This window comes from Saccopteryx leptura, chromosome 6 (genome assembly GCF_036850995.1).
Source record: "Saccopteryx leptura isolate mSacLep1 chromosome 6, mSacLep1_pri_phased_curated, whole genome shotgun sequence".
Classification (NCBI taxonomy): Eukaryota; Metazoa; Chordata; class Mammalia; order Chiroptera; family Emballonuridae; genus Saccopteryx; species Saccopteryx leptura.
Window position 1 is genome coordinate 59,604,231 of NC_089508.1, and position 72,089 is coordinate 59,676,319.

The 72,089-nt window shown below is 38.4% G+C and overlaps 3 protein-coding genes and 1 long non-coding RNA gene across 7 annotated transcripts in view; 2 read left to right on the top strand and 2 right to left on the bottom strand.

The window, feature by feature from the left end:
* The first annotated feature begins 8,900 nt into the window (after positions 1–8,900).
* Positions 8,901–30,274, top strand: BNIP2 (BCL2 interacting protein 2). Of its 3 annotated transcripts, XM_066388014.1 has the most exons (11): positions 8,901–9,097; positions 16,586–16,692; positions 17,308–17,375; positions 17,810–17,986; positions 20,903–21,079; positions 23,602–23,704; positions 24,863–24,994; positions 26,148–26,234; positions 26,355–26,453; positions 27,212–27,247; positions 29,932–30,274. In XM_066388014.1, exons 2-11 carry the CDS (start codon positions 16,643–16,645, stop codon positions 29,981–29,983), a joined length of 981 nt encoding a protein of 326 aa, XP_066244111.1. In that variant the 5' UTR covers positions 8,901–9,097; positions 16,586–16,642; the 3' UTR covers positions 29,984–30,274. The 3 variants fall into 3 exon arrangements, with proteins under 3 accessions (XP_066244111.1, XP_066244112.1, XP_066244113.1); XM_066388015.1 differs by lacking the exon at positions 27,212–27,247; XM_066388016.1 differs by lacking the exons at positions 26,355–26,453; positions 27,212–27,247.
* Positions 30,275–32,998: 2,724 nt separating this feature from the next.
* On the bottom strand, positions 32,999–34,717 carry LOC136407688 (uncharacterized). The gene is made up of 2 exons (XR_010751994.1): positions 33,582–34,717; positions 32,999–33,523 (listed from the first exon to the last, which is right to left on the bottom strand). It is a non-coding gene; the product is annotated as an uncharacterized lncRNA (long non-coding RNA).
* A 1,639-nt stretch (positions 34,718–36,356) lies between these two features.
* Positions 36,357–50,333, top strand: GTF2A2 (general transcription factor IIA subunit 2). Of its 2 annotated transcripts, none has more exons than XM_066341529.1 (5): positions 36,357–36,511; positions 43,401–43,521; positions 45,284–45,388; positions 46,270–46,396; positions 50,039–50,333. In XM_066341529.1, exons 2-5 carry the CDS (start codon positions 43,450–43,452, stop codon positions 50,062–50,064), a joined length of 330 nt encoding a protein of 109 aa, XP_066197626.1. In that variant the 5' UTR covers positions 36,357–36,511; positions 43,401–43,449; the 3' UTR covers positions 50,065–50,333. The 2 variants fall into 2 exon arrangements, with proteins under 2 accessions (XP_066197626.1, XP_066197627.1); XM_066341530.1 differs by lacking the exon at positions 36,357–36,511 and adding an exon at positions 36,557–36,698.
* An 18,118-nt stretch (positions 50,334–68,451) lies between these two features.
* Positions 68,452–72,089, bottom strand: part of GCNT3 (glucosaminyl (N-acetyl) transferase 3, mucin type) — a 3,797-nt gene continuing 159 nt past the window's right edge. The window contains exons 1-2 of the mRNA XM_066341513.1: positions 72,017–72,089; positions 68,452–70,896 (exon numbers count right to left, since the gene is read on the bottom strand). The exon at positions 72,017–72,089 is cut by the window's right edge and continues 159 nt beyond it. Coding sequence (XP_066197610.1) covers positions 69,520–70,842 — 1,323 coding nt within the window. The 5' untranslated portion in view covers positions 70,843–70,896; positions 72,017–72,089 and the 3' untranslated portion in view covers positions 68,452–69,519. The remainder of the gene's footprint in view (positions 70,897–72,016) is intronic.

Here is a 72,089-nt window from a genome sequence, read left to right on the forward strand (position 1 = left end):
GGGGGCGATGCTCTGCCCCTCCGGGGTGTCCCTCTGTCGCGACCAGAGCCACTCTAGCGCCTGGGACAGAGGCCAAGGAGCCATCCCCAGCGCGCGGGCCATCCTTGCTCCAGTGGAGCCTCGCTGCGGGAGGGGAAGAGAGAGACAGAGAGGAAGGAGGGGGAGGGGTGGAGAAGCAGATGGGCGCTTCTCCTGTGTGCTCTGGCCGGGAATCGATCCTGGGACTTTTGCACGCCAGGCCGATGCTCTACCACTGAGCCAACCGGCCAGGGCAATTTTGAATTTTATAAAGTGAATAAGGCCCTGGCTGGTTGGGTCAGTGGTAGAGCATCAGCTGGGCGTATGGACATCCCAGGTTTGATTCCTGGTTAGGGCACGTAGGAAAACTGACCATCTGCTTCTCCACCCCTCCCCTCTCTCTATCTCTCTCTTCTCCTCCTTTAGTAGCCATGGCTCAGTTGGAGCAAGTTGGCCCGGTGGCTGAGGATGGCTCCATGGCAGCCTCGCCTCAGGTGCTAAAATAGCTCGGTTGCTGAGCAATGGAGCAACAGCCCCAGATTAGCAGAGAATCATTGGGTAAGGGGCTTGCTAGATGGATCCTAGTCAGGGTGCATGTGGGAGTCTGTCTCTCTGACTCCCTGCTTCTTACCTAAAAAAAAAAAAAAAAAAAAAAAATTAATAAATAAATAATAAAGTAAAAAAGTGAAAAATATATATACATTTATTTGAGACTCAAGTTATGAATAATTAAGTGAATATTGAAAAGCAGAAACCTCGGGCCAAATCAAAAACACAAAGCTAGAGTGTTCCAAAAAGAAAATTTATTTTAAAAGTGCCTGGGTGAAAGCAGGCTGAGACCAGCAAAGGGTGTCAGCCCCAAGCTGCAGGAGAGAGCATTAGATATAGGGTTGCTGCAGGCATATGCTGGCATGGGGTTGGGTGCACGTGGACATGCTCAGATTAGCAAATCTCAGTTTGTGGGTTAATGAAAAAGCTGCACTGACAAACCCATAGCCAACATCATAATCAATGGGCAAAAATTAAAAGAAATCCCCTTAAGATCAGGAACAAGGCAGGGGTGCCCTGTTTCACCACTCTTATTCAACATAGTTCTGGAAGTCCTAACCACAGCAATCAGACAAGAAGAAGAAATAAAAGGCATTAAAATTGAAAAAAAAGGAGTAAAACTATCATTTTTTGCTGATGATATGATACTGTACATAGAAAACCCTAAAGTCTCAGTCAAAAATCTACTGGGCCTGATAAATGAATTCAGCAAGGTGGCAGGATATAAAATTAATATTCAGAAATCAGAGGCATTTTTATATACCAACAATGAACTGTCTGAAAGAGAAATTAAGAAAACAATTCCCTTCACTATTGCAACAAAAAAAATTAAGTAGTAAATTTAACCAAGGAGGTAAAAGACTTATACTCAAAAAATTATAAAACATTGATAAAAGAAATCAAGGAAGATACAAACAAGTGGAAGCATATACCGTGCTCATGGATAGGAAGAATAAACATCATTAAAATGTCTATATTACCCAAAACAATTTATAAGTTCAATGCAATTCCTATTAAAATAACAATGACATACTTCAAAGATATAGAACACATATTCCAAAAATTTTTATGGAACCAAAAAAGAACACGAATAGCCTCAGCAATCTTGAAAAAGAAGAATAAAGTGGATGGTATCACACTTTCTGATATCAAGTTATAATACAAGGCTATTGTACTCAAACAGCTTGGTACTGGCATAAGAACAGGCATATAGATCAATGGAACAGAACAGAGAGCCCAGAAATAAACCCACACCTTTATGGACAATTGATATTTGACAAAAGAGGTAAGAGCATACAATGGAGTAAATACAGTCTCTTTAACAAATGGTGTTGGGAAAATTGGACAGCCACCTGCAAAAAAATGAAACTAGACCACCAATTTACACCATTCACAAAAATAAACTCAAAATGGATAAAAACTTAAATGTAAGTCATGAAACCATAATCATTTTAGAAGAAAACATAGGCAGTAAGCTCTCTGACATTTCTTGCAGCAATATATTTGCTGATTTATCTTCACGGTCAAGGGAAATAAAGGACAGGATAAACAAATGGGACTATATCAAACTAAAAAGCTTTTGCACAGCTAAAGACAATATGAACAAAATAAAAAGACAAACCACACAATGGGAGAACATATTCGACAATACAACTGATAAGGGATTGATAACCAAAATGTATAAAGAACTTGTAAAACTCAACACCAGGAAGGTAAACAATCCAATTAAAGAATGGGCAAAAGAAATGAATAGACACTTCTCCAAAGAGGACATACAGATGGCCAATAGGCATATGAAAAAATGCTCAACATCACTAATCATTAGAGAAATGCAAATTAAAACCACAATGAGATACCACCTCACACCAGTCAGAATGGCTTTCATTAACAAAACAACACATAATAAGTGCTGGTGATCATAAGGAGAAAAGGGAACTCTACTGCACTACTGGTAGGAATGCAGACTGGTGCAGCCACTGTGGAAAACAGTATGGAGATTCCTTAATAAATTAAAAATAGAACTACCTTTTGACCCAGCTATCCCACTTTTAGGAATATATCCTAAGAATTCCAAATCACTGATTCAAAAGAAGAGATGCACCCCCACGTTTATTGCAGCATTGTTTACAATAACCAAGATCTGGAAACAGCCCAAGTGTCCATCAGTGGATGAGTGGATTAAAAAGTGGTGGTACATTTACACAATGGAATACTACGTGGCTGTGAAAAAGAAGGAAATCTTACCTTTTGTGACAACATGGATGGACCTGGAAACTATTATGCTAAGTGAAATAAGCCAGGCAGAGAAAGAAAAAATATCATATGACCTCACTCATTTGAGGAATCTAATGAACAATGTGAACTGAGGAGCAGAATAGAGGCAGAGGCGGGGTCAAAGGGATCACAGGGAAAGCGGACAGAGGGAAAGGGGATGAGAGTTTAGAATCAGAGAAGGGAAAGAAATTGGTGAAATTATACAGTGTGTCGTAAAGTCATGGTGCACTTTTGATCAGTCACAGGAAAGCAACAACAGACGATAGAAATGTGAAATCTGCACCAAATAAAAGGAAAACTCTCCCAGTTTCATACTATTCAGTGCAGTTCGATGTGGACTCATGCACAAACTTTTTAGGGCTCCTTAGGTAGCTATCCCGTATAGCCTCTACAGACTCGTCACTGACTGATGGCCTACCAGAACGGGGTTTCTCCACCAAACTGCCAGTTTCCTTCAACTGTATCCCACCGAGTAATGTTATTCCTATGTGGTGGCGCTTCGTTATAAATGCGCTGATATTCACATTGCACTTCAGTCACGGATTCGAATTTAGCGAGCCACAGAACACACTGAACTTTCCTCTGTACCGTTCACATCTCGACTGGCATGGCCACGGGCTGCTCCGCTATATACACGGTGTTACATCATCATCTGCGCATGTGCACTTGCTACCACATCATCCTACAGAAACTGGGAGGGTTTTCCTTTTATTTGGTGCAGATTTCACATTTCTATCATCTTTTGTTGCTTTCCTGTGACCGGTCAAAAGTGCACCATGACTTTACGGACACACAGCATTATAGAAAACAGGAAAGCAAATCCTGGAAGGGGGGGATGGTGTTGGGGAGAGGGGGGCAAAGGGGATGTTGAGGGAAACATGGGGATGGGGGTGGGATGTATTCAGTGGGACACTTGAATCTATGTAAACACAAAAAATTAAAATCAATTAAAAAATAAATAAAATAAATAAATAAATAAAAAGAAGTTGCCCTAGTGGAAGGTTGGATGAGGGGATCTTGAATTTAAAGGAGCTCTGGATTTAAAGAAGCCCTGAACCCAAACCTAATAAATATATAATTATATCTGGTTTTACCCTCAAGCTCAACAAGCAATGACATAGCCCATCTAAAAAGAAATAAACAACTTCATATTTTTTAAAATACCATAAGGGAGCTGCCACACATCACTGAATTTATATGCTCATAAGCAAGAATAGCACTCTGTCTATAAAACTACACACTGGAGAGCATAATGACACTCAAGAGTTTTGTTTAATGTACATTATGCCTTCTGAAACTTGAATTTACACAAGGGTTTTCTTAGGGCTGTCTGAAATGTATTCTTCCTCATCACTCGTCTTGTCATCTTCATCACCTCTTCCTTCTTGTCCAAGGCTGGGTGGTACCCGGGAGCAGGTACAGACGCAATACCTCTTCAAGTCTATTTTGGTTGAATGCTTTCGTTTTGATGCATGAATTATGACAAAGTAACACGAATGATTTTAACACACACACACACACACACACACACACACACACACACACTAAAGCATATATTCAAATGAGCATTATTCCTCCCAAAGTATTTCTCTTAGGACTTATCCTAATGATGCTGTCATTTTGCAGGACATGTTTCCATCTCTTCTTTTGGAGTGCAATTATAAAGCAATAATAGATTGCTTTTCCTTGTTGCTCATTATATGGATTCTGACTAAATCTCTAGCATTAAAAAAAATCCTCTTTGAATCTGGCCTTTAAATACATGTGTTTGTTGCTGGCCTTTTACACCCACTCTTCCTCCCACTGCTTGTGCTGCAGTCATGATGAAAAATGTGCGGTTCCTAGCAGACTGTGTGTTTACATATGCCATTCTCTTTGCTTGAAAGCTGCTCCTTTTATTACTAAACTCGAGATCACTCCTTCAGAAAATCTCTTTTTACTGACCCCACCTCCCATGTTCCCAATCTGTTTAGCTACTTTCTATTTAGCTGCACCTTAAAGTACCAAGGTCACCTCCATCCACCAAATTGTTTACTGTCTTCATTTGCCCCTCTCCCTGACTAGTCAGTGAACTTCCTAAAGGTAGACATTGTATCTTTTTTAACCTATACCCTCAGAGCCAACAGTATTAACTCACAAATATTGTTCAATAAAGGTTTGTCCAAGATGGCTTGTGAATGGATACAAGTTTGTCAAAAAGTTTGTGAATAGATACTTGAATAAAGTAGATAACTTACAGTAACCACTCTGAAAGTTAATATTCATTTGATTGAGACCTAGTCGAGTTCAAGAATTACCAGATTATTTAATAAATAGTATTAGACAAGCTATTTTATCAGTTTAGTAAAATCAGATTATCTACCTCATATAACAAGCATATATACACAATTCCAATCGCATTTAATGTTCATATTTTTAAAAGATGAAACTAGAAACAACTATGACTATATCTATAATTTTAGGGTTAGGGGAGCCTATTTAAACATATTACCAAAGTCAGAAACCACAAAGGATAAGATTGATGTCAGCTCTGAACTGATCTATCACTTCCCAGATGACACCTTCTAGTTAGGATATGGAAGCCATCCTTTTCCCTCCCGAATTATTTTCCAACTTTTAAAAAATATTTTTATTTGAATTTATTGGAATGACATTAGTTCACAAAACCATACAGATTTCAAGTGCACAACCCAATATAATACCATCAACACACTGCACCATGCACCCTCGGCCCCAAGCAGTCTCTTTCCATCTCCATTTCTCCCCCTTTGCCGTCCTCCACCTACTCCCACACCTCCTCACCTCTGGCTATCACCACCCTGTTGTCTGTATCTGTGTGTTATGTATATATATTTTTTGGCTAATTCCTTCACCTTCTTTTACCCAGTCCTCTCACCTGCCTCCCCTCTGACAGCTCTCCATCTGTTCTATGTGTCCATGCCTCTGTTTCTATTTTGTTCATCAGTTTATTGTGTTCATTAGATTCCACATATGACTGAAGTCATATGGTATTTGTCTTTCTCTGACTGGCTTATTTCACTTAGCATAATAATCTCCAGGTCCATCCATGCTGTCGCAAAAGGTAAGATTTCCTTCCTTTTATGGCTGCATAGTATTCCATTTTATAAATGTCCCACATCTTTTCTATCCATTTATCCACTGATGGGCACTTGGGCTGTTTCCAGATCTGGCTATTGTAAATAATGTTGCAATGAACATGGGATGCATATATTCTTTCAAATTAGTGTTTTGGGATTCTTAGGATATATTCCTAGAAGTAAGATAACTGCCTATTCAAGGAGGTACATGGAAAAAAACAAGTAATCATAAAACTAAACTAAAGATTGTCCAACAATTTAGAAACACAAGGAGAATAATGTCTTCTTTATGCTTTTTACAGAGTAACAATTGGACCCATTGTTTAGAGGTATTTCACATAAAGTTGAAGCAAAAATATATTGAGACTATTATTTTAAAATGTTAATTAGTATATTGTTTGAAAATGTTAGTCCTATGTTTCTGACTTTTTAAGCATTCTATGAAGTGTCATTTAACTAAAAAATGGAGCAACTTAAATGTTCAATAAGGAACAGTTAATACATAAATTATCCATATTAAAAATAATGTTATTGAATTTTATATGACCTAAAAAAGAGTTCATGATACACACACACACACACACACACACACAATTTTAGCGAGAGAGAGAGAGACAGGAAGGGAGAGAGATGAGAAGAATCAACTCATAGTTGTGGCACTTTAGTTGTTCATTTATTGCTTCTCATATGTGTCATGCCTTGATGGAGTTGGGGAAGCTCTAGCTGAGCCATTGACCCCTTGCTCAAGCAGGCAACCTTGGGCTCAAGCCAGTGACCTTTGGGTTTAAGCCAGCGACCATGGGGTCATGTGATGATCTCATGCTCAAGCCAGTGACCCAGCACTCTAGCTGGTGAGCCTATGCTCAAGCTGGTGACCTCAGGGTTTCAAACCTGGGACCTCAGTGTCTCAGGTCAACGCTCTATCCACTGTGCCACCATCTGTCAGGCAGAGTTCAGGATATATTTTGGAATGAAAAGAAAACTAGATTGATAACTATTTGGTACAAATTACTTCAATTTTATAAAAACACATACATAGTATTTACATAGCTATATGTATATAAAAAACTGAAAGGATATACATAAATATATTAATACTGATGATATTTTTTGCCTTATCTGTGATTTCCAACATTTTAACTATAAATATAGATAATTCATGAGGTAGGCATAAAAAGACAAAAAGTAGAATGCATTACTCAAAAACCAAAGCAAACACTGATCAAACTTATTAAACAATAAAGTTACTGAAAATGAAAAATAAAGATAGCAAAATCACTGTATATGGTTTCAAATTGTTTTATGCCGCCCTGTAGAATACTACTCATTGCAGAATTGAAATAAGCAAAATAGGTCCTGGCTGGTGGCTCAGTGGATAGAGCCTTGTCCGGTGCATGGAAGTCCCAGGTTCGATTCCAGGTCAGGGCACACAGGAGAAGTGACCATCTGCTTCTCCTCTCCTCCCTCTCTCCTTTTCTCCCTCTTCCCCTCCAAAAGCCAGTGGCTGGACTGGTTCCAGTGTGGCTCTGGGCACTAAGGATAGCTGGGTTGGTCCAAGCCAGTCAGCCTCAGGAGCTAAAAATAGCTAGGTAGTAAGAATTGACCCCATGCTGGGTTGCCAGTGGATCCCCATGAGGGTGCACCTAAAAAAGCTATAAATAAATAAATAAACAAACAAACAAACAAAAATCAAAATAAGGAACTATGAAAAAGCTGTGTAGATGAAATTACAAGTGCATGGTCCAACAAGTTGTTTAGCTAAACCTATTTATCAATTGATTAGTTTTGTTTTTTCTGCCACCTGCTTAACAAAATTTCTTTAATAGGAGGATAATAATCCCTAACACATATATGATTACAACATGCCAAGCACTGTCCTAATACATGAAGTGGACGAAAGTAGTTTTACAGTTTTGAGCATGCAAAATTTTATTCTTGTATTATTAATTATTGTATTATTTCCCATATGAACAACTAACTATAAACCTACTTTTTCTCACCCCTGTATATACACGACTTTATCTCACACAAACCCTGTGATGTAGATATTATTTTTTCCCCATGCTATCAATGCAACACAGAGAGTTTAGCCACCTACCAGGAGTGAATAAATGTTAAAGCACTGTAAACCAGAAAGCTGCACTTTGGATCAATGATTTTCACTTTCGAGCTTTTCAGTTCCTCTCATGCCCCACCATTCCCTAATGCCTTACCCAAATAGTAGACTGCTGGGCCTTTGTGCGCAGTTAGTGAGATTTCTGGGAGGGATTATGATGTTCTTCAAATTAATCTTATTTCCTTGAAGCTATACATCAGGGTTGCTACTCAAAGTATGGTCCACAGCCCTGAGCCCTATGGCAAAAATAGAACCGAAATTGAGATCGAGCATTTAGAAATCTTTATGGAAATTTTACAGGTGATTGATGGCTGCTGACGCTAACGATAAAATGTCATATATTTATTTTATCAAAGCATAGTGCACAACTAATTGAAACTTTTAAAAAAATAATAAATTGATCGCTTCCTACTGCTTTACTATTATAAATGTGTCACCCTCAAGTTTTATCAAACTCTGGCCTTTTCGGCTTTCTAGTTCCCCAAAATGGGGCCTCAGATACTTTTCCTCCCCTCATTTCATCCATTTTATAATTTGCGACCACTGTAACGATCAATAATGCCAACATAAAGAATATAAAAGTGGCTCCTGGAGATGCCAGGCTGCGTCCCAGCGCAGGTCGAGGAAGCGCCTACAGCTCAGAAGCGCCCCTAGGAACGTACTATAGGACCCGCAGCCCAGCGGCAACCTAAGCCAGCCGCGCGGCGCATGCGCAGGCGCTAGCCCGCGACGGGTGTGCGGGCGAAGGGAGAGACTCCCGGGTTTCAAGAAAACGTCACGCCTCCGCCTCCGCCTCCGCGGACTGCTGGGCTTGCTGAAGGTCGGGACGTAGTCACTTCCGCCGGGGCGGCTCTCTGCGTCCGGGTCAGCTGCGCTGCTCCCGCTACAGCTGTATCTGTGACCCGGGTCCTGGGTCCGGGTCTCCACTGCCATTCGAGGGGAGCGGGCTCCTCTCGGCGCTACCTTCTGCGACCTGGCCGTCAGCCCCGCGTCGCCGGCCTGGAGGGGCGAAGAAGACCAGGGGGCCAAGGCTTCCCCCGGGGTGAGTGCGGCCCTGGAAGGCTGGGCACGGCGGGTCCGGGCCGGGAACAAGCCTGGGGGTGAGCATCTGAGGGGCGCGTGCCCCCGGAGGGCCGGGGAGAGGAAGACGAATGGGTTCTCCTTTGTAGGGAGCGCCCTGGAACCTGCCCGGCCGGCGCTTCCCGGATCCCCGCAGAGCGTAGGCCCCCGCCCTTGGCTCGCCTCCTGTTTGCACTCGCCATCCCTGTTCCCGCACCCCCTTTTCCGTTTGTGGCGGGTGTGCTCCTGGTGGAACCTGCCCCCCTGCATACAGCCCGGCCTGGGTGCGGTGCGTGGACCACGCTGGTCCCTTGTTTATGACCAGCGTCCGTCCCGGTGCAGAACAAAGAAACTTGCACTCCTGATGTGCCTCCTACCCTCGAAGAATAAACACGGAAGCGCGTGTGTTATCAGGGCTTTAATAGACCTTCCCATGTGAAAAGCGTGGATTCACACACTACCTTTTGCCTAAATACCTGGTAAATATGGTTTGGGTTTCCTGGGTGTAGCTCATCAACTCCTGTAAAATAAAAACTTCAGCTGGTTCTGTGACGTCGCTTTGAAACTTCCCGTGTCTGTCCCGGGAGTTCTTAGAGAGCCCAGGTTTTGTCGTGTTCATCCAGGTAATAATCATAGCGCCTTCCACGTAATTGAAGTGCGTGATTGCGTTTTACTGTTGCTTTTTTCATCCTCATCCTTTTTTATTCGGAGTTCTGTTTCTCCCGATGCTTTATTTATTTATTTTAATTAAACGTATTCTTTGATGTTTTGTAATTCTGCAATTTGTAAATGTAATATTCCTCAAAATTTTAACAGAAGTTACCCAATTTAGTTACCCTGTAGACTATTTTCTTGATCTTACACTTCTTATTTCTTGGCATTTTACATTTTCTGTAAACTCTACTTCTTAGTCTTCATAATCTTCTCTATTGCAGCCCAATATTGTTGGGCTTCTACCGGAAGTATGATAGGTCCACTTCTGCAAACATGAAACTTGAGCTAGATCATCGTAAGTCAGTATTGTAGTCATTAGGCATTTACAGGACCTTTGAAGCTAAATGTAACCAAATCTGGCATTACTTTACCGGCTTTTCTGTAAAGTTGTCAGTGAACTGAAGACACTGCTGTATTAGAAACAGTCTAGGTTTGGGAACCAGGATGTAGTGTCATTTCCCCCTTAGGTAAGATAAAATGAGAATAATAACACCAGTGTTTTATACCTCACAAAACTGTCAGTTGGAACATATGAAATGATGAATGTGCAGGTGGTTAGTAAATGAGAAAAGCACTCTTTGGGAAATCAGTTCTGTTCATTCCATCGGGAGTGATGCTGGTAGATGGGCAATGAGGAAGGAAGGAAACTAAAAAGGAAGTATACTTAGCCAGATCTGATAAATTAACCTTGGCTGGCAGTAGATTTAAAAGCATTTTGTCAAACTTACATCCTATAAAGCGGGATACTAGTATAATATGATGGTAGTGATATTCCAAAATTATAATATTAGTAACTACAACAAAGTGTTAGAAATCAGTTGTTGGACTTGAATAATTTTAAAGGTCACAGCCATCTCTAGTGTGGTCTGCTTACTGGTAATTTAATAAATGTGCTTTCATAGGTGGGATAATTATCCTTTGCTTTATTTTCACAATTTTAAGAAAACTCAGCACCATTGTAATTTTTCTTGAATTTTGTGTTAACATTTCTGATAGTGTCTCATTTCATTCTTTGTTTTAATGTATGTATAATTGACATAGGACATACTAGTTTCAGATGTATAACATGATTTGATATTTGTACTTATCGTGAAATGATCATTACAGTTAAGTCCAGTTAACATCCATCACCACGCACTTACAAAAAATTCTTGTGATGAGAATTTTTAAGATCTCCTCTAACAACTTTCAGATATGTAGTACAATATTAATTATAGTCACCATGCTGACTTATTTTATAATTAGAAATTTGTATCTTTTAAGCCCCTTCACTTATTTTGCCCACCATCCCATCCCCATCACTGCCTTTAGCAGCCACCAATATGTTCTCTGTATCTATGAGTTCAGTTTTGATTTTTTGTTGGAGAGGGGTTTTATTGTTGCATTTTAGAGACAGAGAGAAGGGGGGAGGAGGAGTGGGAAGCAACAATTTGTAGTAGTTGCTTCCCATGTGCCTTGACCGGGCAAGCCCAGGGTTTCGAACCGGTGACCTCAGCATTCCAGGTCAGCGCTTTCTCCACTGCGCCACCACAGGTCAGGCTATTGCATTTTAGATTCCACATGTAAGTAATATCATACAGTATGGTCTTTCTCTGAATTATTTTACTTAGTATAATGCCCTCAAGGTCCATCCATGGCAAGATCTCCTTCTGTGGCTGAATAATATTCCTCGGTGTGTGTGTGTATACACATACCACAGCTTTTTATTTTTTTCATCCATTGGTGGGTGCTTTGGTGGCACCCACATTTTGCTATTATAAATAATGCTGCAATAACCATGGAAGTGTATATATCTTTTCAAGATAGTGATTTCACTTGCTTTGGGTAAATACCCAGAAATGGAATTGCCAGATCATGTGGTAATTCTCTGTAAAATTTTTTAGGGAAGCTTTTTACTAGTTTCCATGGTGGCTGCACCAATTTACATTGCCAGCAACAATGTGCAGGTGTCCTTTTTTCTCTACATCCTCTCCAACACTTGTTATTTCTTGTCTTTTTGATAATAGCCACTATAACAAGTGTGAGATGAGATTATGTGACCGTGCTCTCAAGTAAGCAATGACAAGAAAGCATATTGGGTTTTCCCAGGGGCGCTTAGTTATCTTTGTAAACCCATAGAATGGCCTAAGTTATTTTCCTGTAGTGCTAACAGTGTTGCCAACCTCATAGGAAAAAGTGAACATAAATATTTAAAATGAATCCCTTTCATTTAAGTGGAGAAAGTGAACAGCTTGCCTGGGCTTTTCCTTCTGCCAGCTGTAATTGATTTCAGCATAGATGTGGTTACTAGTGCCTAGTCCAGCAGCAGTGTTAAGCTACATAATAGTAAAGTTTCCATGTAAAATTATAATCCAGGCAGTTCTAAATATGATCATAATATTTAATTTTTGCTTATATTACTGAGTTGCCTGGAGAAATCCCTGTTTTTGTGATCAAGCTGTGTCAGGAAGAAATCCATTATCTCCTTGATTTTTAACCTCCCTAAGGTGAACAACTGCTGGAATTTTATCTCTGTAACCTCTACTCTTAACTGGCATTATGTACCACAAGTCTGTTGAGAAATCAGGTTATTCCTGAAAGTGTTGTTTCCTCATTTTAATTTACAAAGTGTGAGCAAAAAATGGGAAACATGACTTAGAGTTGACTGCAAGTCAGCAATATCCTGGTTCCCTCCAAAGGGTTGTGCTTATATTGCTCCTTTCTTGTTTGTTTCCTGTTCTTAGAGTTGCTGATGATAAAGTGCTTCCAAGAACAGTACTCTCTCAATTGTTTTAGCTGTTTATCTACGTAGTGTAGTTTTCCTCCTAAAGCTGGTGATGAAATGGTCAAGATGAAGCTGTCTTTATCTCTCCTAGGTTCTGTTTAGTTAGCTTTATTAATTATCCCCAAACAAAAAATATCCATGTTTATAAGCTGTGGTGTATTAATATCACATTTCTCAATTGAATGAATTGGCTGAGAGAGCTGAAATACTTACACTGTCTGTATTTAGAGGAGCTGTTTTGATGCAATTGTTCAAGGGGTAAAGCAGCTAAAAGACATGGTTTATCTTCCAGAATTTCTATATTTTCTCTAACAAACAAGGAATAATTTTACCCAGCAGAAATTGATGTTGCACTTATGTAGATTGCCCCAAATATTTTCATTATACTTTTTTTTTTTTGTATTTTTCTGAAGCTGGAAACGGGGAAGCAGTCAGACAGACTCCCGCATGCGCCCAACCGGGATCCACCCGGCATGCCCACCAGGGGGCGATGCTCTGTTGCAACCAGAGCCATTCTAGTGCCTGAGGCAGAGGCCATGGAGCCATCCTCAGTGCCCGGGCCAACTTTGCTCCAATGGAGTCTTGGCTGTGGGAGGGGAAGAGAAAGACAGAGGAAGGAGAGGGGGAGGGGTGGAGAAGCAGATGGGCACTTCTGTGTGCCCTGGCCAGGAATTGAACCTGGGACTCCTGCACGCCAGGCCAACACTCTACCACTGAGCCAACCGGCCAGGGCTCATTATATTTATACTTTTTGAGGGGTAAACATAACAGGAAGCATATATATAAATAAGAAAAATAATGGTATCACAGATATATGGGCCCTGGCCGGTTGACTCAGTGGTAGGGCATCAGCCCCACCTGTGGATGTCCTGGGTTCATTTCCAGTCAGGGCACACAGGAGAAACGCCCATCTGCTTCTCTACCCCTCCCCCTCTCGTTTCTCTCTCTCTCTCTCTCTCTCTCTCTCTCTCTCTCGCTCTCTCTCTCTCATACTCTTGCCCCCTCCCCCTCCTGCAGTCATGGCTTGATTGGAGTGAGGCCCCCCCCCGGGGGGGGGGATGTGCTGAGCATGGCTCCATAGCCTCTGCCTCAAGTGCTAAGAAAAGCTTGGGAGTGAGCATGGTCCCAAATGGGCAGAGCATCAACCCCTAGTGGGATTGCTGGGTGGATCCAGGTTGCAGCGCATGCAGGAGTCTGTCTCTCTGCCCCCTCTTCTCTCGCTGAATTAATATATATATCATATATACAAAAGATCTTCCTAGAATACTATGAAAGGCTATATGCCACCAAATTTAAGAACCTAAAAGAAACGGATAAGTTCCTAGATACATACATATATAACCTTCCTAGACTGAATCATGAAGAATTAGAAAACCTAAATAGGCCAATCAACAGTGAGAAAATGGAAACAACCCAACTATTGGAAACCTCCCCAAAAATAAAAGTCCAGGACCAGGTGGCTTAACTAGTGAATTCTACCACACATTCAGATATTTTACTACCTGTCCTTCCCAAACTCTTCCAGAAAATGGAAGAAGAGGCAATATTCCTAATACATTTTATGAGGCCAACATAAACCAAAGCTTGAAAAGATAACACAAAAAAAGAAAACTACAGACTGATACCTCTGATGAGTACAGATGCAAAAATCCCAGCAAAATACTAGAAAATAGAATACAACAATACATTTTAAAAAAGAATACATCACAATCTAGTGGGGTTCATTCCAGGGGCACAGGGTTGGTTCAGTATGCTCAAGTTTATGTAATATACCACATTAACAAAACAGGATAAAAGTCACATGATCTTATCAATGGATGCAAAAACATTTGATAAGATACAATATCCATTTATGATTAAAACAGTAAAATGGCTATAGAAGGAAAATACCTCAACATAAAGGCCATATTTGGCAAATCCTTCAGCTAATATACTCAGTGGTGAAAAACTGAAAGCTTTTCCTCTAAAATCAGGAACAAGACAAGGATACCCACTATCACTACTTATTCAACATAGTTCTGGATGTTCCTAGCCAGAGCAGTCAGTCAAGGGAAAGAGATAAAAGGTATCCAAATTGGGAAGGAAGAAATACAATTGTCACTTTTTGCAGATGACATGATTTTATATATAAAAACTAAAGACTGCACCAAAGAACTATTATTAGAAACAATAAACAAATACATTTAAGTCACAGGATACACTGCTTTTTCTGTATACTAACAAACTTCCGAAAAATAAATGAAAAAAAATTCCTTTAGCAGTTACAACCAAAAGAATATAATACATAGTAATAAACTTAAAAGGATATGAAGGCCCTATATTCTGAAAACTACAAGGCATTATTTAAGGAGATTGAAAAAGACACAATGAAATAGATATTCTGTGTTCATAGATTGGAAGACTTAATATAGATAAAATGTCCGTATTACCCAAAATAGACAGATTTAATGTAATCCCCATCAAAATCCCAATGTCATTTTTTAAAGAGATAGAACAAAAATTATCAAATTTGTGTGGAACCACAAAAGACCCCAAATAGCCAAAGCAATCCTAAGAAAAAAGAACAAAACTACCTAGACTTCAAATTACATTACATTTATTCACAAAGGTATGTACCTGTACATTCATTACAGCCAACACATAGAGACAACCAAAGTGTCCTCTGATAGAGGACTGGATGAAAAAGATGTAGTAAGTATATACTATGGATCAGTCATAAGAAGACAGCCCTAAGAAGAGATGAAATACTGCCATTTGCAACAACATGGATGGACCTTGAGAATATTATGCTAAGTGAAATAAGTCAGAACAAGCAAAGAGCTACCATATTTCCCCATGTATAAGACGCACCTTAATTTTGAGGCCAGAAATTTGGAAAAAAATATGTTACATAAAGTTATTGAACTCAACTTTTATTCATCATAAAATTCATACAACTCCTCATCACTGTCAAAACTCCTATCCATTAGCTTGTCCCCATCTGTGTCTGATGATGAATCACTGTCTTCATATATTGCCTCGTCCTCAGTTCCATCTATGGCATTTGAAATGCCACAACCACTATATAAAATGCACCCAGTTTTTAGACCCCTAATTTTTTGAAAAAGGGTACATTATATGTGGGAAAATAAGGTATGTGATTTCACTGTGTGAGATATAAAACTGAAACTCATAGACACAGACAACAGTATGGAGTTACCAGAGGGAAGTGGGGTGAGAAGTAGTAAAAGATAAACGAGGCTAAATATATGGTGACAGGATGATTTGACTTTGGGTGGTGGGAAAACAGTGCATTATACAGATTATGTATCATGGAAATGAGCACTTGAAACCTATATGATCTTATTAACCAATGTCACTCTAGTAAGTATAATAAAAAAGGAAAAGAAGAATAAGCATAAGAGGCTGAGCAAAACAAAGGATTCCTATCCAGTGTCATACCTTACAATTAAGTATTCATTCATTTAACTAATGTTTACAAGCCTGTTCTTTGCCAGGCACTGTGTCAGGTATTGGGAATATAATGGTAACAAGTTTTCAGTCACTGTTTATATTTTTGAAATATTAAACAGCTTTCTGAGTATGTGGGATTTGAGAAGGATGCCCAGAATATCCTGGCACTCCTTCCCTCAACACCCAGAAAAAACTGAGACAAAATAATAGAAAGCTGTCTGATTATTGCATGTGGGGAAATACATATATTAGTTCACTTTAGAGTAAAGATCAAATAAATTCAATAACATTTTTAAAACATTGAGAAGTATAGTGAATTCAAAATTTGGAAGAGACTGTCAGTTTTCAACCTTTAATAATATAATGTTTCCATTTCACTTGAGCAGAACTCTAGAGTAATAAGTGTTTATTATTTGGACTTATTTCGACTTTTTGGCCATAATTTTTGTTTTGTGTTTTTTTTTTTACTAGTACTGTACCTTTCAGCCAATGAAAAGTAAAATGAAAAGTAAATTGTTATAAATTTTTGTCTTTTCACAGGACATTGGCTCCCTGGATTATCAGGAGTTTGCAGTTGACATTGAGTCCAAACTAAGGATGGAAGGTGTGGAACTTAAGGAAGAATGGCAAGATGAAGATTTTCCAATGTGAGCAGTGCTTTTAAATGAAAACACATTTAAAACAAAACTTCAGATTTCTTTATTGTGATGTCGCCTAATTGGGCTTAACTCTCCGCTTTTTAGGAAAATCTTATTAAATAAAAAGCTAGGATTTCCTAGATCATCTGCCTAGCTACCTTGACAGATTTGCATTTGTCCATATCAGGGGTCCCCAAACTTTTTACACAGGGGGCCAGTTCACTGTCCCTCAGACTGTTGGAGGGCCGGACTATTAAAAAAACTATGAACAAATCCCTATGCACACTGCACATATCTTATTTTAAAGTAAAAAAACAAAATGAGAACAAATACAATATTTAAAATAAAGAACAAGTAAATTTAAATCAACAAACTGACCAGTAAGTATTTCAATGGGCACTATGCTCCTCTCACTGACCACCAGTGAAAGAGGTGCCCCTTCCGGAAGTGCAGTGGGGGCTGGATAAATGGCCTCAGGGGGCTGCATGTGGCCCGTGGGCCGTAGTTTGGGGACCCCTGGTATATACAGTTGTATTGGCACCAGTTGGGTTGATAGAAAAAGAATTGAAAAAAAAAAATTTTTTTTTTAATTTCTTGGTTAAAAAGTATGTCTTTATCTTCTAGACCTTTACCAGAAGATGATAGTATTGAAGCAGATATATTAGCTGTAACTGGACCAGAGAACCAGCCTGGTAAGAACTTGACACTTAATTTCAGTAAAATGGTAGACTTTAACTGTGCTATTTTTTATCACATTTCTTTGTCAAGGAAAAAGATATACTTGGTGTTTGTTCCATTATGGGGAGCCAAAAGATAAGTTAAATGTTGAAGAAAGAACTTTTGGAATACTTTGGAGGTTTTTGAAAATTTCTGCACTGAAGGGATGAGAGTGTATCATTTTTAGCAGTAAGAGGTGACTATGAGATTTGCCTCTATTATTTAAAGACATAGGCTTGCTATGATACATCATCTTGCCATGTGTAAAAACAATAGTGATCAAAATTCAAAGTTGTAAATTAGTGCTTTGGGATTGTGTTTAATTAATTTTTTTTTCCTAAGGACAAAGTGGCCATTTAAGCATTCCTTCTAATTCTAATACATCTTTCACTTGTTTTATCCATTCCAGACTCATTAGAAGTTAATGGAAATAAAGTAAGAAAGAAACTAATGGCTCCAAACATTAGCCTGACCCTTGATCCTAGCGATGGCTCTGTGTTGTCAGATGATTTGGATGAGAGTGGGGAGATTGACTTGGATGGCTTAGACACACCATCAGAGAACAGTAATGAATTTGAGTGGGAAGGTAAATGTTTCATGTTGTTACCTGACCTTTATTAATGAATGTTTGTCTTTATATACATACATGTTTTTATAATGGCATTCTCATAGTAGGATAATTGGAAAAACTTTAAAACTTGACCATGAAACCAATTAAAATTAATGTAATGATTAAAGGATTTTGTTGAAATATATTTATAAAGTTCATTTTTTTACTGTATAAAATTCTGCTAACACTGAGTATTTTCATGGCTTTCAAACTGTTTATAGAAACTAATTGTAGGCCCTGGCCAATTGACTCAGAGCAGTAGAGTGTTGGCCTGGCGTGTGGAAGTCCCGGGTTCAATTCCTGGTCAGGGCACATAGGGGAGGTGTACATCTGCTTCTTCATCCTTCCCTCTCTCACTTCTCTCCCTCTTTCTTCTCCTCCTGCAGCCATGGCTCAATAGGAGCAAGTTGGCCCCATGCCCTGAGGATGGCTCCATAGCCTCTCCCTCAAGGCACGAAAAAGAGCTCAGTTGCTGAGCCATGGAGCAAACCTCAGATGGGCAGAGCATCGCCCCCTAGTGGGCTTGCTGGGTGGATCCTGGTCAGGCCGCATGTGATAGTCTGTCTCCCGCCTTCCTGCCTCTCACTTAATTAAAAAAAAAAAAAAGAAAGAAAGAAAAGAAACTATTTGTAATAGATTACATAGGTGGCTTTTTTTCTTAATTGCCCAAAGCTGTAAAGTTACATTTTTTCATGGTCCCTCCCAGAATATTGCTTGATAATTATGGCATATTATTATTTTTTCTTTTTATAGCTATATTAAGGTTTAATTGACAAAAGATATTTAAAATATACAAAGTGATCATTTAGATTCCCTGTACTCCCTTGAGTTAATTAACACATCACCTCACATATTATATTTTTGTGTGTATGTTTGAGAAAATTCAAATTGTGCTAGCAAATTTCAATTATACAATCATGGTGTTATTTAACAAAGTAAATTTTAATGAGAAAATGAAGGGAAAAGCAGGGTCTGAGTGGACACCAGAGATACTCTGGCGCTCTGTTCTTAGATGATTCTTGACACTCCTGGGAAGAAGAAGTGTCCACCATAATTGGTTCTTGAGAAAATTAAATGAGAACAGGTGTAACAAAATTGTCTATAACACATAAGGTGCCCATATCAGATTGAAAGTACCTAACGATTTTGCCCAGGGGTCAATCTGATTTTATGTTTTCTCCACACATTCTAGCTCAATTATGGCATATTCTAATGTTCAGTTGATCAGCTAAAAAAATAAAGCATCAAAGAGGCATATCATTGGCCCTGGCCAGTTTGCTCAGCAGTAGAGCATCAGCCCAGCATGTGGAAGTCCTGGGTTCGATACCTGATCAGGGCACACAGGAGAAGCACCTATCTGCCTCTCCACCCTTTCCCCTCTTCTTCCTCTATCTCTCTCTCTCCCCCTTCCATAGCCAAGGTTCCATTGCAGTAAAATTGGCCCAGGCACTGAGGATGGTTCCATGGCCTCCACCTCAGGCACTAGAATGGCTCTGGTTGCAAAGGAGCAACACCCCAGATTGGCAGAGCATCGTCCCCTAGTGGGCATGCTGGGTGGATCCTGGTTGGGTGCATGTGGGCCCCTGTCTCTCTGTCTCCCTGCTTTTCACTTCAGAAAAATGCAAGAAAAGAAAAAGGCATATCATTTAGGAGATGCACTATAAGTAATTAAAGGTTTGAGAGAGGGAGTTCTAAGGGGAGTTTTTTGAGTAAATCTAAAGTGATTTACCAAATAGGTTTGCCTGATAGTGCTGCATTTTGGAAACAACCAGCTTGAATTAATTAGTTCCCAATTTATATTCATCATTTGTTAAGGGATTTGCATGTGTTTTGCTTCGCGTGCTTTCTTTAATTAGATAATCGTTGTCTACAGTATCTTTGTATTGTTAATAATATATATAAATATATACTCCATCTTTAAAATGATTTTTACTTCAAAGCAGAATATAGCACTAAGCATATTATCTGCAGTGAAGGGTAAGATCCTTTAGATGCTGTATCTTTTGTTCCTTTTCTCATCCCTGTTTTACTGGTTCAAAAAGCAGTCCAATAATAAATATTTTATAAAGATACTGAAATAGTTTTCTGCCTATGTGTTTTGTCTCTTCTTTCTTTAATGCTGCTGTAGTCATTTCCTGGAAGGATATTTTCGTTAACAGCTTTATCTTGGAAACAAACAACTAACATGCAGTAGGTTTCCCCTCCCCCATCTTTTGGTAAGGACTATGATACTAAAATCTTGAAAATCATTACATCATTAAAAATCAGCTCAAATGCAATCTTGAAATATAAATTATACTAATCATTGGTGCTTATGCTTTGGCTAATGTCAATTTAAAATATTCTATTGCATGCATACTTCAGAATATTATCAATAAATTTTTGCTTAAGAAAACTGATCAAATGAGAAATAATCATTCACTAGTTAACCACTTTCTATTGTTATCATAATGTTTGGGGGATAATGTATGTGCTCAGGAACAAAAACGACTGCCTTCCAGATAATTAAGTAATCTATAATGTTGACAACTCTCAAAGACAATCTTGTAAACAGAAGCTGGAAAGGCATTGTAGGGCAGTGTACTAAGATTTTGATGGTGGTATGAATTCTTTTCTGAACTTGTGGATATACCTTATACTGTGTTTAGGTGCTTTCTGAATTAGGCAGTACAAAAAAAAAAAAAATTAAAGAACCATGATTTCTTCCAAAAGCGTAAAATGACATCATTTTAAGAGCAAGTCTCTTCTTCTGTTATGGAAGGAATATTTAAAATTCGATAAAGTATAATGAAGAATTCTCCAAACATTCTAAATAGCAAAGTGGTTAACATGTAATTTTATTTTTGTGGTACAAATAACAATTTGGGATTCAAAAACCTTTTATTTTGACAGATGATCTTCCAAAACCCAAAACTACTGAAGTTATTAGGAAAGGCTCAATTACTGAGTACACAGCAGCAGAAGAAAAAGAGGACGGGCGACGCTGGCGTATGTTCAGAATCGGAGAACAGGACCACAGGGTTGACATGAAGGCAATCGAGCCCTATAAAAAAGTTATCAGTCACGGAGGTAAGAGTTACCAAAGATTCAGATTTTTTAATGCAATTTCAGAAACCTAAAAGCTTAAACTCTCCTTTGAGATATTACATAATTTTGAAATCATAGTACACATTTACCATGTCATTTTAGAAACTTAACAGGTTTGAAGTGAAAGGATAAAAATCAGCATTTAAAGATCATTAATATATGCACCTAGTAAGTTCAAAAGGTCTGAGAGGGTGCCATGGAAAATCTCTGCCCACCCTGTCCCTTGACATTTCTCCCAAAACTGAGACTCTCTGAGAAACCCTTTTTATCCATTTATAATTTATATGCAGTGAAATGTTCTAACCTAATTTCTTGCAGCATTTGCAAATTGTTTTCCAGTTTCATTGAAATATAAGTGGCATCTACATTGTATTATAAGTTTAAGGTATACAGCATGTTGATATTATACTTGTATATTATAAAGTGATTAACACCATAGTCTTAGCTAACACCTGCAGTAGATTACATAATTACCATTTCTTTTTGTGATAAGAACACTTAAAATCTACTTTCCTGGCAACTTTTAAGTACATGATACAGAATTATTAACTGTTGTCACCATAAGGTACAGATCCACAGATGTTGCTCATCTTCTAACTGTAAGTTTGTACTCCTGACACCTCTCCCCTCTCCCCTTGCCCCTAGTGACCACCATCCTAGTCTCTGTTTCTATTTCTGTGAGTTTGACTTTTTGGAATTCTACATGTAAATGATACCATATTTGTCTTTAATCTGCCTCACTTAATTTTATTTCACTTGCAAGTGTTCGTCAGTGTTAATTGAGTTTTGACAGAAACCCATAAATCCATATATACACATATAGCCTACACCCCTAAGCATATACAAGATTTTCATCGCCCCAGAAAATTCTCTAATACTCTTTCCCAAGGGCTACCTCTCAAGTAACCACTAATGTAATGTCTACCCCCATGCTTAGTTTTGCCTATTCTAGAATTTCATGTAACTGGAGTCATATGGTGTACACTCCTTGGACTACTTCTTTTGCTCAGCATGTTTTCAAAATTCATCCATGTAGTTGCATGCATCCATAGTTCATTGCTTTTTTACTGCTGAGTGGTTTTCCATTGCATGGGTAAACCACAGTTTGCTTATCCATTCTTCTTTTGATGAACATGTGAGCTGTTTCAAGTTTGAGCTATTATGATTATAACTGCCATGAACATTCTTTTACAGTCTTTTGTGGATGTAAGTAAAACCTGGCCTTTAATCTGTAACTCTTAATTTACCTTAAAACTGAGCAAATCATCCATTTTTACCACAAAGTAGAGAACCATTCAGTCCACATTTTTATGAAGCACCTACTTTGCATATTTGTGAAATATATAAAAATATAAGGCTTTGTCTCTTCCCTTAAGAAATTTACAAGCCAAATAGGTAAAGCTATGAAGTACAATTAGAACTTCTGTCAATCTGACTATGCTGTATATAGAAGTCGACCTCGGCATTGTGTAAATAGTGCCAGAATGCAGCATGTCACGTTACCTGAGATCCTCCTAATGCAGGCAGGGGGCCATACAGGTCAAGCTGATTGTTTTTTTCACATAAAATTATTTCCATTTAATTTACTTTCTGCCAAATTCACACGCACTCCCCACCCCCCGCTTATTTCTATAGTCTTTATTCATCTGAAAGCAAATCACTTGAGTATTTGCAGTTACATTATTCTGCCTAATTTAATCTTACCCAGATGGGGGGAAACAGAATAAACCGGATCAGGAAGTCAGCTGCATTAATTCAGCTAGTTCGTGAGAAGCAGATTGTGAGACCTACCCCATGGTTTAAACACAGTATTTTTCTGAATATTTTATTTTTCTTACAGGAAAATAATTGGGGGCATTGTATCCTATTGCATTTATCACAATATGTTTTGTGACTAAGTGATTAAGGGAGGTAGTTAAGATTCTAATGAATCTGTGATGTGCAGACCTTTTTAGTGCATGTTTTAAATAATATAAATGAAAGTTCAAGCAAAAATATTTATTACTGGACATAGCTTAATACACAGAAGTTACCAAAAATACACATTTTAGCGCTATTTTTCTTAGAATTATGTCAGAGATGTGATCTTTTCTGAGGTAATTATACTCTAAAGTCTATAAAATGCTAGGTAGTATTGAATGTAAAACTTTTTTTTCAGCACCCACTTTATCCCAAGTTGCATAAGAAATTTTTATTGCAGATACTGTTGTGTTACGTCTGCTTGGATTATATCACTGTATTTGTCTACTTATTAAAATAAGTCTGGCTTTCTGATTATGCTGGTTTAAGTGGGTTTCTGATTTTTATGCCTACTGTTTCCTCTTCGATTTTTATTCTCCTTTTAACAAGGTGGAATTTAATAAAGATCTAAATATATATATATATATTTTGATCCAGAAATTTGTGGAAGGTAAACCACTATACTCTAACCACCACACACATGTCCTCTAAAAAATCTTTAGAGTAAAATCATGCTGGTGATTTTATCTTTGGTTTCTTTTCAGGATATTATGGGGATGGATTAAATGCCATTGTTGTGTTTGCTGTCTGTTTTATGCCTGAAAGTGGTCAGCCTAACTATAGATACCTGATGGACAATCTCTTTAAGTATGTATATCTTCACAAAAATGTTTGGACAGGATTCTGAGTTAATTAGATGTCCAATTTAAGGAATTGAAGTTTAGCTGGGTGAAAATTATAGATATCCCAGTTCTGGTTCTTTTTAAATATTTTTCTTTGGCATTGTGAAACTATCTGTTTTCCAACTCGACAAAAAAAACATTGTTATTTTAAAACTGAAAGGGATATTTTAGGTTACGTGTTTTAGCTTTTTATTTTACATTTGAGGACACATTGAATATAAAGAAGTGGCTTTTTTTATCTCAAATTTATATGGCTAAATTACATTTATCCCTAAAAAGACAAATGTAACTAAGCTTACTCAATTTTATTATATTTCTACAAAGTCAGTCTGTTGCTCAGGTTACTGTTTTTTTTAAATTGTGGAAAATTTTAAACGTATTAGAAAGCAGTATATTAAATCTCTTATACTAATCATCTACTTCCACAATTATCAATTTATATTTCATTTCCAAAATTTATCACTTCCTCACTGTATAGTTTTGAAGCAAATCCTAGATAGCATGTCATTTTATCTATGTGTAAACATTTCAATATGTATTTTTAAAGGATAACCAATGTTTCCTCAATAAATAAAATTAATCTTAAAAATAAATAAACAAAATTTAAGAACTTAAAAAAAAATAATTATGTGGCCTGGGCACCTCAGTTGCTTGATTAGAGTGTCATCCTGATACACCAAGGTTGCGAGTTCAATCCCCAGTCTAGGCACATACAAGAATCAACCAGTGAATGCATAATAAGTGGAACAACAAATTGATTTCTCTCCCTCTCCCCATCTCCCCCTCTCCTTCTCTCCTTCCCCTCCTCTCTCCCTTCCCCCTCCCTCTCCCCCCTTTCCCCTCTTTCTCCCTCTCTTCCCCTCCCTCTCCCTCCTCCTCTCTCCCTACCCTCTCTCCCCTTCTCTTCCCCCACCCTCTCTCCCCCACTCCCTCCCTTTCTTCTTCTCTCCTCTCTAAAATCAATCAAATTAATTAAACAATCATTATACCAACTATTACAGTGTTAAAATTTGAATTGTTTTTGCTGTCATTGAAGGGGAGGGGAGGAAAGGGAACTATATAATTTGGATAACCTAGTTTGGTTCTTCAGAATTATATTTAAGGCTTTCATTTGTTTTTACAGGTATGTTATTGGCACTTTGGAGCTGTTAGTAGCAGAAAACTACATGATAGTTTATTTAAATGGTGCAACAACTCGAAGAAAAATGCCCAGTCTAGGATGGCTCAGGAAATGCTATCAGCAGATTGATAGAAGGTACTATAACTACAAATTGAAAGCTAGTCTGAATAATTTTTATTATGGCCTTACTAAATTTTCTGTTGCCACTTAATGGCTCCATGTATACATTTCCTAAATTACATTTATTAATCTCATAGAAAGTTTTTATTTTCTCAAAACAGTATTTTAGAATGTTATGAAGGAAATTAGTTTTTATCTGTTTTATAAAGAATTACTTTTAATTTCTTAAAACAGACTTATTTGATAGCTCTTTATTTCTCCTTATTTATACCACATTGAACACTTTCCTGTAATTTACGTTTTGGGAAAAAATGGAAAACTTTGTATTATTATTTTCTATTTTATTACATTTGAGTTTAGTCTAATTTATATTGTTAGCATATTTTATGTTAAGGTGCTCATTTAGCTGTAGTCTTACTTTGGAATGAGCTATGAAAGTTAGTCACCCAAGCTAATGAAAGGAACTGTGATCCTCTGGTTGGTTTGGTTTGACCATAGCTAATTCAGATTAGTTTAATCAGATCCATTAATAGGGTTCTCTTCATACCTAACAATGACATGAGCTAATTTTTGTGATTTTTAAAAGTCATACTTAACAATCACTTTATTTAAGTGTGAAATATGTGTGCTAAAACAGTTACTTGGTTATTTTTAGTGGCCTGGAATAATGACTTTAATTTTCAATAAAAATTTTAAACTTTGTAAGCATGCATGAGGTCTGATTTATATGGCCTGTTACCATGGTGATCTGTACTCCCAACTTTCTGCTTGCATAGTGCCTTTTGTGGTATTGAAGAAATTAGTACCAATTTCTCCCCAGTCCTGAAAAATGTAAACAATTTACTTCTGTATTCAGTATTAGCCTCTACCCTTGGTTGACAGAGTCCTAAAGACAAGTAAATGTATGCTAGGAAACATTTAATAACAGGCTATACATAAATTTAGTCAAATGAAGTAAATTTATTTTATAGTAATCGGAAGGACCATCAGAATTCAAGTGTGGCTTTCTTGTCTTTAAAGGACTATCATATCTAAATGAGAATTCTTGGGTGAAGGGTTTTCAATTTTTTTTTTTTTTTTTGTATAAACTTTCATATACTTATTGATGTCTTCACTTCTAGCATCAGAATTTGCAGAGCTTTTTAAATTTTTCTTTTTTTAACTCTAGGTTACGGAAAAACCTAAAATCTCTAATCATCGTACATCCTTCTTGGTTTATCAGAACACTTCTGGCTGTTACAAGACCATTTATTAGGTAATTTTCTGAATGCCATTGACTTTTTAAAAAAGCAGAAACACAAACTCCTTGTGTGAATTTCTTGTTAGTTCTGTTGGTCAGAAATATTGAGGTAATTATTTTTATTTTTTTCCATAGCTCAAAATTCAGCCAAAAAATTAGATACGTCTTTAATTTGGCAGAACTAGCGGAACTTGTCCCCATGGAATATGTTGGCATACCAGAATGCATAAAACAGTATGTTTTGTTTTATTTCTTTAATTGTATTTGATCTTTATATATATTTTGATATGCGAGGTAAATATTTTTTAATACTCATTTTTCCTTCATATATTATAAATATTTCGTAACTTCTCTTGTTTCTGTAACAAAGAAAAAGGAGAAGAAGCCATTTTCCAACATCTTCCCCATAAGTCACCATTTTCTTCAGTCTGTCAATTGAAGAAACAGAAAAAATTACTTCTGGTTGTGATTCATTTATATAATATTTGTAAAGACTGGTTATAGTCCATGATTTTCTGATTGGTCAGGATTAAAGAACATTCTCCAAACTTGAACATGCTGCTCTTCTAATTTGAGTCAACGTTCATCATGACATTGAATAATATTACTAGGAACTAGAATATTATTTACAGGGAAGTAAAATATTATTTACATCAGCATAGCCTTAGTACTTTCTAGTGAGGGAATTTATTCTGTTTACCAATTTCACTTCTTACTTTTAAAAGGGCTTGGTAGAGGCTTTTTATATAAATACTAAAGTACCGTGGTGCTATAATGTAGAAAAAGTTTCTTGGGTCTGTTAATCTTATGTTTTAGTCTGTTTAATGTGTCAAAGCCAGATTTTTTTAAGTCAGTTTTGATTTTCTGTATTACTGTATTAAATATTTTTAGTTTTGCCTGCAAACTTAATATGATTTTATTTTTAGTGCCTTTTTTGAGTTTTTGTTTATCTTTATAACATGTATTTACTGAAATAACTCTTCCCTACCAAGGTATGAAGAAGAAAAGTTAAAAAAGAAACAAAAAAGGTATATGCACACCTTGACTGGGTTGCATCTAGACTAGTCCATTTGCATTGCACAGACTAACTCTTCCTTATTGGTTGGTTAGCTTACAAAGATAATAGCATTTGTAAATATAAATATACCCCAGAATCCAAATGCAGGGTGAATCCAAAGTTCCCGATGCTCAGTATGGCTTGGATTCACTCTGTTTTAACATCATGTATATGTGTATGTGTGTGTGTGTGTGTATGTGTGTACACATACACACACACACACAATTAAGGATTAAAGGTCACAGCTTGTCCTACTTTCTTGGTATAAATACAAAGGGTAAAACCAGAGAAATTACTAAGAATACTATTTGAAAAATCAATTACTTTTAAGATTTTCTCTTTTTACCATGTTTTTAAAATCTATAACTTGTGCTTTTGAAATTTTTGTGCACTTTTTAAAGAAATTATTGTATTTCTCTGGGGTTGATGATTATATTTAAAATGCACATAATCTTTGGATAACCAACATTGATTTCCTTATGTGCTTAAATGGCCTGCTAACCAGTCAAATTCTACATGTGATAAAATACCTAAAAGTTCAATGTACCATTTAATAGTTAAACATTCTGCTTTCCATCTTAAATTTAATTTTGAATACTTCTGCTTTGAGCATAACAAACTATTATCTATTAATACCTTGTCATAGAAGATGAAAGGCAGGGTATAAAACAGTTACATTTTATATAATAATTTTTTAAAATGTAGTATTTGGATCTAACTGGTTAATGGATTTTTAAAATATTGATAATTAGCCATACAGTTTAATACAATCTTTTTTAAGAGTTAAGGTGAGATTTATATGTAATAGTTACCATTTTGACCGTTCTAAGAAACTAATTGTAAGTAACTGGACTGGAACATTCTTAACTCTGGACATATTTGTGTCTGTTGATGAACAAGAATTCAGTTGACCACGTAATAGAATAATAGCTTTACATTTCTATATGACACTTGACAGTTTAACCAACATTTTAACACAGATATGGACATTGATTTTTAGATCTTGCTAATTTCTCATTCCTTTCTAGGCATTGGTGTGCATTTGCCAGACTGAGGTCAAAAATATAATCTGTACTTGTAGAATATTTTGAAGCAGCTGTTTTCATGGATTTCAAAATTAATTGACTTTATTGATGAAATCTGCTGTATTGTGCGTTTTTATAAAGTTCTTAATATTTAATTACCTGTTAAATAATTTAGGCATCAGAGTGGAAGTTTACTTTTTTATTTAAATATATTGGTTGAAAACTACCACTACTATTTTGTCTTGTTTTTTTTTCTCTTTATTCTTTTTACTTTGTTTAACCTTAATAGAATCATTACATATATCTTTCAGACACTTCTTAGTTTTTATACAAAATTTAGCCTTAAAAAATAATAAGTCCTTATTACCTTGAAAATGATAACATTGAGTTTTAAAAATAGAGGGGCATGTTTTTAAAACCAAAAGTTAGCAAGCTGCATGTAGGGGTACTTACTTAAGATGAAATCTCTGTGATGAGTATTGATGAAAAGGAGGCTACAAAACTGAATGTTGAGGTACAGTCATGCATCACTTAATGATAGGGCTGTGTTCTGAGAAATATGTTGTTAAGCTATTTCATCGTTGTGCAAACATCTTAAGAGTGCACTTACACAAATAACCCTGTCCGGGTAGCTCAGCTGGTTAGAGCATTGTCCTAATAGGCCAAGGTTGCAGATTCAACCCCTCACTCAGAGCACATATAAGAATCAACCAGTGAGTGCATAATTAAGTAGAACAGCAAATCGATGTTTCTCTCTCTCTCTTCCCCCCATTCCCTTCATCTCTGTCTCTAAACTCAATAAAATTTTTTTAAAAAAGAGTATACTTACAGAAACCCAGATGGTACAGTCTACTATGCACCTAGGCTATATAGTTTAGCCTGTTGCTCTAGGCTACAAACCTGTACAACATACAGCTATACTGATACTATATATTCTGTAGGCAGTTGTAAAACAATGGTAAATGTTTATCATAGGAATGGTACAGTAAAGATATGGGATAAAAAGTGGTTCACCTATATAAGTTTGGAGGACTAGAAGTTGCTCTGGGTGAGGCAATAAGTGATTAGTGAGTGAATGTGAAGACTGAGGACATTACTGCATCATATTGTGTTGTGCTGTGACATTACGGTGTCACTAGGCAATAGGAATTTTTAGCTCCATTATTTTATGGGACCATCATTATATATGTGGTCCATCATTGACTGGAACATCATTACCTGGCGCATGACTGTAGTGGCATTTTAATATGTCACTTAACAAAATCATTTCTGAGAGAATTGTCTTTCCTGCCACTCTCCTGTCACTTAGATCACTGCCCCAGCTGCGCTACAATTCAGCATTTTAGTATATCTGTTGTAATTTGAACTTTTAATCAAGCTTATGTGCATTTGTATGTATTTTATAATTTTTAAAGAAACAACAATTCTATTTCTTGTCAGTGTCCTCTTGACTTTAGAAATTATCTTTCCTTGTCGGGGAAATGTTCGGTAACCTTTTTACTACGTCTGCTTCTTGGCAAAGCTTTGTTTTTAACAATAATATTCTACGCTAAAAGTGGTCATTATTTTTAAGAAGAAAATTATTCACTTGCTAGTGTTTTATTATCTATATTGTTTTTTTATTAAACAGAGTTGATCAAGAGCTTAATGGAAAACAAGATGAACCAAAAAGTGAACAGTAAGTTTGGCATCTAAGTCCAAACAAGACTGAAGAACGTGCTGATGAAGCAGTGCTCTTTTTTGCATTTATAATGCATTTATTGGCCCTGGATTTTATGTAACCTGTTGCAGAATTGACTTGACTTTTTCTCAATGGACTTTTGTATAAGGGACTGTTCACTGCTGTATTGGTTTGCAGATCTCTTGAATTTAGCTCTTTACTAGCTAATTATATTGTAATCATTTTATATTTTATATTGTTAAAAGCAGAGAACCACACTTTATATAAAGCGTTTTTTGCATTTATTGAATGATGTGTCTTCTTCAGTAAAATATTTATAAGTCTAAATTGGTAAAGGAAAGAGATAATATATATTTTTATGTTTTGAGCAATATTTTTTAATGTACACCTGTCTTGTGGAAGAATATGCAGGTAAATAAGACCATGATTTTGTAAAGTGCATGTTAGAATTTGTGTGTTTTCTAAATGGTTAACTACATTTTCTAGGTAACTTAAAAAATAAAGTGGCTCATAAGGTGGACAGTTAAATTGGTTGTCATGAATACCCAAAGGTCATGTATATAATCTAAATAGATTAGTACCATCGTAAGCATTTTTTATCACTTAACATATATTATTTCTTAATTCAGAAGCACAAATACAAATGCATTGTACACTTTTTCATTTCTAAACTTATAGACAACTTAAAAAGCTAGTTTTAGAATTAGAGAGCTTAAAAGGCTAAATATTGAGGTTGTATATATATGTACATATGGGCATTTTATCTTCTGGCCTATTGGTCAGACCTTTATAAAAATCTTAGATTTGTTCACTAATGTGAAATAAGCTGTGTCCAGGGTATCACTCTCCTGAATTTGTGTGAGTGCAGTGTACTATTGGGAGAATGTGATGAGTTATTCACTGTCACTACTTTTTTATAGAAAACAGGAGCTGCTTTTTTAACTGCTCTCAATGTGAGCACTTTACCAAAATACTTCCATATCAGTTATTTGAACTTGGTAGGTGTTTGACCTAGTCAGATATGGTATGTTTTCACATTTCCTATTGAATCATGTTGACAGTACTGTAGATTAAGTTATTTTCTAAATCTTAAAACATCATTGCATTATACTGTTTTGGATGACACATTTGATATAGCGTATAAACTTGTTTAATTTGGTAAGTACCTTGACTCTACATTGAAATAAATTGTACTAATGCCCCCAAACAGAACCAAAGCGGCCCACACAATCAGCCTGAAAGAACAGATTGTTCTAATATTCTGTCATGTACTTGTGTGACTCATATCCATTCGCTAAACTTCGTACCCTCCTCATTTGAGGGTCACACCACACTCCAGCCCTTCTTATATGGTAATCTACAGAAGAGTGTCCTGGAGTAGCAAAATTGAAGTGGCTGAGAGCTAAGCTTTTAAGATTTATTTTATCCTAGACTGAAGACACATGTGGCTTTTACCATTGCCATTTTTAGTATAAAGTTTCTATTACAAAAGAGAAATTTCCTTACTTTTCTGTCCTCTTCAGTCATAAACTTGGCATGCTAACTTCAGTCCAGTTGTGGATGATGCTGGAACATCCCCAGGATGAGGTGCTCTTCGGTGCCCCCTGACATGACTTGGATCCAGCAGCTATAGGCAGACCCTGAACTAATGTCATTATAGTGAATAAAGTGAAACCTATTACTGCTAAAGTGTTAGAATAGAAACACTTTGTACTGAAAAAGCAAATTAGCAATAATTTAGGCATTCCTTCTGACTTCACCATATGAGGATAATATTGTGGTTAGTCTATATTTTTAGAGCACTTTAAGTAGCCTTTTATCTATAAGTCTTCATCTCACTCAAAATGGGCTGAGCTTTATTAAATGGTGGTTTTCCTCCACATCGAGTACCCAATTCTTCAGTTTGAACACTTTGTGTTTATTGACTCTTCCTTTTGCAAGCATTGTTCCTTACCACAGATACAACTTGTTACAAAAAATGTTTTCCTAAATATTTTTTAAAGTAGAATTAGCCTATACTTTATTAGAACATTAAAGTTCAGAGGGAACAGTGATAACACTGGGATATTACGAAAGGGATGTGCTGTGAATCACATGATTCAGAGGATACCTGCTCTAACCTAGACCTTAATGGAATCTGGTATAGGGACATGCCCTATAATAAATGTTTCATAATTATTAGACTTAAGGTCCTAACTAGTAGGTTAGAATTTGTTATTTGTAATTTTCCCTACATCATTCAATTTTAATTTTCCATTATTCATTGAGGTTAAAGTACATATTATTTGTCTTTCTGCTGGGGTCATGGGTCTAATTTAACTGGTTTAATTTGATGTTTCTTTTACTTTTTGGGGTTATACATGGGCTCTAAGTACCTCTTTTTAGTCAGCAGTTTCTCATATAAAGTAATTTGTGTTCTGCTTAGTTAAAGTAGCACCAAGGAAAGATGCTACGTTGACCCCACAGTTTAAGCTTAATAGGCTAACTAACCAGGGTGGGTAATAAAGAAATAAGATTCTAAGTAGGGCCTAGCAGGTAGTTGGAAAGGAAGATAAAACAAGGAAGTAAGAGAAAGAAAACTATAAAGGGATAAAGAGTTAGCTGTTATCAAAGAATGTCTGTGGAAGGACTGTGTATGGCAGCTGTTGGAACCCTTTCTTATATCCAGCTGGAAAACCTACAGGCTCCACATAGAATTTGTGAGGAGGAAAAAAGCTGATAGTACCTAATATAAAGATTCATATTTCCCTCTTCTTTGTCCCTTCATACAGAAGCAAGTTTGAACAGAGAAGGTCATCAATTGTAGCTCACAAATTACAAGTTTAGCACCAGGTTATTTTTCATATTTCATGGTTGGTAAATATTAATGTAGTCTTCCAAAATAGACATCACTACTTAGTAACTGCACTGAGCACCGAAATATGTGGATTGACAAGTATATTGTTAGCTAGAATTTTTTCAACTGCAATTACAGAATTGAAAAGGGTAATGGGTTTGTTTTTTGATGGTGACTTGGCAAATGAATTATGGCATTAGCAGTTGGCTGGTTTTATGTGAGTGCTCAGAGAATTTGAAAGTGTTTTAATGCAGGAAGTGGCTGTTTTGATTTCTTCAGTTGATAGATAAATTAGCATTAGGATATATCTGGTAAAACAGGCCAGTTTCCTGGTGAGATGGTATGGTGTATATATCATGACAGTAGCTTCATCTTTCCTCTTCCCATGTTACATGTGGAAAATTGCTAACGACTCAAGTCAGAAAGGAGGAGGGGTAGGCTGAAAATAGAGATTGCTACCCCATTCTGTTTTGTTTTCATGCCTGTATTTTTCCTTTTAGATTTTTGAGAAGTGGATCACAGATCTCAGAAGGATGGGATCGGTAGAGGAATTACTGTACTAACAAGTTAGGCCAACTATTCTGTTAAGAGTTTATCTAGTCATAAGGAACAAGAATTGTGTGATTTGGGTTTCTGGGAGAGAATTTAGACTTGCATAGGAAACAGAAGATTATCTACTCAGTGTTCTAAGTATAGAAGAATTACCTAGATAGCCTTACACACACACACACATACACACACACACACCATTTAGAAGAATTACCTAGATAGCCTTACACACACACACACACACACACACACACACACACACACACACACACACACACACACACACACACACACACACACACCCCGTTCCTGTCCCAAGATTCTGAAGGAGTTAGATCAGTGGTGAGTTCCTGTAATGTAACTTCCCTTTAAAATGGTAATTGAAAATAATGTGTTGAACAGTAAGGAGTGACCCTAAAATTTGAACAGAACTGTCATTTTGTTGTAACTGTATGTGATCTACTTAATTTCTTATGTTTTGAGAACTATTTTTTAAATGCTATGAAAAAAGTTCACATAAAGCACTTAATAACAGATCTCAAACACCAGAAGAAAATCAAAGTTTGATGTTTTCAAATTAAAGAATTATATTAAACTGTTTGCTTCAGATAACTGTCTGATTCTTGTAAGACAGTCTACAAGAAGTTAAGACATGCATTTTGAAATTTTGTTTCCATAGTCAGTGTGGCTAAGGAGAAACTGGGAAAACTATTAATTAGCTACTCCACTGCACTTTCTATATATGGACTTTCTAAAGTTATGCCCCTTAAACAGTTTATTTATTACATACACCTAGCTTTTAAATATTGGTGTTCAGGGCACTGACTTGCACAGCCCTTGGGGCATCATTCAAAGAGAGCACCATTCAGAATTTGTTCCATATGAAGACACTTTCAAAAATTCAATTATTTTTCTTATCATTGGTTCACATACTGCCATTTAAACAAAATGTAATGTACTGTGATCATTTTACTACTATTCAGATGATGTTGTCTAGATTAGTGTTTTCATTTTACAGTGTGAGAAATTCAGTTCTGATGACTGTATGCAAGATGTTTATGTGGTCCCTGTAAGAAATACTAGGATTTGTTGCGATTTACTAAAGAAGATGTAATTATTTTGTTTCCCTTTGATGTGCTAGAAATACAATAACGTGCCCTGATCTGTTGCACATTGTATTTTTGCAACGTTAATGAATTTAAATAAATGAATTGGAAATTTTTTTTGTCTTATCACATTTTTTTAATTTTATATTGAGTTATCTTGTCTTTTGAATAGTTTAAGACCTTCACTCTTCATTGTCTTTCTATAATTTGCTGCTTCCTGTTCTGTTATTCAGGTGTGTGAAGAGTTCACCTACTTTTAATGTTATCTTGTTTTTGTGTGTATTTTTTAAACAAGTTTCCATATTTTATTAAAAGTCTGATATTTTATAAATATTAATAAGATCTCATTAAATTGAATTCCAAGTGGGTATTATAATTTTGTAATGAAGTTTTTTAAACTTTATTTTTCAATTACAGTTTGCCTTCAACATTATTTTGTATGTTTCAAGTATACAGCATAGTGTTCAGACAACCATTTATTTTACAAAGTGTTCCCCTGTTAAACATCTTAAGTATAATCAAAACTTTGTGCCCTGGCCAGTGGCTCAGTGGGTAGAGAATAGGCCCTGCATATGGACATCCCAGGATCGATTCTCCATCAGGGCACACAGGAGAATTGACTGCTTCTCTCCCTCTTCCCCTCCTACAGTTTGTGGCTCCATGGCCCTGGGCACTGAGGATAGCTCTGTTGGAGTGGATCAGCCTCAGGCACTAAAAATAGCTAAGTATTCAAGCATTGGACCCGATGGGGTTGCTGGGTAGATCCCAGTAAAGGTGCATGTGGGAGTCTCCCTCACTATCTTCCCCTCCTCTCACCCCCTCCCCCCAAGAAAACAAGCAAAATATTTACGTGTTTCATAATTTAGAATTATTTTAGTGGGAAAAACCAACAATGAAATCAGTTTAATAAGTGGCAGGAAACATGGCAAAAATGAGAAACTGTTTAGGTTATAGACCTGCTTGGAGGTTCCATCTAGTAGCACTTGTTTTTGCATTTACTCTTTAATCGCTATTCAGCCACTTAATGGCAAACAGCTGTGCACATTACTGTGGCTTTTAATCCACAGGATAGCATTTGGGATTATATAAACTCAAAATATAAATTAAAGTATTTGTTTTACATTAGGGACAAATTTTAAATACAAATTCTCTCAAATTAAAATCCTTAATGAATCAAACTAAAAGCTTGCAGGGCTAAATGAATTGCAGCCCTGTTTTGAATGGTAAATAAATACCTGCTATAATCTGCTCAGAATTTGTCTCCTATTTAGTATTGCAAGGTCTTCAACAGTATTAACTGTGAACACCTCAGCATAAAATGTGCCCTGCATTTCCTAATTGTGCATTTTACAATGAAGGGGATTATTAAAAGTTTTAATTCCTTTATGAACAATTTAGTAAACCTGGTGAGTTACCGTTTTCCCCATGTATAAAACGCACCTTTTTTCGAAAGATTTGGGGTCTAAAAACTAGATGCGTTTTATACAGTGGTTGTGGGTTATTTTTACTTGGTATTTCCCACTTTTTCGAGCTTGTTTTTGTGCTCATAGTTGAAGATAGTGATTCGTCATCAGACAGATGAGAACAAGCTAATGGATGGGAGTTTTGACAGTGATGAGGAGTTGTATGAATTTTATAAATAAAACTTGAGTTCAATAACTTTATGTAACACTATACTTTTTTTTTTTTTTCAAATTTCAGGCCCCCAAATTAAGTTGCGTCTTATACATAGAGAAATACAGTACTGGAAAAGGTTACCTGTCCCGCACCCAAGGCTGAAAGCCGGGACCTCACGCTCCTCCTCTCCCCACAACCCCGCCCTCCCCTCGCAAAACTTGAGCGGCCTGCGAGAGCAGGTGGTGGGCGGGGTCTCCCTGGGCCCGGTCTGAACGCCATTTCCAGGTTCTGCGAGCACTTCCGGGTCGTTGGCGAAGTTCTGCGGTTTCTGCGGCTGCGGAAGAGGTGGTTGGTACCTCCTGCTGGGCTTCGGGCGGTGCTGCTTCTGTCTGCTCCGCGGCGGGAAGCGCCTTCCCCACAGGTACGGGGCCAGCTGTGCCCGCGCTCCCTGTCCCTCCCAGAGCTGGGGCTGCGGTCCGTTGGGTCTTTTCCGAGGGCTGCAGGAAAGACGAGGCCCTTCCCCCGCGGGTCCCGGTCGACCCGTTACAAGTTCAGTGCCGGGCCGGTACCCGGAAAGGCAAGGGCACGGACCAAGGCGGCGGGAGACGGTGCGTCTCGTGCGGGCAGCTTGCTCTCCGCCGGCGCCCGCTGAAGGTCCTGGGGGAGGGCCAGCGCCGGAACCCGGCGCCGAGTGGTGGCCAGGGTTTCGGGGTGCGGGTGCCGGATAGCGGGGCATTCCCTAAGTGTCTCATTCCTGGGCTTCGCTTGTTTGAAGTCCACCTTCCAACTTCATGCGAACTCCGACAACGGAACGAATTTAACTGGATGGTTTGATCAAGAAGGACTAGGACTTGATAGTTACTTCCAAACGAAGAGCCTTCTCATTTAATTTCCTAAAGTGCAGAATGAAAGTACTGATTTATATGGCTGATAACTCATCTAAAATATTTTAGTATTACACAAGAAATCAGGAATCAAAGATCATTAAAGCAAGTAATTATAATAAACGTGTAAATAACAGCTATTTTTGACTAATGGACCTAAGATTGTATTCGTTTCAACATAATGATTTGATATTGGTGTATATTGTAAATGATCACCATCATTAAAAAAATATTTTCTTAGTGATGATTTTTAAGATCTACCCTCCTAGCAACTATCAAATATGCATTACAGTATTATTAACTACTGTCACCATGCTCTATATACATCAGTGATTTTCAACCCGTGTGCTGCCAAGAGGCATTGGTGTGCGCAAGAATTTTTAAAACATGCAAATTCTATTTAGTCAGGGGCACTGACCTCCCTTCCTTTAGATTGTCAAATAAAAGAATAACAACAGCTAACACAACAATAGTTGCCTGGTGTGAATGGATCAAAATTATACCTATTTTTCTCTTAGACCAACAAAAAATATATTTTTGGTGTTCCTCAAAGTAATTATGTGTGCCATGAGGTGAAAAAGGTTGAAAATCATTGCTATACGTTCTATCTCCAGGTCTTATTTTATACGTGGAAGTTTGTACCTTTTGACACCAGCCCCCACAACCCCCAACCATCAATGTGTTCTCTGTATCTGAGCTGTTTGTTTTGTTCTTTAGATTCTACATATAAGTGAGATCATACAGTGTTTGTCTCTCTCTTTCTGACTTATTTCACTTACTATAATGCTCTCAAGGGCCATCCATGCTGTCATAACTGGCAGGGTTTTATTCTTGTTTTATTGCTGAATAGTAATTATTCCATTGTGTATACTGCAGGGTCTCAAATAACGTCGTTTGGTTATAATGTGAATGAGAAGAAAAAAAATTTGATTCCCGCCAGAGCCACTACCTGTGGAGTTTGCATGTTCTTCTCATGTCTGCATAGGTTTCTCCAGGTGCGCTGGTTTCCTCCCACATCCCAGAGATGCGCACGTTAGGTGAATTGGCCTGTCTGCATTGTCTCAGTCTGAATGTGAGCGGGTGTGAGTGCACCTTATATTGGAAGGGTGTCCTGTCCAGGGATGGTACCCACGTTGCACCCCAAGCTGCTGGGATAGGCTCTAGCCATTCATGACGCCAAGCAAGTTGGAAAATAATGACCATACACTTCTTATTACTCTTTCATAAATTTAGGTATGGCTTACATTTATTTCAATGTTTAATATTAGAAGTGTTTGGGGGTCTTTAGTTAGAAGTGTGGTGATGTTTGTGACTAGAAATATGCCATTATGTCTTTTTACGCCAATTCCATAGTGTTTTGATTAGTATAGATTTGTAATCAATCAGGAAGCTTGATACCTCCAGCTCTTCTTTTTCAAGATTGCTTTTATAATTTTCTTTCAATTACAGTTGACATACAATAGTGTATTAGTTTTAGGCCTACAACATAGTGATTAGATGTTTATATCATATACAGAGTGATCACCCCAATAAGTCTAGAACCCATATGACACCATACGTAGCTATTACAATATTATTGACGATATTCCCTATGCTGTACTTTACATCCCCGTGACTGTTTTTATAATTGGCAATTTGTACGTCTTAATCCCTTCATCCTTTTCATCCAGCCCTCTAAACCCCCTCCTGTTCTCAGTGTGAGTCTGTTTCTGTTTTGTTTGTTCATTTATTTTGTTTTTTGGATTCCACGTGTAAGTGAAATAGTAAGTATTTGTCTTTCTCTGTCTGACTTATTTCATTTAGCATAATACCCTATAGGTCCATCCATGTTGTTGCAAATGGCAAGATGTCATTCTTTTTTATGCCTGAGCAATATTCCATTGTGTGTATGTATCTTATTTATTCATTTGTCTGTTGGTGGACACTTAGGTGGCTGCCATATCTTGGCTATTGTAAATAATCCTGCAATGAACATTGTCTTCTTGAGTTGGTGTTTTGGATTTCTTTGGATAAATACCCAGAGGTGGAATTGCTGGGTCATATGGAAATTCTGTTTAATTTTTTGAGGAACCTCGATACCGTTTTTCATAGTGCCTACACCATTTGCTCTCCTACCATCGGTACAGGAGGATTCCTTTTTCTCCATATCCTCACCAACACTTGTTTGTTGAAATATTAGTAATAAGCATTCTGACAGGTGTGAGGTGCTATCTCATTGTGGTTTTAATTTGCATTTCCTTAATGATTAGTGATGTTGAGCAACTGTTTCTTTTTTAAGATTTTATTTATTGACTTTTAGAAAGAGGAGGGGAGAGAGGAAGAGAGAAAGAGTGGGGAGAAACTGAGAAACTGGAAGCATCAACTCGTAGTAGTGCTTCCTGTATGTGCCTTGACCAGGCAAGCCCAGGGTTTCAAACTGGCGACCTCAGCATTCCAAGTCGACGCTTTATCCACTGCGCCACCACAGGCCAGGCTGGGTATCTTTTCATATGTTTATCATCCATCTGTATGTCCTCTTTGGAGAAGTGTCTGTTCAGGTTCTCTGCCCAGGTTTTTAATTGGAATGTTTGGTTTTGGGATGTTAAGTTTGTAAATATAGTTTTTAAATATTATCCCTTTATTAGATGTGTCATTGGCAGATACTTTCCCCCGTTCTGTACACTGTCTTTTCATTTTGTTGTTAGTTTCCTTTGCTGTGCAAAAATGCTTTAGGTTGTTGCAGTCCTGTTTCTTTATTTTTTCTTTTATTTCTGGTGCCCAAGGAGAAATATCCAAAAAATATATATTAGTAAAGAGTGATGCCAAAGAGTTTCCTGCCTGTGTTTTTTCTAGGAGTTTTATGTTTTGGGGTCTTATGTTTAAGTCTTTAATTCATTTTGAGTTTGTTCTTGTATGTGGTGTAAGAAATTAATCCAGTTTCATTCTTTTGCATGTATCTGTCCAGTTCTCCTAACACCAGGTATTGAAGAGACTCTTTATACCACTGTATAGTTTAACTTCTCTGTCATAGATTAATTGGCCATACAGGTATAAGTTTTATTCCTGAGTTCATGTCATGGCACACAAACTAATTATTAAAATTCTGCAGCACACCAAAAAATATGTTTTTGCCAGACTGACAAAAATAAAATAGCTATATTTTTATTCATTCACACCAGATGGCTATTATTGTGTTGGCTGTTGTCATTGTTTTTTAATTTGACAGTCTAAGGGAAAAGTAGTCAGTGCGTGTTTTAAAATTTTTTGTGGGGCCCTGGTGGGCTAGCTCAGTGGATACAGGGTCAGCCCGGCATATGGACGTCCCAGGTTCGATTCCTGGTCAGGGCACACAAGAGAAGCAACCATCTGCTTCTCTCCTCCTCCTTCTCCCCCTTCTCTTCTTTTTCTCCCACAGCCAGTGGCTCAATTGGTCCAGACATCAGCCTCAGGTGCTAAAAATAGCTCAGTTTGTCTGAGCATGGGCCCAGATAGGGGGTGCTGGGAGGATCTCATTTGGGGTGCATGCGGGAGTCTGTCTCACTGTCTCCCCTCCTCACATTTAAAAAAAAATTCTTGTGGTACACCACTTGAAAATTGCTGTTATAGACATCTGGTTTACTTCAGTGAACAAAACAGACAAAAGTGCTGGCCTTGGGATAAATTAACATTTTATTGGAGGATATGGAAAATAAATATAAATAAATAAATTATATAATATGTTAGAAGATGATGGTACCATCAAAAAACGTAGCAGGGATAGGGGGATTGGGAAGTTCCAGGTGGGAGTTGGTTTTTTATTTGAGAGAGAGAGAAACATCAATTTGTTGTTTCACTTATTATGCATTCATTGGTTGATTCTTGTATGTACCCTGACCGGAGATTAAACCGACAACCTTGGTATATGAGGGCAACACTCTAACCTGGCCAGGGCAGGAGTTGGTGTTTAAATATGAACAGTTTAGGCCTCCTTAAATATGTACAGTACTTGAAGAAATTAAGAGAACAAATGCATACGTGGAGGAACAGTGTTCCAGTAGAAAGAACAGCCTTTACAAAGGCTTTCAAAGGCTGAAGAACATCTGTCATGGTCTAAGGACAAGGAAGCCAGTGTGTCTGGAGAAGGGAGAGAACAAGGGAAAGATGGTAAACTCAGATAATAGGTAGCAGATTATTGTAAGAACTAGTGAAATGGAAGCCACTGGAGGTTTTGAGCAGGGAAGAGTTATGTTCTAACCTATGTTTTTATTTATTTATTTCTTTTTCTTAAGTGAAAAGTAGGGAGGCAGATAGACTCCCACATGCACCCCAACCAGGATCCACCTGGCAAGCATGCTACGAGGGTGATGCTCTGCTGGTCTGGGACCATTGCTTCATTGCTCAGCAACTGAGCTATTTTAAGTGCCTAGGGCCAGCTTGCTCCAACTGAGCCATGGCTGCAAGAAGGGAAGGAGAGAAAGAAAGAAGGAAGAGGGGGAGGGGTGGAGAAGCAGATGGTCACTTCTCCTGTGTGCTCTGACCAGGAATCGAATCCAGGACATCTACATGCTGGGCTAATGCTCTACCACTGAGCCACCGGCCAGGAACCTAACCTATATTTTAAAAATCACCTACCAGTTGAGTTGGGATTAGAGTGTAGGGGGCAGGCATGGAAGCAGGGAAACTAATTAGGAAGCTATATCAGTAATCCAAATGACAGATGATAGTGTTACTGATGAGGGTGATAATACAAATGGTGAGAAATGGTTGGATTCCAAATGCATTTTGAAAATGGAGTTTACAGGATTTGCTAGGAATTGAATGTAGAGGAGAGCTTGGGGAGAAGGGGTTACTTCAGAGGTTTTTGCCTAAGCCCACAGACCTATGGAGGGGAAGGACAAGTAGAATGTTGAGTAAGCAGTTGAATCCAGGAGTGAGTTCAGGGGAAGAGGTCTTTGCTAGTATATGAATTTGGGAATCATCAGCAATAGTATTTAGAGCCATGAGACTGAATGTTATGACTAAGGAATGAGCATAGACAGAAAGCAGACAACCATTTCTTAATGTCACAAGATGGTATCTTGTGACATTAAGAGTTCAGGGAGAAGAGGATCAATATTGAGAAGGATGAACCAGTGAGTTTAAGAGAACAAACAACCCAAAAACCACGATGTCCCAGAAGTTAAGCCAAAATCCTTTATCAAAGAAGAGAGAGTGATCACTGTGTCAAATGCTTAAGTCTGGTGAAGACTGAGGTGAGGATTAGCTTTAGCCATACCACTGATGGCCGTTACCATCTGTTTCATTTGAGTGCTGGAAGAGTGAGCTCAAGATAAATGAGAGAAAAGGAAAGAGAGACAGTAAGTACAGACAACTCTTACAAGTTTTGCTGCAAAGAGCTACACAAAAGTGTAGCTGACGAGGGAAGTGGGCTGAGACTTTTTTAAAATAGGAGAAGTACCCACTCCTAACTCAGCCTAGGATGACTTTCTTCCTTTGCTTGACTAAAGACTAGCTTGAAGAATCAGGAATCTTTTTTTTGTGTGTGTGTGTTTTTCTGAAGCTGGAAACGGGGAGAGACAGTCAGACTCCCACATGCCCCCGACCGGGATCCACCCGGCACGCCCACCAGGGGGCGATGCTCTGCCCCTCCGGGGCGTCACTCTGTTGTGACCAGAGCCACTCTAGCACCTGGGGCAGAGGCCAAGGAGCCATCCCCAGCGCCCGGGCCATCTTTGCTCCAATGGAGCCTCGCTGTGGGAGGGGAAGAGAGAGACAGGAAGGAGAGGGGGAGGGGTGGAGAAGCAGATGGGCGCTTCTCCTGTGTGCCCTGGCCGGGAATCGAACCCGGGACTTCTGCACGCCAGGCCGATGCTCTACCACTGAGCCAACCGGCCAGGGCCGAATCAGGAATCTTTTGTGAACCAACTTGTTCAGTTCACAGTTGAACTTCATAGTACACTATAATTCAATCACAGTTTTTATCTTTTGAATTTAGCTCTTTTTTATATATATATGTCTGGTATAATTTTTAGGTCAGGAGTGTATATTTATCTTCTCCCTAGTACCTGTCACAGTGCTATATCTTCTTGGTAAGTGCTCTATAAATATCAAACTTGAAGAGAACAGGAAGATGAGAGAAAGGCATGCACATATGAGCTGAAGATTGAGTCAGTGACTGAGAGTCAGTAACAGGGGTTGGTATATGGGGAATTCTAGGCTAGGTCAAAACGCAAACTTTTGAAAGAAATGGTAAAGATGTACATTTTAATATATATAAAGGAATATAAATGCCTATGTCAAAGTAACATAATTCAAAAAATCATTTTTAACTATTCCTTGTAATTCTAAAATTATTATATAGTAACTTTCTATTACTAAGAATTCTGATAATATATATTAGAAAATATGAAGTATACTACATAACATGATTTATAATGTTTTTTTAATACTTTTATATTAAAATTTTAGGACATCAATGCAAGACTGAATAAGAAAAACAGTTTCTTCCTCCTAAGCCATGGCATATCAGTTATACAGAAATACCACTTTGGGAAACAGTCTTCAGGAAAGCCTTGATGAGCTTATACAGGTAAGAAAATAAAAATCAACATTTTTATTTAAAGGGGTCCATAATAATTCCTGTCATATCCCTTACTCTAGGCAAAGAGCTTAAATATCTTAGACTACTTGGCCCAGTAAATCAGTATTCAGATTAATAATCTCAAATTCCTATGCATTTATGCCATCCTGACTATGGGACATAAAATGTAATGATTGAATGATATAGTTTAATATTATCCTAATTAATATATCCTAATTTTCAAAGACTTTTGTTAAACGTAAAGATTAGAGTGTTGGTTTTCTCATGTGTATAAGAAAAGCATATGTGTATAAGAAAAGCATATTCTGTCTGACCTGTAGTGGCACAGTGGATAAAATGTTGACCTGGAATGCTAAGGTCACCAGTTCAAAACCCCAGCTTTGTCTGGTCAAGGTATATGCGAGAAGCAACCATGAGTTGATGCTTCTCATTTCTCTATCCCCCCTTCTTTCTCTCTCTCTCCCTCTCCCTTTCTACCCTCTCTCTCTCCCTCTTCCCTCTCTGTCCCTCTCCCCCTTTCTCTGCCCCTCTCTCTTCCTCTTACCTCTCTCCCTCTTCCCTCTATCCCTCCCTCTCTCCCTCTCCCTCTCTCTCCCTCTCCCCTTCTCTCCTTCTCTTTCTTCTTCCCTTTCTCCTTCTCCCTTTCTCTCCCTCTTTCTCCTTCCCTCTCTCCTTCTCCCTCTTTCTCTCCCTCTCCCTTCCTCTCTTTCTCCCTCCCTCTTTCCCTCCTCTCCTCTCTAAAAATCAATAAATAATAAAGAAAGGCATATTCTACATAGCTTTAAGATAAACTAACAATTTAATAGTTGTTTGAGATTTAAATTATTTTTTTGCTTAAATTAGAATTTTGAATTTATATTTTACTTTTAGGTTAATTTTTTCTAATTTCTTCTACTTAATGTGAACCTCTCATCTAAGAACATTAAGTATTTCCATTTGTTTTTATATATTTAATGAGCTTCAATAAGATGTATTAAACTTTTAAAAATACATTATTGGTCTTATATTTTTTAGTTAAAAGAAACTTGGGCCCTGGCCGGTTGGCTCAGCGGTAGAGCGTCGGCCTAGCGTGCGGAGGACCCGGGTTCGATTCCCGGCCAGGGCACACAGGAGAAGCGCCCATTTGCTTCTCCACCCCTCCGCCGCACCTTCCTCTCTGTCTCTCTCTTCCCCTCCCGCAGCCAAGGCTCCATTGGAGCAAAGATGGCCCGGGCGCTGGGGATGGCTCTGTGGCCTCTGCCCCAGGCGCTAGAGTGGCTCTGGTCGCAACATGGCGACACCCAGGATGGTCGCAACATGGTGACGCCCAGGATGGGCAGAGCATCGCCCCCTGGTGGGCAGAGCGTCGCCCCATGGTGGGCGTGCCAGGTGGATCCCAGTAGGGCGCTTGCGGGAGTCTGTCTGACTGTCTCTCCCTGTTTCCAGCTTAAGAAAAATGCAAAAAAAAAAAAGAAAGAAAGAAACTTGGTTTCTTCAATTTATTGAATGCCTCTTCCCAAATGCTATGAAGAAATGATAGTCAAAGTTATGTGTAGGCGTTGTAACATAACTGCATCTTTTCTTTTCAAAATGTGTCAGTATAATGCAAGAAAATATTGTCAGGCTTTGCTTCTTGTCCGTTATGGCAAAGGAAATAAGGGATGCTATTTTAGAGGCTCTAGTTAGCCTCAGTGAAATTTTTTATGATAAAATTTGTATTGTTCATTTGTCTTGAATGCTTTTCTGATTTGTGACCTTTGCTTTTCCTCAGTCTCAACAGATCACCCCCCAACTCGCCCTCCAAGTTCTACTTCAGTTTGACAAGGCTATAAATTCAGCATTGGCTCAGAGGGTCAGGAACAGAGTCAATTTCAGGGTAAGGATATTTTCCTAAACCTAGAAGCCTGCACCAGCAGTTGTTACAGCAATGGTTTTTAGGAACTCTACATGTTTATTAGTCCTGAAAAGAAGAAATGGTTCAATCAAATTCTGGAACATGTATCATAATAATGAAATTATACTTTATACCTTGATACTAAGTACATCTACTTAATGTGAGATACAGAGTTTTAGATTTTTTTATTACATTGTTTCACAAATCAGCCTCTGTGTGTTTGGTTACATTTCTTGAAGAATTACTGAGATTTCAAAGGCCTGAAATACTATCTGCAGGTTTTAAGGACAAGAGTACTCCTGTAAGGTTATGTTTTTAAAGCTCCTGCTCCTAAAACAAACAAAAAACTTGAATGAGAAGAATGTCAGTTACACAGGACAATAATATTGTAGCCTTAGTGGCTAATACAGTAATTCACCTGAGCTAAATCACAGGATTAAAATTAACATTTCTAGGAAATCTCTGCTTTTGTACAATTGCAGAAAATTAACACAATAATACATGTTCTTTTAAAAGCGTGTATATAAAAATTCTAATGAAGTTTCATAATTTAGCCACATGAGGGCAGTAGAAATACAAGTTCAAATTTCTGTTCAGCTTTCTTCAGATTTCAGGTAAGCAATTTGCAGACTGTTACAGTGCCGAAAATAATCTGCTAACTAAAAACTTAACTCTCCTTAGCAAATTTATCTAGGGATTTTTTTTTAATTGTTAGGATGAAAATTAAAATCTTAAGCTAGGTTATTTACCTAAAATCATACTGTTAAGAATTATGTGTTTGGTGGTTGAGTCTCAAATTGCTTTGAAGAAAAATGTGAGGAAAAATGACTTTTCATATTATGTCTGAATGTTTTGTTTTAAAGGGCTCTCTAAATACGTACAGATTCTGCGATAATGTGTGGACTTTTGTATTGAATGATGTTGAATTCAGAGAGGTGACAGAACTTATTAAAGTGGATAAAGTGAAAATTGTAGCCTGTGATGGTAAAAGTAAGTGTTCACCTAATTACTATGAAAGCAAAACTACTTGAAATCTTGTTTTTATGAGTCTTTGGAAAATCTTCATCTGAAAGTAAGATGGAAAGTATCAGTAATTCACTCCCAGGTAGAGACTTAGCTTCTATCTAAGCAAGATTCTGAATTCCACATCTCAAACAGACCTTTTACTGACTTTAGTGTAAACATTTCATATGACATGTAGACTCCTTCCAGATTGAATTTGTGTGGGGGGGAAATTCAGCTGCAAATTTGAAGTGTTTATCAGGCTTCTTCACAACCACCTTTTTCTTTAAGAACATGTTTAATTTTGACAGTAGGTCTGTCCTGTGGTTTCTGTGTTGCTGGGTACATATACATTTTATATTTTTAAAGTAGTAGTTTAAGATGTTAATTAACTACAAGAATCTCAGCATTAATTATAAATATCCATTCCTCTAATCCATTACGTACATGCAGGTGTATTTTCCACAGCAGACCAAGAAACTTGTTCAGGTCCTTAAATGTTTCAAAAACTATACATTTCTGCTTTCTGTTCCATGATTAGTTATTTTCTTTTTGCTAAGTGTATTTGTCTTAATTAAGAAGCAGGAGGCAGGGAGACAGACTCCCACATGTGCCTGACTGGGATCTACCCGGCATGCCTACCAGGGGGTGATGCTCTGCCCACCTGGGGTGTTGCTCTGTTGCAGCTGGAGCCATTCTAGCAGCGCCTGAGGCAGAGACCATGGAGCCGTCCTCAATGCCAGGGCTGGCTAACTTGCTCCAGTGGAGCCTTGGCTGTGGGAGGGGAGAGACAGAGGGAAGGGAAAGGGGGAAGGGTAGAGAAGTAGATGCTCACTTCTCCTGTGTACCCTGACCAGGAATCGAACCCAGGATATCCACACGCCAGGCCAGTGCTCTACCACTGAGCCATCTAGCCAGGGCACTAATGGTATTTTAAATACGTACTTAATTTTACTTTATGATCTGAACCATTTGTTTAAGGCAGCTGTGCCTGAAATTAAGTAGAGAAGGCTGTCACTGTCCATGAAGGGCAGTTTTGAAAAGTAAGAGAAAGAGAAATATAGAAAGTAATTCCCTGCATTTCTCAGGTTATATGTTGGGGGGTTTTTGTTTTCTATACTTTGTGTTTCAAAAGAAATAATTACTGGAAAAATGTAGAGATAGCTAACGCACCCAGAAGAAAAACTTGTGAGAACATCTAAAGATAACATCACTTTTAATGTTTTTTTGTGTGACCTAGTCTTATATTTTTACATTAATATATGTGTGCACATACACATTTGCAAATGCAGTACATCATTTTCAAACATGTCAATTCTTAAACCTGATTTCTTTTTGAGGGATTCGTCTTCCAGATGTCCAGATGTCAGAAAGCCTCTGAAACTAGCAATGTTACAATTACTTGTACCCTGAAAAAGTTAACTATAATCCTTCTAAGAACTTTAAAAGCATATGGCTTTTTAATATGGTCATCAAATATACTGCTGACAAATATTAGGGGATATTTTATATAGCTTCATATTCATTTTTAAATATCCCCTAATTTTTGTGAGCAGTATACATCCTTTTTGTCATTACAGCAAGGAACAATGTTACAGTTACTTGTTCACAAGATAACATTTCTATATTTCAGATAATGTATACTTTTGTTTATTTTTTAAAAAGTAATATAGGCTAACAGCATCTTCCTAACCTTTAGATTTTTAAGTTTTTACTAAAATGTAGAATTTGGACATTAAAATATAACTCCTTGACTTATCAAAGTGAGTTGATGTATCCCAGCACATCTCAGTAAAACTTCTGTACTGATGGAAGTGTTCATTGTCTGCAATTTCCAGTAGCTCCGTAAGGCTATTAAGAATTCGAAATGTGTTACCAGTGGTCAGCAAACCGCGGCTCACGAGCCACATGCAGCTCTTTGGCCAGCATAGGAATATCCTAATTAAGTTAATAACAGTGTACCTACCTATATAGTTTAAATTTAAAAAATTTGGCTCTCAAAAGAAATTTCAATCATCATACTGTTGATATTTGGCTCTGTTGACTAATGAGTTTGCCAACCACTGTTAGTCCAACTGAGAAACTTAAATTTTTAGTTTTTATTTAATTTATTCACTAACTTTAATTTGAATAGCTGCATATAACTAACCATTGGCTACCATATTGGACAGCACAGATGTGGACTAGTAGAGTGTCATTTTAAATCACTGGAAATATAGTTAAGAACCAAAAAGTCAGTAAAGAAGGCCTCCTTGGATAAACTTACTGAGTTCAAACACACATGTTGTATATTACTTGTAGGAGCTCCTTTCTGCTGGGCTTATATATATTACTCTTGCTTAAAGGTACAAGTTCTCTGTTATTTCAAACTTAAGTGGACGAAAAATAGAAGAACAGCCATATTTATTGCATTGGCTTCTAAGGAACTTGCCCTACTTAGAACACATTATAGTAATCATCAAAGGAAAAATTGTTGAGTATTCAAGAGTTTAGCTTATGTATCATGTACTCTTATGTCAGCAGAAAAGAATACAATCTTAGAAATTTTTTTTTCAAAATTAACACATAAATAAATGGCTTAGCATTTAAAGGTTGAAGTTTAAGTAATTAAGAAAATACCATTTCTTAGTAATCAGATATATGTGGTACTATTATGAAATAAACCCATGTTTCCTAAGAATCAGCTTTCTGAAATAAAGTTCCTGATAGAAGAGCAGAGAAAAAAGTGAGAGTGGCTAGATTTCTGGTCTGTTTCTCACCAGGAATTAAGTACAGTTCTCTTCTGATTATATATTATAGCCCCTGTGGTTTAAAATTTTAGCACAGTAGGCCTGACCTGTGGTGGTGCAGTGGATAAATTGTCGACCTGGAATGTTGAGGTCGCCAGTTCGAAACCCTGGGCTTGCCTGATCAAGGCACATATGGGAGTTGATGCTTCCTGCTCCTCCCCCCCTTTCTTTCTCTCTCTCTCTCTCAAAATGAAAAAAGACAATAGAAGACCTGAAAAACAAAAAAGATTGTTAGCAGTTATGTAAGCCAAATATAGTATAACTTGGATTTTCTCTAGCACAGGGGTTGGGAACCTATGGCTCGCAAGCCAGATGTGGCTCTTTTGATGGCTGCATCTGGCTCGCAGACAAATCTTTAATAAAGAAAATATTAACATTAAAAATATAAAACATTCTCATGTATTACAATTCATTCATTTCCTACCACTCATGTTCATGGTTGCGGGTGGCTGGAGCCAATCACAGCTCTCCTCAGGGACAACACCAAATTTTTATTGGATAATGCGTAATGTACACGGGTCATTGTATGGCTCTCACGGAATTACATTTTAAAATATGTGGCGTTTATGGCTCTCTCAGCCAAAAAGTTCCCGACCCCTGCTATAGCATAATACAGAGAGCTAAGCACTGTGTTTTTACCTCTGCCTTAGAAGGAAAGTTATTCAGATCCTCCAGGTACATACGTCCCTGCTCAGCTTCCCTCTTCAGCCTTGCTCCCCTCCTCTTCCCCATGCCTCCAACCATCACAACCATTGGTTCTTGTTTTATTTTAAGGTATTAAAATAATTAAATTTAAAAGTAAATTGCTCTTTGAATTTACTCTTTCTCTCCTGTTTCCTAGATACTGGCTCCAATACTACAGAATGAATAGAAAAATGGCTTTTTTATGCCATCTTCTGTTGTTATCATCACTTTTTAAAGAGAAGCATAGAAGAGACTTTTTTATTTATTCTAGCATTGCAGAAATGACTACACTGTGCTATACTGTCAGAACCCGGTAGGAAGAAGCTCATAACTTTGTAGCCTCATACATTACCTTTATTATACAGCATGAAGAAACAGAACTTTTTTTTAATGACAAATCAAACATCGTTGCCTTCCTGATAACATTCTTTAATAAACTCATTTTAAAACTTGATGTGGGTAATAATTGATAGCGCTATTGCTAAGAATTTTGAAAGAACACAATGTTCCTTGCAAAGGAAATTAGAGAATGCATTCATTTCAATAAAGGCTGGTTAGTTTTGTCAATTGTAATAGCTGATAAAAGCATCAGCAGGAGCAAAAACATTCTGGATTAGAATGTTACTTAGTCTTTTTTAAAAGTACAAGACCAAAAAGTAATCATCAATGTTAAAAACAAAAGTACAACAAAATTAGGAATAGTTACATTTTGCCAGTTTTAAGACTTTTAATAAAAATTTCTACTAAGTGTATGTCATATCTTTGTGTACTTGATGGGGAAAAGTTTCGTGTTTGTCAATGTAGGAACTTATAATGAAAAATGTGGCATTTCTGAAATATAGATGGAGTATATGAGGCACAAGGTAACTGAGCACCTGGGATTTAGCAGCTGAGTACAGGTGAATCGAGATCAACTATTTTTAGTAAGTGCCTGGCCCTGTTTCTCATTTAGAATAGGCTCTTGACAGCCCCCCACTGTAGTCAACCCCAGATCAGCCCTACTCCAATGAGCTGAAGCTACCACATACAGATGGAAAATCACTTTTCTCCGCTGAGAAATATAGAGTTGGCAGTAATCTTCAGCTATTTTCATAAACCCATTAAAATGTTAAATTAGATATAATATAAAGAACCTTTTTTTAGTATGTATAATGGGTGTTCATTTTAAGCAACAAATGCTCAAATCTGATCCACTTAGCAGCACAGAAATGAAATTTTTGTTTGTAAGATAATAGCCAACATTACATTATTTGAATAAGACCAAGCATGGCTTACATACATTCTTCTGGAAAATCCTCAAAACACCCCTGAAAGAACTTTGTTCCCTTTTTACAGATTTGGAAATTGAAATTGAAATTACAAAGTAATTAGGATTTTGTTGATTGCAGTCAAAAATCAAGGTCTTTTACTTTGGAGGTTCAACATCATGGTTAGGAGACAGGTATGTTGATAGTAAACTTAAAATGATTATAGAAATTTCTATTTCTTAAGGAATAAGTTATGGGTTAAACTTTTTTCCTGTTGTTAATAGTTGCTGAAATCTTACAGAAGTGTAGGGCTGGAGCTGTATACCTGTATGGGAATTTAAGTGATGTCAATAGATTGTTCTTACTGGGGAGGCAACACACTGACCCTGGGTAAGGAGTTTCTTGTAAGATGCAGTTGCCTGGCTTGACCTTCTAATAGGAAGCCATTCTCTGGGTGCTCCTGCAGTGTTACCCTAGTATGTCAGTGTTTTCCTTGACATTCACGTTAGCACTTTCATCCTTGCAGCCCATTTTGTGTAATCTATTCCAGTGTTCTCGTTCTAACCTTCCCTACCAGCATCACCCGGTCTGTTTCAGTTATGTTTGAAAAAGAAACAGAAAAGTCAGATCTGAGTTTCCTTTTGGTTTTTGGTTGTTAGGCAGTTACCTACATTTTTCATGCCTTTTTTTTTTTCAGAACCAAACCCCTACCCATGCCTCAAAACTTAAACCCAATTTATTGCTGAGTGTTGTTGTAGGAAAGTGACCCAACAGAGGATAGACACTCAAATAACTTTGTTAGAGGAAAAGAGAATTTATTATGTTATAAAGTACCCAATCCACAATTCCGTGGGTTTTTGTAGAGGCACATAGTCCAAATAAGTTTTTGAAAAGTTTTATTAAAGGAGGAAATTTATTAAATATGCCAGCCACATATAGCTTACACAGGGGTCAGTCCCAAATCGTGTGTGTCTCATTAATATTCTAGGGTTGGTTATATACCGTTAATTATACATGGGCGAGGAAAAAAATCTGACATCACTGTGTAAGCCTATACCTTTTGTTTTCTCCTATACAGGTTTGGGGAAAGGATGAAGGGAGGGGGATGGGACACAATTCATTAGCAAGTTTATAACATCTGTCTATAAGATTCATAAAAAACGCTTTTACATTAAAACTTACAAGGCAACAGCCTGACCAGGAGGTGGCGCAGTGGATAGAGCGTCAGACTGGGATGTGGAAGGACCCAGGTTTGAGACCCCGAGGTCGCCAGCTTGAGTGCAGACTCATCTGGTTTGAGCAAAGCTCACCAGCTTGGACCCAAGGTCGCTGGCTCAAGCAAGGGGTTACTCGGTCTGCTGAAGGCCCACTGTCAAGGCACATATGAGAAAGCAATCAATGAACAACTAAGGTGTTGCAACGCGCAATGGAAAAACTAATGATTGATGCTTCTCATCTCTCTCCATTCCTGTCTGTCTGTCCCTGTCTATCCCTCTCTCTGACTCACTCTTTGTCTCTGTAAAAAAATAAATTAATTAATTTAAAAAAAAAACTTACAAGGCAACATAATGGTAAAAATGTCACTTTACATACTAAAAGACATTCCTATAATTTCTAGTGTTCATTTGTTATTCCTGTGTCCAGAGATACATACATTAACTACATGCTTTCAGGAGGGGAGAGGTAGTTTCCATGGGGACAAATACCTGTAAATGGCCCATTAGTATTAAAAAGGTTTAATTTAATCTTTCTCTCCCTACACCTGGCTAACTATTCACCCATTTCTCCATAGGTATGGGGGACGGTCAGAGAATCCAAGTCTCCTTCCTCTTCTGCATTTACAACACAGTACCATCGGCCATCTTGGTTTTATGCTAATCACACAAGTACAGAGATCATTTACAAAATCTCTCTGTACACCTAGCCCAAATTAATGTTCTTTAAGCTTCCTAAAATATTAATATTAATTCTGTAGCTTTTGGTACCTTACAACAATCCCCACTGGTTCTATTTCCTAAGTCAAATCCTTGACTTAATTTACTGAAGAGCATAAGGCTGTTGTTTAGGAATATTAACTTTAACATGTAACATATTTAACAGATAGCATTAATAGCAATATAGTTCATTAAAGAAACAAATATTACTGATTTCCTATAGACTGTATGATTTCCTTTTGCAACTTATATAAGACTAATTGGCTTTTATAACAATTTACCTTAGTCAAAATTCTTAATTTTAAAACTTTTAACTTTTAGTGACAATTAAGTTGACTTCCTTTTTACCCTAGTTTCCCTTTTCCCCAAAGTCTGATTTTAAAACGTCCTTAGTTGGTTTCCTCATATATTTGCCGTATGTAGACCAGCCAGCTTCCAGTTTGTGGTTGGAGTAAGGCACATAGTCCTTAACTTACAAGGGTTGGTGGGGTCAGTCTCTGTCGTCTGTGAGGGTGTCTCCGCTGGGTTTGCAGGCTTCAACCGGCTGTGATGAACCCAGGCGGGTATGCCTTCTACTTTGGCAGCAGTGGGAGTCGTTAGGATCACAGTGTGTGGACCTGTCCACGTGTGAGTCAGTCCTTGGGTGATGTGCTTGATTTCCTAATAACGCTGGAAGTGCCTCTTGGACAGTCTTTGAACGGTTTGCTGAGTAACCTGTAAATCCTGCAAGTACTTAAGGAAGGAGTGGTTACGTTTCTTTTATTATTTGGTTCATGTAATTTACTTGCCCTGAACCTTTGGGTACCTGTGGGCACAATGTAATTTCAAATTAGCTTCTAATTAATATTGGGTTCCTTTCCTACCAGCTTTGAGATTGTAGATACAAATGTAGGTCCAATACTAGAATGGGCAAGTTAAACCTGGAAAGAACCAGATATAGCGATTTCCTAACAATTGTCAATTATTTTATTAAAGTCTATTTCTAAATATTTACCTGAGAAAATTTCTTTCTTCCCTATTTTTAAATCTTTTCTAATTGGTTTCGAATAAACCTTTAGCAATAAGGGTCCCAAAACCCCACTGGTTCTGGGTGGCATCTATTCATTTTAATTACTATGTTCGGATTTTGAGGCAGACTGGAAAAATATACAATTAACAATAAAATTCAAATAGCTAATGTTAACAAATACTATAACAAGCATCTTAATAAAGTGACTAAAGCACACTAGATTATTAAATGAAACAAAGTTCTAACTAATATAACAGGATTCAAAATAAAATTCTTACAGTCACAAATGTTCTTAATATGTTAACATAATTTCTCTAAATCTATGTTGACACCATTGCTGCTTTATATTATTCACAAATGTAACCTAATTTATATTTCAGTCTGAGAAATGTCCTAAAGAGCATGAGTCATACATATTCAGAAAAAGTCTACAAGACACTGGAATCGTGGTCACATTTTACACTTTGCAGCTAAAGTTTAAGTCCTAATGATCATTGCTTCTAGCTGGAATTAGGAGCAGGTCCCAGCCTAAAATAGGTATGGGGCATTGAGACAAGAGGAATAAAGGAGACACTATACATTAAATAAAGCAACAAAAATCAGACTGTTATTACCCCCAAGTAAAGATCTTTGAGGGATAAATAAAACTCAAATATTTAGGCAAGGCATAGTAAATGGCCCTTGTGTTTATAAGAAATGAGATCAGTTTTACCTGCTACTTGGAAGAAATACCTCAGGCTCATAAATGGTGTCATAAGATGTGGCCAACAGCCTTCAGTAGCAAGTCCCAGCAAGCTGGGCAAGGTTAGGTCACAGGTAGCTGGATTAGGGCTGGAAGAGACTGAACCCTCCCTCCATGGAGCAAGGGGGCAGCTTACCTTCTCGTGTCCCCCCCTTTTTTTCACAGCAAAGATATGTTCCCCAGTGGGGCCAAGAAGCCTGGCAGGCTTTTGCTCAATGACCTTTCTTTCCACTCTTGAAGCAGGGCCCTGATGGAATCCTATGAAGCCCCCTTGGGGCTCTGGAGCCTTTTGAGGGTATATACCAAGAGCTGGTATTTTCCTGATCTCTTTTGGGCCTCATTTGCCTTTTCTGTCTCCTTTCTTGGTTATTATAGACCTTAAAAGCCATGTTCAGAAGATCTTGCTGAGGGGTTTGAGAGCCCTTTTCTGTCTATATAAACTCTTGGAAAAAGACAAAAACAGCGTTATTAGCTGGATTAAATCAAGAAAAACAGGTTTTGGTGCCTCCTTTAAAATTCCGGAGTCACTTCGCTGCTGAATAATTCAGTACATTAGCATTCAAAAGAAATTTTAACAAAAGCATGATAAAATAGATTTGCAGGAGTTCCAGGATATGACTCCTTTCTTTTGTATTACCTCATATTGTTTCAAAATGATAATAAACTAAACATTATATAAAAAGACAGTATTAACAACTTCTAATATTTAAACTTAGAGTCTAATATTACAGGGCTATAAAACAGCAAATAAAGAATTAACAAAAGGCCTTTAAAATAAACACATATATTTTAACATGGAAAATACTTTTTTACACAGTAGTAGAGGGAAGACAATAAGTCACCATTTCTAACCCAGTGGTTGGAAAACCTATTAATAGAGCCAATTACTATCAGTACAATAACTGAATTTTCTTTTAAGAGCCAAATTTTAAATTTAAACTATATATATGTAGGCACCTTCCCTACTGAGGCAGCGCCTACACTTGGCACTCTGTTGGAGAACTATACCTAAGAGGATAAAAAGGCCTTTTTGTGGCCCGCGAGCTGTTTGCGAATGGCAGTTTGCTGACCAGAGTTCTTAGGAGAGAGGGCAGAAGAAGAGGCATTCGACGTGTCTGTCCCTCTTTACACAACTCGAGAGCTGACTTGAACCCTAGTCTGACCAAATGGCGAGGCTCTGGGCTCAGTCCCAAAGTGACACTTTCTCAGGGCTTCCATTCCCTTCTTCTTTGCCACCGGATTAGGGACATGGTTGCCAAGGGAGAGGTGGCACGATCAGGTGGGCATTTGGACCTAGCATTTCCAAAAGCCACGCCAACTTTTATTCCCTTCCCTGACAGCTGTTTAGCTTTATTTCTTACAATAAAAGCAGCAAATGAAATACAACTTTTATAAATTTACCTTCCTAACAATGGGCTGCTTTTAGCCTATAGGAGGTTTCCAATATTTCCCACAATTTCCTGAAAATTCTTTTTACAGTTTTTACCATTATGGTTAATGCTGTGGGTCTTTCTTATTAACTCCATGTCTTCTACGTAACTGAGAGACTTGGAGGAGAACATACCACCCCCTTGGCCCTCGAGAAGAGTGTTGGAACCTTTTCCCTTAATTTTTACACCAGTGGAGGGCAACAAGCCATCATCCCCCAACCCACAGAGAGCTTATTTTTTTAATTCTATTCCTTATAATCCTATTACTCATGCTTTTATCACTCCTTCTGGAGTTGTAATTTATGAAACCGCCAATTAACTAGCAAGGTCCACACCTACAGTTTGTTAATTTTTAAATTCTTTTTCTTTCCTTTAAGATTTTTCTAAAGCAAAGTTTTCATTTTTAATACTATTTTTATATACCTGTATTTTCCAAATGGGCAAAACTTCCTTTGGTCAGTAGGCAGATATTTGAAACTAATTTCTATTCTGTATTTTAGTCACCTTACCCTTTCTCTGTTGCCTTTCCTGTGGCTCCACACACAGCAGGCTGAATCCTAGCCTAACCGTGCGCCTGGAGGCCGCGGGCTGTTTACTGTTTGCGTGCCGCTCGGGTGCGGCGCCCGTGGAGACGAGGGAATGGCGGAGAGGAGAGGGACCATGCCTACATTTGCCTTTCCTCAGCTGCGTCCCCAACCCCTTGCTCCACGCACCGCACCACGAGGCCCAACTCGGTTTTTCTCTCACTCAAACTGCTTACTTGCTAGTCCTTCAGCTTTAGAGGATGGAGGAACACTTTCAATTTGTGGGCTCCATTTTTCTCTCCTCCTCGTGGCTGCTTGTAATATGGGACATTTAATTTTCCAATATCCATTTTCCTTATAATATGCGCATTGATTCTTTTCTAGCTTAGTCCTATTTCTTGAATTCCTTCTTTTTTCTTTATTTTTATTTCTTTCTTTTTTAATAGAATTTACATTAACTTCCTCATAATCCTTCTCAAGGGTAGCTATGTCCTCACATGTCTCAGGGAACTCGCCTTCCTCCTCCGAGGGTCCCTTATCCTCAGAAGAGTTTGTCTCTTGGAATGCTGCTACTATTGGTTTACTTATTCTTTTTTTCTGTTTTTGTCTCAAATTTTGATGACCAAGAAGACGTGGCACCTGCTTTGTATTGAGTATGTTTTAAGCCACTGTGGTGGATTCATTATTAAATTTAGCTATTGATTGATGTATGAAAACTGATCAGGACAACCTGGGTTCCCAATGACTATATTCCAGACTGTCCTTATTATCCGGGGATTAGAATTCCCGGGTTGCTATTACTTATTACAAAACTGAAACTTGTTTCAGGAGAATCTAAGAATTATGCACCGATAAAAACAAAAAGATAAGACAGATAAGTAGCACCCAGAATAAAAGGTGTTTGACTATAGAGAGATTAATTATTACACTAAACCAAGGGAAGAAGCCAACAGGAGAGAATTTAGAGGAGAAACCTAACAGGGCGCCTGAAGCTAATTTGAGAACAAAGAGAGGACAATGATTCTCCACTTAAGATTGCTTTTTAGTCAGAAGCTTCCAGTTTTAACACAAAAGACCAAAGCCAGGCTTTAAAACACACATTTAGACATTAAACAGAGGATTTATATACAAACACACAAGAGCGCACTTTCATAGACGAGGGAACGGCTCCCCCTCGTGGCCTCTTAGGTGTAATGCAGGCCTCATCCTGCAAGGACTTGAGACTTGAAACCCAGGAATTATTTTAGACAAGTAAGGAGAACGAAGAAGAATGAGATCTCAATAAATACAAAGGTTCTCAACTCAGATTCTTCTTTGAGAGCATAACACAACTAGCTGCCTCTGGAAGTACAGTACAGGGTCTCTACTCAGTCCCCTTTAATTATCTTTCTCAAGAAATATATAAATGTGCAAACATAAAATCACAATAGAAGCTGATGGACCTGGTCACTTCAGCTCCTACTAATCGTCTTCCCAGAGTACAACTAAATGCATCCCAGAGGATCCTAATTAAGACCAACGGATCTACTGACGTCTCGGTCTTTGGAGAGTCCACAACGGGACTAGATTCAACTCAGTAATGCCGGAAAGCTGGCTTTATCTACATACTTCCGAAGTTACAACTCAGCGATGCAGACAATCTTTTTTACCTACACACCTCTGGAGTTACAACTCAGTAAAAGTAATGGCTTTGCTTTACCTCTACAACTCAGCAAAAGAAAAGATCTACCTCACAATTTTTCGGAGTTTCAGTTCAGCAAAGCAGCTTTGAAGAAGGCCCTACTTACATCACCGGAGTCACACCTCCAGAGTCACAACTCAGTGAAGCCCCCAAATTACCTACATTCTAGTCCCAAACAAATTTGACCAGAATCAGTCTCAGACAGAAAAGTGAAAGCAAGAGTTCAGAGGAAAACTAGACAATTCAGTAAAACAAAAAGAATTGCTTTACTTAACTCCTCGAGTTCTCTGCCGAATAGTCCAAACTGTCAAATTTGGGAACCGGGGGTGTCTACCGGTGTAAAGCCAGAAGCCACGGCCAGGGCCACTATCACAGCGGCCACCTGGCCCATGCAGGTTCGCACTGGATTCGGACAGTCAGTAAAGAAACAACGGAGCCACAAACTGGTGGGCCATAGTCTTTAATCCTAGCTTGCACCCGGCGGGCAAGTAAAAATACACACTGGGCTCCAAAACCCAATCACATTCAGTGCTCACAAAGCTACTGATTTATCCGAGTTTCCTAGAATCAAAGGTTTCTAGCTCACCAGACTTATTCTCCTCAGTTCCCCATCTCCTTCCTTATCCCAGATACAAACTGCACAAACTGGCATCTCACTCAGCACTCTGCCATCTTGGCTGCTTCTCCTGGCCTCCTCCACGTGGCCTCCTTCCGCTGCTGGCTCTACTCTCTCCGCTCTCTCATGCTAACCTCAGGAACCAAGAGCGCAAACTCTCGTTCCGCCCCCATTTTATATTGTAGCTTCACAACCTCTAATCCAATATACAAAATAGGGAAGTCTCCAATACAAAGTCACTTCTCCAAGGCATGATTGGATTGTACCACCCCACATCAAAAAGGGTGGGAAAGGCTTAATCCCAAAACCAAGCCCCAGGCTACAAGGATTCTCAACACACATTAATATCACCTGGGCGACGGCCTCCATCTTTAACAAAGTGAGCATAATACATTTTATCTGCCCAACAACCGGGGAACTGCCTGGACCCACAGGAAGACCGGGAGCCCCGAGAACATTTCAGGTGGCATGCCTCTCCTCGGGACTCAAGCGAGACCAGGCAGCCTCCCGGGGAGACCAGCCGATTCAAGGTGCCTCTATCTGGTGACGCAACACACCGTAGGCCCCATATGGGCGCCAAATGTTTTAAAGTACCCAATCCACAATTCCGTGGGTTTTTGTAGAGGCACATAGTCCAAATAAGTTTTTGAAAAGTTTTATTAAAGGGGGAAATTTATTAAATATGCCAGCCACATATAGCTTACACAGGGTCAGTCCCAAATCGTGTGTGTTTAATATTCTAGGGTTGGTTATATACCGTTAATTATACATGGGCAGGGAAAAAACCTGACATCACGGTGTAAGCCTATACCTTTTGTTTTCTCCTATACAGGTTTGGGGAAAGGATGAAGGGAGGGGGGATGGGACACAATTCGTTAGCAAGTTTATAACATCTGTCTATAAGATTCATAAAAAACGCTTTTACATTAAAACTTACAAGGCAACATAATGGCAAAAATGTCACTTTACATACTAAAAGACATTCCTATAATTTCTAGTGTTCATTTGCTATTCCTTTGTCCAGAGATAAATACATTAACTACATGCTTTCAGGAGGGGAGAGGTAGTTTCCATGGGGACAAATGCCTGTAAATGGCCCATTAGTATTAAAAAGGTTTAATTTAATCTTTCTCTCCCTACACCTGGCTAGCTATTCACCCATTTCCCCATAGGTATGGGGGACGGTCAGAGAATCCAAGTCTTCTTCCTCTTCTGCATTTACAACACAATGCCATCGGCCATCTTGGTTTTATGCTAATCACACAAGTACAGAGATCATTTACAAAATCTCTCTGTACACCTAGCCCAAATTAATAAAATGTTCTTTAAGCTTCCTAAAATATTAATATTAATTCTGTAGCTTTTGGTACTTACAACAATTAAAAAGCTGGCAGAGCATGCGGGGTTAGTAGCTCCAAAGACATGTGCTCCCCGAAGTTGATTTTCTTACAGGTTATATACCTTTTACAGGATACAGGTCTTCATGCAAGGAGCTCGTTATCCCTTTATCTTGAAGTTTATGCCACTCATGACTCCAAGATGGGGGGGGGGGGGGAGTTTAGGTGAGGTCAGAGAATAAGTGTTGGAAATTGCAAATTAAGGTCTTAAAAACTTTTAAGAAAGGGAGGGAGGAAAGGGTTTTCAGATAAGTTCTATCTTTCTTTCTCTGTGTAGCAAGTTGCCCCATGCACCTTTTCAGAGAACTATCGGAAGCAATTAATCCCCTGCAGTCTCCCTCCCCCCTGCATTCTTCCTTACTTCTCCTTCCTTCTCTCTTCAAAACTTTCTGGTGGGAAAACCTCTCCTCCTGCAAACATTAGCAAAATAATAGCCAAACACAGGGCTCCAAAACCCACTCACACAAAACCCACTACCTTCCCAAGCAAGAAGGTAATTTGCAATTTCACAGACCACATTTAGCTGGCACTGCCCAACCCCCATTGCAAACTATAAGCAAGCAAACATAAAAATCATATTTTACAAATTTATTTGGCCAACATCCCACCCCTTTTGCTCGCTTTGCAAGTGTTTTTTAACCACACCACAGGCATTCCTATGCAGGGGCTGAGGTACATTATACAAACAATTTACAGCAATGGTACAAGTCATACAATTTCAACAATTAACAAAGGTGCCCTTCACAATGTCTTTCTGAGCACTTCACCCAAAATGCAAAATGTCCTTGGAGCTTCTTTCCAACTGGAAGAAAAACTTCCTGGCCCAGGAAGTTAGTTCCTTCATTAGTGTCACCCAAATGGACCTCTTTCCTATTGATCTCATACAAAGAAATCATTTATATACACAAAGCATGATAAGACACAGGAAGAACTTGGTTCAGTTCCAGTACTCACTTAGGTACTCATCCAGGTAACTGATATGTAACACCTAGGCTTTATACTGCATTCTATCAGATGAAACCAGTTCTCAAACTTAGGTTAACCACTGTAAGGCCAGGGGCCACTGCCATTGTCACAGCTGTTCACATGCAGGTTCCCATTAGATTCAGGCAGACGGGTAAAAGAAACAGTGGAGCCAAAAACTGGTGGGCCATTCCTTTATTCTAGCCTCGCACCGGCAGGTGAGTAAACAAACACAGGGCTCCAAAACCCACTCACACATTCTCGGTTCCACAACCAAGATTATCTTCTCTGGTTTTTCCTAGAATCAAAGACCCCCGCCAGTCTCGGTCACCTCTGGTTCCTCATCTGCACACCTTCTCCCTTCTCTCTACACAAACTGGCTTCTCCTTCAGCACTCTGCCATCTTGGCTCCGTTCTTCTCAGCTCACTTGCTCCTTCTTCTCCTGCTCCTTCCTTTTAAAACCTTTTTGGCATCAAAAACCTCTCCTCCCACACGCATTAACATAACAATGACCCTTCCCAAGCAGGAAGGTAATTAACAATTTCACAGACCAGTGCCATTTTTAACAATAAAAGTGAGTAAACTCAAAAAACACAAATTTTATCAACTCATTTGCCCAAAAGCCGCCATGCCCACTTCTGCTTTTGACTGGGCAGAAGTGCAGCAGTCATAACCTGACATTTCCTCCTGTCTGTTCTAATTACTTGTATACACATCACACAGCTGACACTTGCATTGTGCTGTAGGTCAGTGTTTTTTAACCACCAGTCAGGGAAAGAGCTAACCACCCTGATGTAGTATGATGTTTATAGACCCAATGATCTTGGTTGAATTCGCTTATGTGTAGAGTGATGGCTGCTTTAGTGGTCCTCAAAATAATTCTATCTTCACTGGTCTCCAAGTGTCAAAAGGATGAAAACCACTAATGTAGGTATTCTAATTCTCTCACAGTCATCCTCAGACTTTACTAGAATTACAGGAAAGTGTCACAGCAGGAGCTCATACCACTTTGTGGTCTCCCACCTGGCCCCAGTGTTGATCAGCTTACTGGCCTGTTCATGTGGAAGAGAAAATCCATCAACTCATCTGTCAGGGCAAAGGGCAAAAGCTGGACTCTGTAATGAAGAGTCAGTCCTCTTCACATGCATTATTAAATGCTATTTTAACACCCAAATAGTGAACAAAGAATAGCCTCTTTGGGTTTAATGCTAGACTAGTCATTGTTAAGCTTGTTTATTGTGATCTACAGCTAATTTTAGTTCTTGGCAGACATCAGAGTCATAGGTGTGTTGCCATCATTTTTGAGTGTGTCAATTAAATCACTACTAATAGTAAATTTTGAAATTTTAAAACACATTATGTACTTGAATATATTTCAATACGGGAAGCAATCTATGGCACAGTTAAAAAACTTGGACTCATAAAACTATGTGATAAGGGGAAGTACACAGAAGAATCTGCAGCCTTCGCTTTATAGGTTCGTTCTAAAAATACACTCTAATTCGGTGCAAGTTCATCCAGCTATTTTTCATATGCTGTAATAATCAAATATATTTTATTTTCCTACTGAATAGGTAGGTAGAATTTGCATGGGCTGGGGACCAAGGCATTTCACCTTATAAGAAGTGAAGGGACTTGGCAACATACAGTGAAGGATTTAGTAGGATTAGCTTAAAAGAGCATTGTGAAGAAAGACTATCAGCATTATTCTCTCTTAAGTGTCCTACTCTTACTCTCTGATTCTGTGAACTTCCTAAAGTTCTGTTACTAGAGAAACTGGCTTCAAAACTGTTTCTCTTGCCCCTGGGCAGACAGCTGAAATTGTTTTCATTTCTGGAGGTGCGTGGACAGCCCTGATTCTTCGGCTGAATGAACGGACTGCACAGCCATGCTCTGCTTTTCTCCCTCGGCTTTTTCTCTCTCTGTTCCCCAAGACAAACCACAGGAGACCCAAATAGCCAGGCCGATCTTGAAAAAGAAGGAACACAGTAGGAGGCATCATGCTTCCTGATTTCAAACTATATTGCAGAACTACAGGAGTCAAAACAAGTATCGTATTGGCATAAAAATAGGCACAGTTCAGTGGAGCAGGTGAGAGCCCAACAATAAACTCACTGGTATATGGTCAAATAATTTAGGACAAATTTATAAGAAAGGAGCCAAGGATATATATAGAGAAAAGGCTAATCTCTTCAATAAATGTTACTGGGGAAACTGGATAGCCATGTTGCTGAATAAAACTTATGCCATATACAAAAATCAACTCAAAATGGATTAAAGACTTGAGTATAAGGCCTTAAAATTCCTTAAAAAAAAAATAGGGTAAGCTTGACATCAGTCTTAGCAATGATTTTTGAATTTGACAACAAAAGCAAAAATAAGACCGGCTAAAAAGCTGCACAGCAAAGAAAACCAACAAAATGAAAAAGCAACACATCGTGGGCATGACAGTCCACTGTACCCTTGTTACCCATCACCATCCTGTCCCCTCCTGCCTCACCCAGATTAAACTCTGTGGCCCATCATTATGATCAGTTCCTTGCCTATAACTGCCACTCATACTTGCCCCTGTCCCATACTTGCTTGGATAAATCATAAACCTGGGTAAACTCTCTGTCTGCACTATGCTTGTATTCTTGCAGCGGAATGTGGATGTGTGGCTGATTATTTATTAAGCTCACCTGCCATAATGTCAATGAGTCTTTAATGCTGCCTGGTATTTTTTTTTCTTGGTCTAGCTTCCATTCCAGTTAATAACCTGAAACAGTTATTTTATACCTTCTTTTTCCAAACCTCCAGTATCTCCTCCCCCATCCTCATGAGAACTTCCAGGGTTTCCAATTTGCTAATCGGAGAAATACAAATTAAAACCACAATCATCGCCATTGAGCAGAACAGTTAAAATGACAATATTAGCAAGGAAGTGGAGTGAATGCAAGTCTCACACCTTGCTGGTGGGAGTTAAATCGGTAGGTAGATCATGTAAAACTGTATGACAACATTCACCAAAAGTGAACACATGTACACCTCACAGCCTGGCAATTTCACTCCTACATACATGCCCAACTGCAGTGTACACATACGTTCTCTATAATACATGTGCAAGAAGGTACCTAGAAGCACAATTCATAATAGACAAAGTCATCAACAATACAATGAATATGCTATATTCATATAATGGAATATTACACAGTAGTGAGAATCACTGAACTACTATTCTACACAACAACATGGAGGAAGCTCATAATGTTGAGTTTCCAAAGCTATACACAAAAGAAAAGATTTCTTGACAAGGAGAAAATTCTGAGAGGTCCTGAATGACAGCAGGCCAGAGTGGCAGGGAGAGACAAGAGTTAGCTGTGGGCCAAAACCCACCAGGACTGCTTACATTCCTGACTGGGTATTGAAACTCTGAATTAACCTCCAGGTGGCTACTTCTGGGATTCTCTAGAGCAGGGGTCAGGAAACTTTCTGGCTGAGAGAGCCATGAACACCACATATTTTAAAATATAATTCCATGAGAGCCATACAACAACCTGTGTACGTTATGTATTATCCAATAAAAATTTGGTGTTGTCCCTGAGGACAGCTGTGATTGGCTCCAGCCACCCGCAACCATGAACGTGAGTGGTAGGAAATGAATGGATTGTAATACATGAGAATGTTTTATATTTTTAACGTTATTATTATTTTTATTAAAGATTTGTCTGCGAGCCAGACGTAGCCATCAAAAGAGCCACATCTGGCTCGTGAGCCATAGGTTCCCAACCCCTGCTCTAGAGAGGAGCTGACTGCCAGAGGCCACCCTGTGAACTTTCTGGACTGTTGCTCACAACCAATTTAAACCAGGACTGGAAGCCTGTGAAAGTGGGTTCTTAGGGAAAAATCAAGAGTTTGATTTCAAACATAAAAATGGAAATGTCTGCCTGACCTGCGGTGGCGCAGTGGGTAAAGCGTTGACCTGGAAATGCTGAGGTCACCGGTTCGAAACCCTGGGCTTGCCTGGTCAAGGCACATATGGGAGTTGATGCTTCCAGCTCCTCCCTCCTGTCTCTCTCTCCTCTCTCTCTGTCTCTCTCTCTCTCTTTCCCCCTCTCTCTCCTCTCTAAAATGAATAAATAAATAAATAAATTAAAATTAAAAAAAAAAATGGAAATGTCTATTAGACATCTTCCTTGGGGACTACACACCCCAGAACTAGCCCCAACTTCACCTTCTCCTGAACCTTTTATCTATAGCCAGTGTAAATTCTTTCAAAACAACTTACATCTTTCTTCCTCACAATCAAGTTTTGTTTTGTTTTGTTTTATGTGTCCCAGGCATGAAACAGCTCTGGTAACCAACATAGGCATCAAGCTAGGATAAACTAATGACTATATGGCTGACTGATATATGAGCAACCAATCAGGTGTCTTCTTCCCCATTGCCAGGGGGTTTCAGTCGATCTTAACTCCACACTCCACAAAGTCACCTTACATTGTTAAATTCAATACAGTAGTTACTTCTTCATCCTGTTACCAACCCAAAAGAGGGTATGTCCACCAGATGCACAGCAAAACCAAGCACTGAACACCGAGGTTTGCAATGGAGAAATTAAAGTTGTTTTATTTGCAGGGCACCAAGCAAGAATGGGAAGCTATTGCTTAAAACCTGAAGTCCCTGGTGGCTTTTTCAAATTGATCTGAGAGAGAGAGAAACATCATTTGTTGTTCCACTTATTTATGCAGAGGATCGAACCCGCAACATCAGCATATCGGGACATTGCTCTAACCAACTGCTAGCCAGGATTTGATGTCTTTTAATCAACAGGTTTTTTTTAGTTTTTTGTTTGTTTTTGTGGGGTTTTTTTTTTACAGAGACAGAGAAAGAGTCAGAGAGAGGGAGAGATAGGGACAGACAGGCAGGAACAGAGAGAGATGGAAGCATCAATCATCAGTTTTTCATTGCGACACCTAAATTGTTCATTGACTGCTTTCTCATATGTGCCTTGATTGCAGACCTTCAGCAGACCAAGTAACTTCTTGCTCAAACCAGCAACCTTGGGTCCAAGCTGGTGAACTTTGCTTAAACCAGATGAGCCGGTGCTCAAGCTGGCGACCTCGAGGTCTCGAACCTGGGTCTTCCACATCCCAGTCTGACGCTCTATCTACTGCACCACTGCCTGGTCAGGCCTTTTAATCAACAGTTTTTAATAGCAGAGATTGAGGACTAGGAGTTAGGGCATACAGATTAGATAAGCGGAAGCGTTGGCCCAGCAGGCTTCGAAAGGAGAACTTCAGAACTGAGCCATTTATGATAAGATATGGAAAGGAACTTCAGCACCAGACCTTCCTGGACAACAGACCTTTTGCTTCTGGAAGGATTCCAGGGCTTCTGGTTCCCATTAAGTCTGTCCTTTGATTCTACAGTGGGGATAAGAGTGGGGAGTGGATAGAAGAATTTGGTTCTTGGTGCAGCTTGCAATCAAAGTTCTGTCCCCTGACTTGTGGTTTTGGTCTGTTGTCTCTGACAGGCAACTCAGTATCTTGTTAGAAACAAGATAGATAATTTTGAGCTGGTTCTGGGCTTGCACTCATCATAAGTGATTTTCAGCTGCTGTAGACACAGTCAACTCCTTTCCTGAAACACTCTCTCATCCGGGCTTCCAGAACATCACAAACCTAATTTTCCTCTACCACACCAGCTGCTCTTTTCCAATTTATTTTTGTTGTTGTTGTTATTTCCTCTTTATCTTCATGGCTTCTGCATTTTGGAGAGCCTCAAAACTCATTTGGGGGGGCCTCTTTTCTATGTAAGTTCCCTCCTTTAGAATTCTCCAGTTTCATGGATTTACACAACTTTAAGCTAATGAACTCAGAGTCCTGTCAAATTTGTCTCCTCTACAATGTTTCTACTACTCAGATGTCTAATAGGCATCTCCCTTTTTATTGTTTGGAATCAAACTCGTGATTGTCCCCTAAAAACCGACTTTCACAGATTCCCTGCCCTGGTTAATGGTAACCATCCTTCCAAATGATCTTCAGGACAAAATCTTTGGTCATTCTTGACTCCTCCATTTCTCACACAAATAAACCTGGTCTATCAGCAAATCCTCAAATTGAACCTTTTCCAGAATCTGACCACTTCCATTTCTAATGCTGCTACCTTGGACCAAACCACTATTGCTTGTGCCAAGATTACTGCCACAGCCTCCTAACTGGCCTCCCTGCTTGACCCTCACCTCCCAATCAGTCTGTTCTCAATGCATGAAAATCTTAACCAGATTGTGCCAGCCCCTGCTTAAAACCTTCCGGTGGCCTATGTCACTCAGACAAGATGAAGTCCATGTAATGAGTTACAAGAGCTTTCACAGCAACCCTCCTCCCCTGTACTCTAAAGTCTTCTTCCTCCCTTCCTTTACTCTGCTCTATTTGCTTCCTTGCTGTTCCTCAAAGGTGATAGGTGTGTTTCTGCTTCGGGGCCTTGTCAAGTCTTTCTTCTTGGTCTAGAATGCTCTTCCCCCATTGATCCTCATGTATCATTCCTCCATCTCCTTCAGATCTTTACTCAAATGTCACCATTTCCATTAATGGCCTCCGTGATCACTCTCTTTAAAATTTTAAGCATTCTCCTTTCCCACCCCTCTCTCCTAAAGTCTCTAGCACTTCCTTCTATTTCTCTAGAGCACCTGTCTTCTTCTAATACACATACATATTACTTATTTGTTTATTGTCAGTTTCAAGCTAGTATGTGAAGAACATGAGCATGGGAATTTGTGTCTCTTTTGTTGATTGCTATATATCCACAGCATGAAGAACAATGCCTGGTAAATAGTAAAATCTTATTTAATATTTATGGAATGAATAAGTGAGTTATTTCATTGCTTGTCATCCACGAAAGCTGTATAAAATTGACCATATTTTAATCACCATTGTAATAAATGATTCACTAAGTGGAGAAGAACAGATGTTCACTTCAAGAAGAATAGTTAAAGGCAGACAATGTATTTAATGCTTCTTTCCATTTTTAATCCAAATAGTGATCTCCCAAATAAGTTATATTATATGTTCCCAAATAAGATTGTCAACTGCCTTTTCTTCCTTTCTTAAAAAAATTCAACTCAATCAAAAGAACAAAAGTTAAAATAGGGTGTGCATCAAAATGTAGTCATTAAAACGATGCTTGCCAATAGTTCACAAGTCAAAACTAAAGAAGGTAATACAAGCATAGTTGCTTAATTCATTTATAAGATTTTTACTTTCCAGAAAGATGTTTAAAAAACTAATATAACTCAGAGGGTAGAAAAAAATCAACAAATGTGTTGGTTTAATTGTATAATTTCTAAAATAAACTACAAATGAGGGAGAAATTTGACCCTTCTTATATCAAGACCTTACATTATTTAATAAAGAGTACTTTCTATTCACTTGAATGTATTTATAGAAAAAAAAATGTCAAAACTTGGAAAATCCCAGTAGCTTGTTCTCCCAAAATGACAAGTTCATGTTTTAGTTTGTTTATATAAAAAAAAATTTAATTTATTTCACATAAAAACTTACAGAGGAAATTTACTAGAACCATGAGGGATTTTAAATGTAACCAATGAAAAAAAATGTATCACACTTTTATCTTATTTCTGGCTTACCAAACAGAAAGTAGAGGTAGGGCTTTGAATCAGGAGCTATTTATTTTAATATTAATAGTACAAAAGAGAAGGCCCTCCTTCCATCACACACACACCCCACGACCAAGCCTAGAATTGTTAGGAATGGCACCTGCAGAGAATGGAAAAGCTGGACGCCACACATTCAGCTCCAATCCAGGGTCCCCTGCCGCACATTCCTCCTTGACGCTCCCGAATGACTGGTTCTTATTCTCACTCTGAGAAGGTCAGTGGAGGGGCCCTTGGGAGTGGGGTGAGTTATGTCAGTATTCATCCAGGGCGGTAATTTGCAAGGCACCAGAGCTACTTAACCTCACTCCACGAGCAGCCCCCTCACCCTGGGGGATGCCATGGATTCCAAAGAACCCAGCCTCCCACCCCACAGTGTCCCAGCACCTTCTGGGCATGTTTGCACATGTTCTTGCCCCACAGCTAGCCATTCTCAGTGTGTCTCAGAGTTCAGTCCTGTAGATGGCCTTATAACGTAAGTATTCTTCTAAGCACTGAAGAACGTTATCATCCACATTTGGGTCAAATTTGTTGGCAAACAGGTGATGGTTCTGAAGAATCCAGTGGAGGTCCCCAATTCCATAAATACAGACAGCCCGCTGGTGGGTTCCAGAGCAATGTTCATAAGGTGCCCCCCTACTGATGTCTCCTTCATGGTACTGCCACTTCACCAGCCTGGCAATGGCAGCCATGTCCGACACATGAAACTTGGGATGGAAGGGAAAAGAACCAGGCATCCATGGTGCACGCTGAAGGGTGGCCCAGAGGTATTCATCAGGGCTATAGGTATCTTTTGCCCACTCAATCAGTCGTCGGGATTTGGGGTTCTCTAAGACCTGCTGGACAAAGCCTCGAGAAGCCACAATGTAGGCATTCCCCGTGAATATAGGTAAATTATCAGGAGGAGGGTCCTTCAGCGTCTTGGTTATGAATATTTTGTCTGTCACTTCATAGTGATACTTCCAGCGAGATTTTTTGTGCTCAGTAGGTATCTCTGACTCCATACTGTTCTTCCCATTCAACATCTTGAGGGCCAGGACCATCTCAGCATTGGTCTTTATAGGAAAGTCTGTTCCGCACGTATTCAGGAAGTATTTCCATGGCACTGAGCTCTGGAGTAAGTCTTCCATGCAATTCAGGTCAGCCTGAACCCGGGACCAGGAGGCATAAACCACCCGAACCAACTTACTGGCCATAAAGACATTGGGGAAGCATGAAATAATTGCCTTGACTGCCTCTTTGAAAATTTCAGGGGACTTGTCATCTACGTGCACACAATATATGTTCTGAGGGGCATACACAGCTCTCAGCAGCCTTTCAAAGTTTTCAATCTTCTCGTGGACCACCATCGAGTACGCAATAGGGAAGTCTAACTCTTCTTTGCTGAGTGGGTGTTGCATGAACTTCCTTTTGGCCTTAAAGTGCTCACAGTCTCTGGTCATGTTGAAGTAGTCAGTGGCTGTGAAAGTCTCCCGCCTCTTCTTGCCTTCCATCTTGTCTAGGAGAGCCACCGTCGCTGCTTCCTGGTCCCCTCGGATGATTCTAGAACAGTTGATGGATGTCCTTGCTGGTAACTTCAGGGACTTGTACAAAATGTCCCTACAGCGCTTGTTTTGAAAGTCGCTGGACTCCAGATCCAGGGAATCAAAATCACATTTCAATCTGGGAAAAAGTTTCAGAGCAACAATGGCCAGGAGCAAATAGCAGCCCAGGGCCCATAGGTATTGCTGCCGGCAGAGCTTCTTCTTCCACCAAATCATTTTCATGGCATGAGAGGTCAGGAGAGTTAGGGCACAGGGAAGGAGGAGGAGGATGGAAACCTTGGACAGAACAAGACACCTTCGATTACCCATCAACCCTGAATGTGTTCCCAGGAACATCAAGTTCAACTTCAAAGTGATGGCAAAAGCATATATATTTCTTCTCTAGACAAATATCCTCAGTCAAGAACTGCTTAGCAACTTCTTACCCTTGGCTTGCTGACCGAGGTCTATAACCTGACCCTGCAAACTAGCTGATCACGCTAATCAGGACCTGGTTCTACCTCCACCCCAGGAGAAAGAAAGGGAAGCGGAACTGAGCACCTGCTGATACAGAGGTGGGATTAGGAAGAGGAAGTCCCCACCCTTCATTCCCCATTCCTCCCCCCACCCCTTACCACCCTGTTTCTAACATAGCTCTTATCTGGGCCTAGAATTTCTGATCCTTCTAGAGAGAAAATTCATGAAATTCAGACTCTCAGTATCAGTTCTAGAAATTCAAAAGTTCTTTTTTTAAAAATGGATATTTTTTGCTCTTATTTGGCAATTATACATTAGGACATTTTTACCATCTATAATTCAGTGGTAAGATATTACATCTAACCACCATTTAAAAAAATGTTCTTAAAAAAATTGGCTATAATCCAAAAATGCATTTAATCATTCATATAGACAACTCTTAATCTATCCAAATTTAAAAATTATTTACACAGACACAAATAGAGCTATGCATACACAGTATTTAATGAGTACTTTCTATGGGCCAGAAATATTTCCTTACATTGTCCCATTTACACTTCACAACCATACCTAAAATGTAGTATTATTAGGCCTTTTATAGATCGGAAAACAAAAGCTAAATAACATGCCAAATATCACATGTATTATAAGAAGCAAATTTGGGACTCAACCAGTCTCCTGCTTCTTTTTTTTTTTTGTCTATAAGCCGAATACTTGTTCCTCCAATCCATAGCTACCTTTCAAAAACAATACAGTGTCCTGAGCACCAGATACTGTAGATAAAAATTCCGAAAAGGAGAGAAAGAGAAACAAAATGTGACATATCCAGAATAATCTCTTTTTTATCCTCTTTCTAAGCATAAGATTTATAATTTCTTTATAATAATTTTTATGGGAATCTAAAAGGAAGAAAAAAATGAAAAATTAAGAAAATTCTCACCTTTTATAGCTTCTTTCCTACTCTGGGAAGCTCTCTCGCCACGGTTTGTTTCTATTCCCAAGGGAATACTGGT

Excerpts from the sequence above, each read along its gene's own strand:
- GTF2A2 (XM_066341529.1), top strand. The coding sequence starts at position 43,450 with ATGGCATATCAGTTATACAGAAATACCACTTTGGGAAACAGTCTTCAG. Across the intron at positions 45,389-46,269 it reads GGAACAGAGTCAATTTCAGG|GGCTCTCTAAATACGTACAG; the intron begins GTAAGGATATTT and ends TTTGTTTTAAAG. Across the intron at positions 46,397-50,038 it reads TGTAGCCTGTGATGGTAAAA|ATACTGGCTCCAATACTACA; the intron begins GTAAGTGTTCAC and ends CCTGTTTCCTAG.
- BNIP2 (XM_066388014.1), top strand. The coding sequence starts at position 16,643 with ATGGAAGGTGTGGAACTTAAGGAAGAATGGCAAGATGAAGATTTTCCA. Across the intron at positions 17,376-17,809 it reads TGGACCAGAGAACCAGCCTG|ACTCATTAGAAGTTAATGGA; the intron begins GTAAGAACTTGA and ends TATCCATTCCAG. Across the intron at positions 24,995-26,147 it reads TATCAGCAGATTGATAGAAG|GTTACGGAAAAACCTAAAAT; the intron begins GTACTATAACTA and ends TTTTAACTCTAG.